A 72,089-nucleotide genomic window follows, 5' to 3' on the forward strand; every position below is an offset into this window, starting at 1 on the left:
ATACCAAAACATGGTCCTCTGTTGACAATGTTTAGTGGAGATGTTTTGTGATCACTATTAACCTCAACTGTCAAATTACAGGTAGTTCGGTGAAAAATTTTAGCTAAAATCCTCAAAATACCAAAAATCGGGAGGTACCTTTATATGGGGCTATACCAAAACATGGACCTATGTTGACCGTTTTTAGTGGCGATATTTAGTGACCACTGGGAACCCCAAACGTGAAATTACAGGTAGTTTGGTCACAAATGTAGCTAAAATCCCCATAATACCGAAAATTTGGAGATACCGTTATATGGGGCTCTACCAAAGTATGAACCTATGTTGACAGTTTTCAGTGGAGATATTTAGTGATTACTAGGAACCTCAACTGTTAAATTATAGGTAATTCAGTCAAAAATGTTAGCTAAAGTCCTCAAATTACCAAAAATCGGGAGGTACCGTTATATGGGGTCTATACCAAATCATGGACCTATGTTGACGGTTTTTAGTGGAGATTTTATTATGTGACCACTGGGAACCCAAAAGTGAAATTACAGGTAGTTTCGTAAAAAATTTTAGCTAAAATTCTCAAAATACCAAAAATCCAGAGGTACCCGTTATAAGGGGGTTGCACCAAAAAGTGGACCGATATAGCACATCTTCGAACTTGACCTGCCTATGGAAAAAGATAGTCGGGTGCAAAAATATAGCGCTCTAGCTGAATTATTGCGAACGCTATGGTGATTACAACAGACGGACATCGCTTGATCGTCTTAGAATTTTATACTGATCAAGAATATATACACTTTAAATGGACGCAAATGATTAGAAAAACAAGTGAGCCAAGGCTATAGTCGGGTAGGGGCCGACTATGTGATACCCTACACCACTTCCCCTGGTCATAAGCTTTTGACTGGTAAAATTCAAAATATTAAAATTGGGATAGCTTAGCGCCTTTGCTCTGAATGTCTTCACTAATACAGGTCGGTTTTATTGAAACGCATTTAAGTGCATCAGAATAACTCAAATAAAAAAAAATGGAAAAGTGGGATGTACGCCAACCATCACATTCCGACCCCTGAATAATATCCGACCATTACCAAAATCAATAGGTTTTTTCCTCTGTGGGACCCCCATTAACACCCAAAATTTCGTGACGATCCAATCAAAATTACGACGTGTAGCGTGATTACAAAAAAAATGGAAAAATAGCGGCTATTGCGATATCTTTGTTATTTGACAACCTACGACATCGTTGCAAAGGCGATATTTTCTACTTTCATTAGCAGGTTTTGCTTTTGGCATACCCCCTATATGGAAAAAACATTATCTTTTTCTCCAAAAAAGTTTTTTGCCCATTCCGACCCCTAAATATTATCCGACCATCACCAAAATCAATAGGCTTCTTCCCCTCTGGGACCCCCATCAACACCCAAAATTTGGTGACGATCCGATCAAAATTACGACCTGCAGCGTGATTTCCTTAAAAGTGGAAAAATGGGATGTATTACCGACTATTGTGATATCTCCGTTATTTGGCCACCAACGCTAACCTTCTTTGCATCATTGTAAAGCCAGGATTTTCTACTTTCATAGCCAGGCATTGTTTTTGGAAAGCCCCCAACAAAAGCTGTGTTATTCGTCATTAGAATTAAAATCGAATAAATGAAAAGTTGGGTTCTATTAGCGACTATTGCGATATCTTCGTTGTTTGATCACCTACGACAACCTACTTTACATCGTTGTAAAGGTAATATTTTCTGCTTTCATTAGCAGGTTTTGCCTTTGATATACCCTTATAGATACGGAGATATTTGCTTTGAAATAGAACGTTGACTTTTTCCCCAAATAAGTTTTTTGCCCATTCCGACCCCTGAATATTATCTGACCATCACCAAAATCAATAGGCTTCTTCCCCTCCGGGACCCTCATCAACACCCAAAATTTGGTGACGATCCGATCAATATTGCGACCTGTAGCGTGATTACAAGGTTTAGATGGACAGACGGACAGACGGACGGACGGACGGACGGACTGACGGACGGACACACATAGCCAGATAGACTCAGCTCGTCGAGACATTCATTTTGGTATATATAAGTATGGGTCTACGACCATTATTTCGATGCGTTACAAACTTTTTGGCCAAAACCAACTTATAATACCCTCTCCACATAGTGGTGTAGGGTATAACAAACTTATTATACCCTCCATACTACGGTTGAGGGTATAATAAGGGCCTGTTAAACTGTGATTTTCATATTAATACTGACTTAGTTTTTGCTTCGAAAAACTACAAAATTTGAAAATCATACACGAGTTAAGTAGTTTTTCATTCGTTTTCAGTTTCGTTCAACATAGTGAAACTAGCTGTAAATTGTAATTAAAATTGGTATTAGTACAACAAAATTGTCAGTGTCCACCATTTACATATTAAATATTGTTTTTTATATCCTTTCCGCATACGAAGTAGCAGGCACTTTGCTAGTTATTCTATAAAGATTCAGAATATTGCATGGTGGTGGCTACGAAAAGCCGGGCCGACCGAACTTAACACTTTTCTACTTGTTTAAAGTTGATATGTTCTACTTTCATACTCAGATTTGTATAGCATCTCAAATACAAATTTTAACAACATTCTTCTAGTCTAATCTAATTCTAATATGTCTCCTTAACAGCCAATTCCAGTTAATGATTTTCAGATTTTGGTTGCAGTCCAAAAATATTGTTACGAATGTAACTGGTACATTTAAGTAAATTTCGGTGATATTCTGTTGATTTAATAATTAGAATTGTAACGAAAATTTTCATTAAACGTTTAGTTTATTTAAAACAAATTTACAACAACAATTACTGTATAGATTTCCAATCAGTACTTTTCTAAGTTTGCTTTGCTATTGTTCTTTTTGTACGCTTTCGGTTCCCTCTCTCTCTCTTTCATTTATTAGGACTATTCAGTAATGCTTCTGCATTGTGACGTCATTCACTGAAACCCCTTCTCCTCTTCCTTATTTACTACCTCTGCCCCCATCAGTTGTTTACATTAATTGGTCTGTTTGTATACGAGTATGTGCGTATGTGTATTTGCGAATCCACTATCATGTCCCGTGATCATTGTGGACCATTCTACGTTAAGGAGACTAGAACAGTCTATGTATCAGCGGGCACGTATAAATACGCAAAAAGAGCGGCTGGGCGAGTGGAGTTGTAATGTGACCGCGACTTAAAATCGTCAGTGTAATCTAAAGCGTAAAGAAGTAACCTGAATTGAGTAAAGCTGTATGCTTACTAGTTAGTGAATAACGTCAATAAAGCATTGCGGGATCATAATCCAAAAAGATGGTACATATCGTATCGGGATTAACTTAAACATGATTCGGTAGCAATATTTTAATATTCATACATTTTATTTGGTACAAATCGTATATTTTGTACAAACAACGTCTAAACGGGATTAAGTTAAACCTAATTCCGTAACAATATTTTAATTTTCATTCATTTTACAATTTAAATTATTTTGTACCATTCAATTTAGCGGTTGTTGTAACATTAATGCTCAGTCGCCAGTTAGTTACAACATTTACATTTTAATACGACAATCAAACATTAAAATAATTTTATGTTTATTTTATTAAGGTACATTATGAGATTTTATTACCCTGATGTGATGTTGTCCAGATATTAAAAGAATATTTCAAGATTTGTGCGCATGTGCTCATTTTGATAACTGTCTATCACAATCAATAATTTAAAATATGATAGGTTATATAATTAAAATATATTAGGTTATATAATTAAGCTAATCATGTCTCTGTATGGCCATGTGAAGTTCGACGCGTGTACATTAATTCTAACTACATATGCCTCGATCGCAACAAATCAGACTAATGAATGAATAAATATCCATAGATCTGAATATGAATGTCAGAAATACATATGAATATTAGAGATCAGAGAGTAAGTTATGAGGTGGAAGGTTTCGATTTATGATTTTTTATGTTACAATTTTCAATAGATTGACGTTTTGTTAGTTAAACTGATTTCAGGTGAATACAAAATTAGGTCAAAGTATAAAACAGATGACATCGATGTGTGTCGTTTCATTCTTAGTAAACCATCGAAAAATAGAACAGTAGCATCGTCCGACCAAAAAGATGCGTACAATTATTATTTTATCATTGGTGGCAGTTGCCTGTGCACAATACAATTATCAACTTGGTGAAGATGATGGTGGATTAAATGGAAGTGGACTTCATAAAGGGTTTACTAATGATGTGGAAAACTCCTTCCTAAATTACGCTGGAAAATCACAATTGGAAAAATCAAACGGAGACAATAGCAATGTAAGCCCAGCTATCGACCCTGAAGCAACATCTCCAGCAAATGAATTTATAACATACACGGTTGATGAAAATGACTTCAAGGATAAGGATTCGGATCAGATTCTACAATCTGCAAGGAAACCTACACGTGTTATTTTCATAAGAGGACCCTCAAAGAATCAACTCGAAGATGCCATATTAGCATTGGGCAAATATACTCCCCAAACTGACATCTACGTTCTCAGCAAACAGCCAGACATCAATGAGTTGGCAAATAAACTTAATTCTATAAATGATCATAGTAACAATCGGCCAGAGGTTCATTTTGTTAAATATCGTACGGCTGAGGATGCTGTGAATGCTCAGAACGCCATTCGGGAGCAATACAATACCTTGGGTGGTACTTCCAGAGACATAAATGGTGGTTTTGCCTCAAGTCTAAATTTTGCCTCGCAACCATCGGTTGTTCCAGCAGCTGTTGGGATACCTGCAAGCACATATTTGCCCAGTTATATTCGTCGCTTTAGACGTTATTAAGATAAACGGGGAGATTGGATATTTCAATCTTGAAGACTGAAAATTGAAACTAGATGTTCTTGTTATTATTATTATCATCGTTATTATTATGAATAAATATTTGTTTTGTTTGAAATTGTTTACGAATGTGTATCATTATTTTTACTCCAATACTTAAAATGTTTTTGGATGCCGAACGAACAAGGCATAAGGGTTTGGTGTGCCTGAAGAAAACAATACTTGGCTGGTAGAAAATTGTGTATATCGTTAAACTCATCACTAAAGAAGACACATTTCCGGTCGGACCGGAAAGTTTCTATACCCTTCACCATAAATTATATTGAAACCATATTTCAGAACTTTCATTTGGATGATGTGTCTGAAGCTTATACCCTCCATCATAAATTATATAGGAACCAGATTTTAGCCATTTCGTTTGGATCATGTTGATAAAATTTTAAAAATACCATTTAAACGGAGACTAAATAATGTGCGTGAGAAAAATGTGTTTAATACTTTCAAACTACGGAAATTGCTGAGGTTTCGTTCTACGGAGCTATACCAAAATATGGACATATAATAAAATTTTTGATGCATAAGTTTTCAAAACATGTAGCTATATGCAAATATGGACATAATTTGGTGTAAAAGTTTTGAGACCATTGGCAACCTCAAATTTCAATTATAGATAGTTTGATCGAAAAATGTACCGAAAATACCTAAGATCGGGACGTACCGTCGGCCAGGGACGCAGGGTGCCAATGAATTTTTTGCGTCAAAAACTTCTAAAATCTGCTATATGTAGAATACCCACTTAAAAGTTTTCCCTGTCATCAATGAAGTATAATTGTACCCTCAGCCTTTAGGGTTATGAGATCATACATATTTTGCTCCGTTACAAATGTGCCTCATCGAAATAATGATTTTAGACTCCACTTATATATTTCAGAAAAGCTGGAATTACTTAGCCACAGTCCGTCCGTCTGTATCTCTGTTTGTCTGGCAGGCCGGAGCCCATGATAACTCTCAAACGGATCAACCGAAAAATAACAAGCAGGAACGGCGTTAAGTTCGGCCAGGAAGACGTAGACCTATGCGAGAAAAATTTATACACCCAACGAACACTAAGTACCGAATTTCAGCCATTTCGGTGTGATGATGAGGCTAAAACCTTCAAAATATCGGAAATCAGGTGGTACCGTTCTATGGGGCTATATCAAGACGTGGACCGATATAGCCCATTTATAGCCCACCAAATTACAAAGCTCTATCTTAAAAATTGCGAGCTGTATCTTGATTTCATCGACTTAGAATTTTACTCTGATCATGAATATATATACTTTATAGGGTCTCCGATAAATTCTTCGATGTGTTACAAACGGAATTATATCCCCCATATTATGGTGGAGGGTATAAAAACAACCAGTATTAATTCCCAGCAAATTAAATGGAAGTGGTTCTATGTGAAATCATGATTTCACTGGTTCTTTTGCATGAGTTCGACTGGAGTCGTGAAAGATCCGATCCTTTTCATTGAATTTTCATGAGTGTAATTGAAGTCGTGAAAGATCCGATCTTTCTCATCGAATTTTCACGAGTGCAAATGAAGTGGGGAAAGATCCGATCTTTGTCATAATATTGTCATGATTTTAAATAAATTTATAAGTACCCGTACAATAAATGATCAAATAATCATGTACCCGAATAATTGTTTACTTGCAAAAGTTAAAATGAAAATAAAAGTCAAAAGAAAGTGGCCGATAGTGGCAAAATTAACATATTTTTATTAAAAAAAACAAGTAAGAAAAGGCTATAGTCGGACGGGGCCGACCATGTGATACCCTACACCACTACCCCTTGGAATTAACTTTCCACATATCAACATTTCTTTATGGAACAAATAAACTTATTGTAAGAAGTAACTTTGTGCATTCAGGTCCCGTATCACACCAAGCTTAAATAATAATATAGTAATTGTTTCACAAACATCTTAGAAGGGACAAGGGAGACTTCTATCATATCAATGAAGGAGTGTACCCCAATTCATATTTGCTCAATGATATGGGACCCACAGCTTATCTCCGAGTCCGAACGGAGTGTCCTAAGACACCACTTTTAGAGAAATTTTACATGGCGGAAATACTCAGAAAATGCAGCAAACCTTTGCCACCGTTGAAAAATTTGAATTTGCCTGGCTGGGGAATAGTTTTGAAAAAAGGTGGCAATGTGTGTATAAAAATTGAATTGGACAATTAAAACGTTAGGGAACCATGTTATTTGCAATAATGCAAAAACTGGGAATGGACAAATGTGGTTCTCTACACAAAACACATTATGTATTAGCACTAGCCGACGCGTTATTGCAATTTACATCCGGGGGGAGATCAGTAGATCTATGTATTTCCATATGTAGTCAACTTTGCCGGTATATATCTTCCAGGAAATAAAATATAGACCAAAAAATATTTTTTGCATTTTTCATACAAAAGTAATGGTCCATTTTACCCGCTAAATATTAACAGATCATCATCTAAAATTGTAAGCATCTACTTCGTCCTAAAGTCTTACCTCGTGCAAAATTTGGTGATTATTGAGCTATAATTGTGACCTCATCGTGTTTATGATTATAAAGAAACTACAGGGTACATTAGGCTGTAACTCTGTTATCTTATCATGTACACCAACACAATTGACATCAATAGAAAGGTCAAGCGTTCCTCTTCCAGGTATAGCTTACTTGCCAGGAATGACTCTTCCAGGAATAAAGATAAAAGCTGTATATTAAAATTTTTCACCATTTGCACACAAAAGTTGTGGTCCATTTAACCATCTAAATATTATCTGATCGCCATCTCAACTTGCAAGCTTCTACTTTGTCATATTCTCTTACCTTGTTTAAAATTTCGAGGCAATCGGACTATTATTGCGACCTACAGAGCAGCTACAAAATCGTATAAAAATTATGCTTTTCCGATTAAAATAGCGATATATTCTGATGTGAAACCGACCTCCATACCAAATTTGGTGACGATCGGTCCATAATTGCGGCCTGGAGTTTGATTACAATTTATAATGGACAGACGGACACACGGACGGACGGACGGACACACATCTCAAAATCGCTTTATCTCGGCGAGGTATGAAGATTGTTATACCACATTGGGGGTCTCCGACGAGTATTTCGCGGTGTTACATGAATTTTTACCAAAACAAACTTATAATACCCTTTCCACATAGTGGTGTAGGGTATAAAAACTATGTAAATTGTTATAAAACAAAAAAATATATTTTGTGTTTGGAAACCTGTTTAATTTTGTGGAATTAAAAATAAATATTAAAGAGACCCGGTCCATAAACCATGAGCTGTACCCGCCGGCCGACACCGATATAGTAAACGTATCGAGCTGCAACTATTGCATTGGCAAACCCCCAATGGTTGGACTAAGTTAACAATTATGTGACAAAACATGGCATCCAAAGGTGGAGAAGCATAGTAGAAGATCGGTACAGTTGGAAATATATTCTAAGAGGTAGTTTACACTATCTATCAATGTCATATGACACGAAATAAAAACATTCCATATCTACCCACGCAGGCAATGTGGAGACGTAATTTTATTACATTTTTGCTGGTGTGGACGCACAAGGTAAATGGCGTAAGGAAAATCCCCAATATTGCACATATTAGCGACTATATAATGATGGAAAATTTGATGTCATATGACATTTACATATAGTGTAAACTACCCCTTAGTTCGGATTATGTTACAATATGTTCTGTTTAGAATAAAAGCCCTCTAAATAAGTATAAATCAGACCACCAAAACATGGTAACTATTACAGAATAAATAGTTTAAAAATAATAGAATTCAAATTTATACTAGATTTCCCAAATGATGAGCCCTGTGCAGAGATTAGCACATAATTGATCGAATATTGAAAAAACGGAAATGTCTTGCAGCCATGGGAAGAGATAACTATGATTTTGGCAGATAAATGTATTAAAAAAACACATAAAGATAATAATCTTGAAAATTCCTTAAAACAAGTAAAAAAGTGTCAGTCGGCTTTGCCGACAGATATATACCCTCAGCCAATGTGAAGTGAAAATTTAACCTACGGACAGATCGAATGTATTTTAGGTCTCTTCAGAATTTTGTGACCCTTTTTGGACATTTGAACTTGCCGACAAAAATCTCGATTAGGAATGAACTGCCCTATGATACAAATATTGAACTTTTGTGGGTGAGGTACCCTTAGGGAGGTCCGGTATGGTCCATTTTAGAAGTTAAACTAAATTTTGACAATATATAAGGAGGTCCAAAGTTTGGAAAAAAATTGGTTGTCGCATTCAAGTGATATCGTTATAGCATTTTGGTCATAGCGACATGAAACTAAGTTTGGATATAATATGACGAAGACCCAATATTGGACCAAATCGTGCTCTCCGACCGCCACATATAGTGACATAGGGGTTTTTTACACCTTGCCGCTGAAAAAACCTTTTACCGTCGTAATGGAGGTAGCGAATGCAAATCGCTTCAACTAAAATTAAAGTGATTCGAGAGCAGGTCTTAAAGTGAACTTATCCGAAATTTTGTGTGAGAGGTACTAGAAGGAGTAGACAACTATAGTCCATATTCTAACCTAATCTATATCTGGTAGATATATTAGGATGTGCAAAGTATGGATTACGTCGGTCACTCCCTTCAAGAGTTATCGTGCGCACACTTTTTCCGAACATTTTTGAACTTTTGTGGGGGCGGTACCTGAAGGTGTGGATCGATCGATATGGCTTGTCTTCGAATTTAAACTATGTTTGGACAAAATATTTCGAAGGCAAAATTTTGGACCGAATCGGCAGATCCCTTCGAGAGTTATCTTGCGCTCCAACCACTACACACGGTGCCATATGGGCTTTTTGCATCTTTCAGGCTATTTTCTCAGGAAGTATGAACTTGCCCCTGATGAAATTTGTACCGTCGTATGGAGGGCAGTGAATACAAGTTGTTGCAACAAAAGTCGAAGCGATTCGAGAGCAGGTCCTAATCTGAACTTATCCCAAATTTTGTGTGGGAGTTACCCGAACGAGTGGACCGATTGAGTCCATATTCGAACCTCATCTAAGTGTGGTAGAAATTTCACGATGTGGAAAGTATGGATCAAATCGGTTACTTCCTTCAAAAGTTATCGTGCGCACAAATTTTCCGAACATTTTCGAACTTTTGTGGGGGAGGTACCGGAAGGAGTGGACCGATATAGCCCATCTTCGAACTTAAACTAAGTTTGGGCAAAATATTACCAAAGCCAAATTTTTTACCGAATCGGTTGATCCATTCGAGAGTTATCGTGCGCACCAGCCAGCCAGACAGACGGACAGACAGACAGACGGACGGACATTGCTAAATCGACTCCAAATTGTCTGAAACACATTTCGTCCAAACATACTTGGGGTCTAAAATCATTATTTCGATTAGGCACATTTTTAGCCTAAAGGCTGAGGGTATAAAAAGAAAAATTATATCATTTGTGTATTGTACTCAACAAATTACATAATTGGTCTCCAAATTTTATTTCTGATTGTTGGAAATCCAGATCCAATGCATTGGTGCACAATGCAATGAGAATGAACTGGTGCAAGATGACTTGACGATGAACTGGTGCAAAATGCCATGACAATGAAGTGTTGCAAAATGCCATGGCAATGAACTGGTGCACAATACCATGACAATGAACTGGTGCAAAATGCCATGACAATGAACTGATGCAAAATTCAATGACAATGAATTCGTGAAAGCATGTGTCACTCCGTTGTAAATTTCATCGGTGATTCACCCGAATTTTCATCGATGCCATGTCACTTGCACCTATGATTCAACTCATGATTTGTCATCGAACATTTTGCTGGGTTCTTAATATAAATATGATTGCTGTTTATTCTGTATTATTTCTTTTCTTACAACGACAAAGAATACCTTTTTAATCGGTGGTATTGGCGACAGAGGCCTTTTAGTAATAACGCGTAGACGTTATTCTTCAACAAGTGACTAATGACAAGTGAACGCAGAGGTTCTAAGTGATCGCACAGGATCCCATGTCATACAAATACAGGTACAATTATTCCAGTGAGAGTAGGAGTGTACCAAAGCGAGCAAACCGATAACAAACGATGCCAGTCGGCGATCCGCACACTACGGTCTCCGCAGAGGGAGTTGTAGAGAATATGCCAATGCGCCAATCAGCATCCGTGATTGATCGAGCAGGGGAATTTGAGGGACAAAGTATCTAACTTATACATTGCCGCCCACCTTGATACACGTAAACGTGGATCAACAAATTAAAGCTAGGAATAATTATGATAAAGGTTTATAATGTTGTACAAATGTGTTAATAATAGGATTCATAAACGTAAATTTCGATTCCCAAGTGAGCTATAGTATAAATGATCGATTTCCATAAACGAGCAATTAAGAAATGATCGACTCCGATATTCGATCTATTCAATAATATGGAGTCGAGTAACTGAACAATTCAATTTTAGTTTTCAAGATATAATATAAAATATTGTGGGCGATTTTCAATATCACTATCGATTGCTAAGTTATGTGCTAGGGCGGTAGGAAAGAACCGGTAATGAGGTAACCGAAAATAGCAACGAATCTAAAACAATTTTGGGCGGTTCAGATTGAAGTATTTTAGTATATAGATCAGCGCCAAGTAGCAAGTCTATTGGGCTGTCATCATAAGAAACCTCTAATTCTAATTTAGGGACCTGAGCTTTCAATTTTGACATGGGTGGAGGCGAGAACAATTTCCCCTTGACATTAGGAAAGACTAATGCTTTAGTTTCCACAATTCTAGACGAATTTTTAAAGGACGACAATTTCAAAGAACAAACTTCTTTAGGTGTACCAGATTTTTTAGCAAGTTGTAATACCAATATTCTTCTTAAACTTCTTGGTTACAATTGACATTTTAGATGATGGATCTCAGATAGCACGCTATGCGATTTGCCATTATGCACAACATTTACTTTGGTGGTTCCAAGAAGCACATTATTATCTATTGAGTGGATAGGAACCGGTTTGAGTTTGCTTTGGTCAGCAGTTTCTCAACTTTTGACCTTTGTAAAAGCCAGAGCGGTATTTTGTGGCGACAACTTACAACCATAAACTCGACTTTTGAGAGGTTTAAAAGCCGGAGCGGAGCTTCGTTGCGACAAAGTAGAATTTAATTCTCGACTTTTGACATCATGAAAGGTCTTCGAAGGTGACGAAGCAACAACTTTTCTAACTGGTGGCCGGTGGAGAAGGCTGTGATGCCTTTGTCTGCATGTGTTGCAACTATGTTTGGTATTACATTTCTTAACAGCATGACCACGATATGAGCAATTAATGCAATAATTGTTCTTTGTAGCAATTGAGAATTTGTCCACAAACGATAGTTTAGAAAACTGGGGGCAGAGGCGCAAAACATGTCTCTGATTAGGACAAATGGGGCAACACACATTTTTAGATTGATGTACCGACAACAATTTATTGAAGGATCTACATGGATCAACATTATTCGGTGACGATTTTGTGATCTGATTACCGTACAAACTTTGGATACACATAAATGTCTGTATCCTCTCTGTGAGGAGAGCATCTAAGTCTTTCCAAGAAGGTAACGACTACTTATTTTTGATGCTTTGCTCCCACAGGGTCAAAGCCTATTTTGGTAAACGCAGCAAACAAATACAAACTGTAATTGGATCCCAATGATCCGAAATGACGTCATAGACGGTCATTGCAGCTAGACTAATCCCACGCTGGATAGTTTTCAAACAAGAGTTTGTTTCATTATCAAAAAAGGGAGATTGAAGAATTGCTGGATGTGACTATTCTCCAGGATACATTTATTGTTATACGTATCCGACAATGTTTCCAAGCTAAGGGAAAACTGTTATTGGTGAGTGGAAATCTCGAAACGATTTCACGAACCTCACCGGAGGTTTTCTGCAACAAATAGCAGAAGCGTTCAACGTCTCACAGACGCGAATTGTCAACAAATAGGGTGGTGAAAATATCCCGAAAGGTTGGCCAAGACATAAAGTTTCCAGCAAAAATATCAATGTCGATAGGTGACAAAGGCAGACTAAGAGCATCGACAGTTGACTTGGAGTGGTTAGCAACAGGGGCAGCAGAACAATTTGTGGTGGTGGTGATTAGAAGAGGGGGTGATGATGCGGTAATGCAATTTATGAGGGGGGAGGGGGGTGTATTGATTCCTTTTCGACCAAAATGCTCAATTAGAACGATGGAGGAAAATAAAAAGATAAAAATAAAAACACACGGTATCAGTTATTTTGGTATAAAATAGGTTTGGTGGTTTATTTAAGTTCTTGTGTTCTTTTCAGCAATCAGATTACCTTTTTTCTTGGTGGTGTTGGCGTCAGAGGCCTTGGTGCTTATCTATTGAGGATGGTGTGTACTCTCGAAGGGGGTAATCGATTCGGTCTAAACTTTGTACATCGCAATAGTTCATTCACTATTGCGGTCCACTCCTTCAAATGTCGTAAAATTACTTCTAAACTTACATCAATTTCCGATAGAAAAGGTATGGACAACATTTTCAGGTACCACCCTCACAAAAGTCAATCGGCAAGGGTACAGTCCTTGTTGATTAATTGGGGTTCTATAAAGATCGAAGGATCTATAAAGATTTGAAGCAATAAATTTGATATAAGAAATATTTAAATTCTAGTACCAATGTGTTTAATGTTATCGAGTGCAACAACTTCTACTCGTACAATTAAGAAATTGATACTGTTTCTTTTGTAACATTATACCAAAAGTAGAGAATACAGCCGGAATAACAATCGAGGGGTTGTTCGACTTGTAATATTTTGACATGATTTAGCTAAGAGTTTGCCGATTGATGTCTGATATTGGTATCTAAGATACGAGGGCGGTTCGGAAACTTCTTAGCCCATCAATGAAAGAGAATAGTTAGTTTTTCAAAAATATTTTTATTTTTCAATATAATCTCCTGAAACTTCAATACACTTAGTCTAACGCTTTTCTAGCAATTCTATCCCTTGATTATAATAGTTTTCCTCAAGGTCTTCAAAATAGTGGTTTACAACTGTAATTGCATGTTCATTTGAGGTAAAACGCTTGCCAACAAGGAATGTTTTTAGATTTGGGAACAAGTAAAAGTCACTGGGAGCTAAATCAGGAGAATGAGGTGGGTGGTCAAGCAACTTGTACTTTAATTCGTTGATTTTAGCCATTGTTAAAACACTCTTGTGCGTTGGTGCGTTGTCATGATGAATTTGTACATTTAATTGATCCAAAAGGTTGCAATAGTACTCTGAATTTATTGTTTTACCCTTTTGCAGATAGTCAATCAATAAAATACCTTTGAAGTCCCAAAAAACCGTTGCCATAACCTTACCAGCCGATTGAATTGTTTTTGCCTTCTTTGGGGCACATCTCAATGGTTTGGCTGTTATATGCCAAAATATCCAAAAAAAGGCCATAAAAAACTTAAAGTCAAAATCGGGAGGCTCGATTTTTACGGTAGATATATGGTCCAGTGGACTTTTTTGCTCAGTTCATTCCCAGGAATCAGAAACGCGAAGGGCTCATTAAGGTTTTCAAATCGCCCCAGCCTAATATAGAATAATTTTCTGAGTCTATTTATGCATGTCGGTTTCCACGTTAATTATACCCCCCACCATAATATGGAGGGTATAATTAAATTTGTCATTACGTTTGTAACACATCGAAATATTCATCGGAGATCCTATAAAATATATATTCTTGATTAGGGTAAAATTCTATGCCGATATAACCATGTCCGTCTGTCCGTCCGTCTGTTGAAATCAAGATACAACAATTTTTAAGGTAGAGCTTTGTATGTTGGTATAGAAGTTTCTATTACTACTAGGATGTTTGGCATTCCAAATGGGCTATATTGGTCCACGTTTTGATATAGCCCCCATTGAACGGTACCACCCGATTTCCGACATTTCGAAGGTTGTGGCCTCAATATTCCACCGAAATTGCTGAAATTTGGTATTTAGTTTTCATTTGGGGGCATAAAACTTTCCTCCAGAAATTAGTCGGTACATTTCGGAAGAAATGACTGAAATTGTGTATTTAGCGCTTTTTAAATAAATCGCGATTTAAGTTGACATTTTTAGGGGTTGTTTAGGTTTTCACGATTTTGCTTAGAAACCGCAAGTCCTATCAAAATGGGACTAAGAAAAATGTTGTAGCTATGAAAATTCTGTACAAGATTGCAATTATGGTATTATCGTCCGTTTTACCGTTTTTGAGATATAGAAGTTCAAATTGGGACAATTCAAATTCAATTCTGTATAGCCCCCTTATAAAACAATGTCATGACTGCAAATTCCCAACTTAAACTTATATATCTAAAAAAATGTAACAACTTAGGATAAGTTACTTAAGCAAGTCTTGTAGAGAATTTTCACAGCTTTAAGATTTTCTCAGGTCCCATATCGATAAGACTTACCGTATTCAAGCAAAATCGCGAAACCCTAACAAAAAACCTAAAAATTTAAACTGAGCTTCTTTATCTCAAAAATGGTACAGGCTGGGAACAAATGGTAAAGGTCAATCCTCTAGAGAATTTTTACAGCTACAACATTTTCTTTAGCTCCATTTAGATTGGACTTGCTTTTTCCAAGTAAAATCGTGAAAACCTAAAAAACACCAAAAATGTGAATTTTGACAGCGATTTATTTAAAAATCACTAAAGCGATTTTTTCTTGTTTTTGGATTTTTCTGATCTATGAACACTGCTGTTTCAGAATTTAGAAAAACTTTCCCTGTGTAAGCGGTTTTCATCAAAAGTTAGTTAAGGCGCACCCTTCATGACATTGTTTTTTAAGGGGTCGATACAGTCAGTGCATTGTCCCAATTTGAACTTCTATATCTCAAAAATGGTAAAATCTACGAAAATACCATACAGGTCGATCTTGTAGAAAATTTTCATGGCTACAACATTTGTTAGTCCCATTTTGATTGGACTTGCGGTTTCCAAGTAAAATCGTGAAAACCTAAAAAACACCTAAAAATGTGAATTTTGACAGCGATTTATTTAAAAATCACTACAGCGATTTTTTCTTGTTTTTGGATTTTTCTCATCTTTGAACACTGCTGTTTCAGAATTTAGAAAAACTTTCCCTGTGTAAGCGGTTTTCATCAAAAGTTAGTTAAGGCGCACTCTTCATGACATTGTTTTTTAAGGGGTCGATACAGTCAGTGCATTGTCCCAATTTGAACTTCTATATCTCAAAAATGGTAAAATCTCCGAAAATACCATACAGGTCGATCTTGTAGAAAATATTCATGGCTACAACATTTTTTTAGTCCCATTTTGATAGGACTTGCGGTTACTAAGCAAAATCGTGAAAACCTAAACAACCCCTAAAAATGTCAACTTAAATCGCGATTTATTTAAAAAGCGCTCCGGCGATTTTTTTTGTTTTTTGATTTTTCTCATCTATGAACATTGTAGTTTCAGAATCCGCAAAAACTTCCAAGGTGTAAGCACCTTCCATTTAAAATAGTTTCAAGAGCACCGTGTACATCCTAATTTTCGGTATTTTGAAGGCTGTGGCCTCAATATGCCACCGAAATGGTTGATATTTGGTATTTAGTCTTCGTTGTGGGTACAAAACTCTCCACTTGAAATTTCTAGGTATAGGTCCACGCCTTCATATTGCCCCCATAGAACGGTATCTCCGATTTTCAGTATTTCGAAGGTTGTGGCTTCAATATTCCACCAAAAGTAGTTTTTTTAATATTTTATTAAAACAACTTTTATTTATTATTGGGAAAAAAATTGGCGATGTTTACCAAGGGGTAAGGCAGGGAAAACAATAGTTTCAGATCTCGCCACAGATCTTCATCAGTCCCTTGGTTCTTATTTTTCAACAAGAAACTTTTTATACCCAAGTATCAAATGCTCGCTCAAATAGATACGTGCGCAATGAAACACTCTGATCAAGAATTTCTTTGGAATTTCTTTACCCCTTGGTAAACATCGCCAAATTTTTAATTAAGCCTGACTATTTTGAAAAACAAAATAGAAGTCGTCATCCCAAAACAAAAAACGCCAACCCTCCTAATTGTGAGACCGGGCACCGTCGAAATGTTGTTTATTGCTGTAGTATGCAATACCAACAAATTAGTTATGTGTTTTTTCATTGAGAATTGACGAACGCATAGCAGTGGGAAAGATTTGGTTTTGTTTGCAAGTGAAGTTGCTCGAGTTTAGGTAGTGCCAAAGAAATTCTCGATCAGAGTGTTTCTTTGTACACGTATCTATATGAGCGAGCAATTGACACTTGGGTATAAAAAGTTTCTTGTTGAAAAACAAGAAACAAGGGAACTGATGAAGATCTGTGGCGAGATCTGAAACTATAGTCTTCCATGCCTTACCCCTTGGTAAACATCGCCAAAAAATTATTCCCACAATAAATTAAAGTTGTTTTAATAAAATATTAAAATAACCGTTATGGGAATAAGCCTGACTATTTTGAAAAACAAAATAGAAGTCGCTATACCAAAACAAAAAACGCCAATCCTCCTAAGTTTGGTATTTAGGCTTTGGGGTTATAAAATATTACAAGTCTTCCTATATTCCACATAGAAGTGTACTTCTTGATTTTCGGCAGTTTTAGGTTTTTGCCACATTATCTTACCGAAGTATGGGAAATTTGGTATTTAGTCTTCTTCATAAACCAAAATAAGCTAATTGTTTCATTTACTTCAATACAACTCGTGGGGGGTGTATAACAAGTTCGGCCCGGCCGAACTTAACGCCGTTCATATTCGTTTTTATTTCGCAACGTCCAGGTCGCATTTCCTATCCGATTCGGCTAAAAATTGGAGAAGTTAGCTATTGGAAGAACGCAATTGCTTTTTGTGAAAATCGGTTCAGATTTGGATATAGCTCCCATATATAGTTTTGACCGATTTCTTGTATTCGATGCAGCAAACACGCTGTGTATATCCAATAGGATGGGTGCCATCTGATCTAATCCGACATCGATTTTTAATGAAATTTTGAATATGTGACTGAATTTGGTATAGAAATAGATTTGCCAAATTATAATGAAATCGGCCTAGATTTTGATAATGCTCCCATATATTTTACATACTCACAGTCGTGTAGGGTACCATATAGTCGGCTTCGCCCGACTTTGATGTTTGCCTTACTGGTTTTTACTTGTTTATTTGATCTTCTCTAGGGGTATACCCCAGTTTTATAGTGAATTCTCGTGTAGGTCTACGTTGTGATATGGTCACCATAGAACAGTAAGGCCTGATTTCCAGTATTTTGAAGAATTTCGCGACATTATTTATTTCGGTTTTAATCACGTTATCCATTCGAAATAACTGAAATTTGTATTTAGTGTTTACCATTGGTATAAAACATTTCTTCAGAGGATTAGAATTAGAACTAGTGTTTTGGTCACATTTTCCGACAATTTGGTATTGCGGGCAGTGTTGCCAGTATTGGGAATTTTTCCCCAAACTAGGGATATTTTTTCGAAAATGGGGAACAAAATTTGGGATTGGGGAGCTGGGGATTTGATGGGGAAAGCCTTACAAATTGGGGGATTTTATGGGGAATTTTTGTCTACAAATCAACATGCAATTTTTATGAAAAAGAAGCACAATCGTCAATCAAATCCTCTTGTTTTCAAATCTTGTAGTTCTCATCGAGAATAATGTACTTTGAATATTTGGAACATGCTGAAATTAATAAAATATATAGCAAATAATATACCACAAGACGTGTAAGTCAAGTTCCTATGATGGTAGCCGACTGTATTGTTGTGTATGTCGTATGACCTACAGAATTACTTCATATTTTCAAATGGTGAGGCGGAAAATTCGATTATTTTTGCTGCCATCTCGGTTTGAAACTTTGACATGATGACACCAAATTTTTTAAAAGTTTGTTAAACTCCTCAGTAAGGGGACACATTTCTAAATATGTCGACTATATAAAACTTCATCGAAAGGAGTGTCGAACTATGCGCGCAAAATTGTTTGAATTCAGTGTTAAGCTGGTCACCAGACTTTAATTATTATTTATGCTTAAGTACATATGTATATGGTTAGTATAGAGCGATGTTGCAAGTTAGAAGTTTTTATCAAATCGGGTACTATCGAAAGAATTCTAAAGAATTTTTCTCATATACAAAAAACTTAAAGTTCTTTTGGAATGTTCAGATTCCAAACACTTCTTACAAGTTTTAAATCGATAGAGGCAAGGAAATTTACATACCGGACGCACTGAAGGCCTCGACACATAAGAAGCATGACATTCTTGCTTAAGTCATATCTGGTAAATGACTAAAGACCAAGTTCGACCTAATTCAAATGTGATTCTGAAATATTTTTATTAGGTCGAACTTGGTATTTAGTCTTTTATCAGATATAACTTAAGCATGAATGACATGCTTCTTATACATATGTCGAGGCCTTAACATTGAGTCAAAAGCAATAAATTAAAAAAAAAACATTTCCTGATAGTATTAACACCAACAAGGGGATGGTGAAATCATCGTTTTCGTGAATAACCCGGCAATAAAGTGAAATATTAATACAATTATTAAGAATATTAATACAAATTTTCAGAATTTTTGGGGATGAACGACTCTGAATTTGGGGATGAGGCACAGAAAAATACTGGCAACACTGTTTGCGGGTATTTGTTGAAACAAAACTTCAAATAGGAAATTTCTAAATATAGGCCTTTGTTTTGATAGGGATACTGTATAACAAAACCGACCGACGTGGGTTATTTTGAAGGATTTTGGTAAAATTTCATACTGGATAAAAAAACTTCACACAAAAAACGATCAATATAGGCTCATGTTTTGGCATATGCCCCATATGACAATACATCCCGATTTAACATATTTTGGCTAAGAAACATACACGTCTCGTGAATATTAAGCATTCTTTAAAATTAGGTGTTCTATTTTAGTTCAATAACGTTCGTGGTGCAGGGTATAAAACATTCGACCCGGCCAAACCTAACACCGTTTACACTTTTTAAAAATATTACTTGATTCACTAGTGATCTAAAATATTATATAATTTTTCTTTGAATTAAAAATTAATATTAATAATACATAATATAGATATAAATTCCCTTCACAAATTATGTAGCTTCGATAAACACAACAGTGAATTATCTACTCCAAACCGGCTTAATACACGCTCGTTCCCATGATAAGTGAGACAGCTATTTTGCTCGCTCATAGAATAAAAAAAAATTATATTCTTGCAAAACAAGATGAAAATTAAACGCGGAAGCCTAATTTAAAAATCCACATGCATTGATAGCACTTCGAAGCAAATTTATTGCATCTGATATGGTTTCGTTTTAGATAACCATTTTTTCTTGTCAGTATTTTCATTTAGAAAGGCTCTATCATGGAATAAAACAACATTTAGAATTCTATTAACTTTTCAGCAAATTAAGTTGAACTGAATCTGGAGAAAACTAAATGACCTGTGCAACAACTTCTTAATGATTTATGAGGGTAAAACGGTCAATTATGTTTTTCGTTCAAAGTAATTTGGAAAAATTTTATTGTATAAAAATAGCTGTTGATTCGATGAAACTTCATTCCACTCCAGTTTATCTATCTCTTAAGTAGTATCAGCGAAAAAACAAATCCTCCCAAAGATGCGTGCCTTCATTGTGTTGTGTTTGGTGGCTACAGCATGTGCCCAATATAATTATCAAGTAGGAGGAGATTCTGGTGTCAGCAGTGGATCATTCAATAGTGGTGCTGCTTCTAATACAGCATCATTTGGAGTTTCAAGTGTTGGAGGTGCAAGCATTTCTAGTGGAATTAGCGGCGGTAACAGCTTTTCAGTATCCTCCAATGCTGGTCCTGCTGTAGGTTCCAGCTCAACATTCGGTGTATCCAGTGGAAGTTCTTCATATGCTCCCACTTCATCCGGTCCTGCTTTTACTGGTGCCTCGGAGGGTTCCTTTGGTTCTGCATCCAGCATTGCTCCTGCCCAAGCTGAATTGGAAAAGGAATTCTATACTTTCACTGCCAACGAAGAAGATTTCGCTGAACCTGCCGCTTCCAATCAATTCAACAATGTTGCCAAACAAGGTCTTCGTGTTATTTTCATTAAGGGCCCCGAAAATAACGGCCTCGAAGATGCCGTCTTGGGATTGGCCAAATCCGCTTCCGAACAACAAACTGCCATCTATGTCCTCAACAAACAGGCCGATCTCTCTGCTTTGGCTGAAAAATTGAATGCTGAAAATACTGATGTTAATCACAAACCTGAAGTTCATTTTGTCAAATATCGTACCCCAGAAGATGCTGCCAATGCTCAAAGAACCATTCAAGCTCAATACGATGCTTTGGGTGGTAAATCTGAACACATCAATGGTGGCGTTGCTACATCCTTGAACTTTGCCTCTGCTGCTCCTGCAGTTGGTACCGCTGGTCAACAGAGTGGTTCATTCCAAGTTGCTACTGGTGGACAACAAAGTGGATCATTCCTAGCCGCTACTGGTGGACAACAAAGTGGATCATTCCTAGCCGCTACTGGTGGACAACAAGGTGGATCATTCCAAGCTGCCACCAGCGCCACCTATTTGCCTGCTTCCGTTCTCCGCCGATTCCGTCATTAAGTGATTTTGTGATTTTTAAGACTCTTGTGACATGATTGATCATTATGTTTGTTAACTTTTTATTTTTGGTTATAATGTGAACTAAAATAAAAAAAATATTTGGTTTGGATTTTGGAACATCTACTCTCAGTACGATTATATACAAATTATATGCATGTTTTGTTTTAAATTATGATAATAATCAGTCATAAGCTTTTTAAGCAAGCTCCGGAAATTTGGGGATATTTTGGCAATTTTATATTATTTTGCTTAATTGGTTGATATCTTATTCAATGAAAACTTTAAGTTAGGATATTATAGTCAGCTTTTTGAAAGTCGTTGGATACGATTCCATATTTTCAGTGGTGCTTTTGGATCAATTCATTGAAGTGTAACAATTTTACATACTTAACAAAAAATAATGGGCACAATATATGTTATAGTTTGCAAGAAATAGTTTTATTCTTACCCCAGGAATTTGAAAAATACATATTTTCCAAAATGTGGGAAAATAGTCGTATTTAGGAACCAGCCGCGCCCACAACGTATAATATTTTGACCTATTTTTTTGGTTTCCTTAGTTTCAATATGTTTACTATCGAATCCCATATATAAATTGACTATTAGTGAGGACAAAAAAGTTGGGGGTTTGGCAAACAAAATGAATTTCTTGATGCTAAGCCCATTATTCTAGTTCCCCTGACATTATATAGTCAGCGCGTCGCTTCTGCCATTTATATTATGGCAAATGCGTGTATAGCTAATATCAGACCACATCCCGATTCTCATTATATTTGAGAATTGCAACGAATTTGTGGAGTGATAAAAGCGGTCATTGATTAATTACAATAAAGACAACTTTCTTTTCTTCCAGTGTCTAACCCACCGCCCATGCAGGGAGAAAGGATAACAAAACCATTATACCACGAGCCGCCAAACTCTACATGCTAACATGCAATGGAGTCCCAATTTTCCAACAGCAACTGCGGGTCTAGCAGGAAAAAGATACTAGATCCGCCCTTTGTCCGACAAAATCAACATCGTCGTCAACTATCGTCGCAGAGAGAACACACAGTAAAGAGTCTTACAGGCAGTGATAAGTTTGGTCGAAAATCGTCAGTTTTCGGGAGCCAAAATCGTCAAATCGGCAAAATAGTATTTCAAATCGTCAAAAAGTCGGCAAATTTTTGTGGGCTTATTGAGTACAACACCGCCCCAACACTCACTTGCCGCTTCTGGGATGTTTGTGGAACAATCATACCATATTATTAAGTACATAAAAATCGTTTCTTTAAAGAAGAGACTTTTAAATGTTGAATTTTTTGGCCAAAAAACTACCCAATTTTTTAACAAAGTTTGAACTTTAAAAGTCTACCATTTTAATACCCTCCACCATAGTATGGAGGGTATATTAAGTTTGTTTTTCCGTTTGTAACGCATTGAAATACTCATTTGCTACCATATAAAGTATATATATTCTTGATCAGGGTAAAATTCTGAGTCGATCTGTGCTCGTCCGTCCGTCCGTCTCTGGTAATCACTCTAGCATCCACAAAAATGGAGATAGGACGCTGAAATTTTGGGAAAGTGCGTCTTTTGTTTGCAGCCAGGTCAAGTTCGATGATGGGCTATATCGGTCCACGTTTTGGTATAGCCCCCATATAACGGTACCCCCCGATTTACGGTATTTTGACGTTTTTAGCTACATTTTCAGACCGATTTAGCTATAATTTGCCATTTAGGGGTATTAACTGTCAAAAAATTTGTATAACAAAAGTTGTGGTACCCCGATTTACGGTATTTTGCCGTTTTTAGCTACATTTTCACACCGATTTAGCTATAATTTGACATTTAGGGTTCTTAAGTGTAAATAAACTTATATAACAAAAGTTGTGGACATAGGTTCACGTTTTGGTATAGCCCCCATATAACGGCACCCCCCGATTTACGGTATTTTGAAGTTTTTAGCTACATTTTCAGACCGATTTAGCTCTAATTTGACATTTTGGGCTCTTAAGCGTCACTAAACTTATATAACAAAAGTTGTGGACATAGGTCCACGTTTTGATACAGCCCCCATATAACGGTACCCTCGATTTACGGTATTTTGACGTTTTTAGTTACATTTTCAGACCGATTTACCTATAAATTGACATTTAGGGTTCTTAAGTGCCAATAGACTTATATAACAAAACTAGTGGACATAGATCAATGTTTTGGAATAGCCCCCATATAACGTTACCGCCCGATTTCAGATATTTTGACGATTTGAGTCGCATTTCTAGACCGAATTAGGTATAATTTGATATTTAGAGTTTTTAGTGACCAAAAAACTTATATTCGAAATAATTATGAACGTAGGTCTATGTTTTGGTATAGCCCCATATAACGGTACCTCGGTATAACGGATTTCGGTATCCCCATATAACGGATTTTCGGTATTTTGAGAATTTTACCTACAAGTTTTAACCGAATTATCTGTAATTTGAACATTTGACATTTGAAATTCTTAGTGGTCACCACACCTCTCCACCAAAAATTGTCAAGAAAGGTCGATGTATTGATAAAGCTCCCATATAAAAGTACCACCCGATTTTCAGTAATTTTATGATTTTAACTACAATATTAAACCGAACTAGCAGTAATTTGATATTTGAAGTTCTTAGTGGTCACAACACCTCTCCATAAAAAATTGTCAACATAGGTCCATGTTCGGATATAGCTCCCATATAACGGTACCTCCCAATTTTCAGTAATTGGCAATTTTAGCTAAAATTTTTAGCCGAACTAACTGTAATTTGACATTTGAAGGTTGTAGTGGTCACCACACATCTGCATCAACAATTTTCAACATAGTCCCATTTTACTTAAAATGTTTAACCGAACGTAGGTCCATGTTTTGGTATAGCCCCAAAACAAACCTCCCTCCGTACATTAGCTTTATTTTTTGGACGAACTTTCTGTAATTTGAAATTTAAAAGCCAACAAAAATTGTTCATTTCAGTTCATATTTTGGTATAGCCGACATACCTCCGAACTAGCTGTTAATGACATTTGAAGTTCCCACGTTATGTACCGATTTTCGGTATTTTGAGGATTCTAGCTACAATTTTTAACCGAATTAGGAGTTATTTGACATTAAAGGCTCCCATCAAAAACTGTCAACATATGTCCATGTTTTATTATAACCCCTATATAAGGGTACCTTCCAATTTCTAGCCCACCAAAAATTGTCAACATACATAGTTAGATGTAGGCACCAGAAAAAAGGGCCTACCGAATGAAACATTTTATGTACATTATCTGACATTTTAACGTACCCACTTTAAGTTGGGGACAGGAATGAAAACTAATTATTCCATTTTAGTTCAGAATATTTTATGGTGGAGGGTATGAAAAGTTCGTCCCGGCCGAACTTAACGCTTTTTTGCTTGTTTTAATTAATATTTTTCCAATTCCCTCGTCTAAAGACAAGATTATTAGATAGATTAGAGCGGACAACGCAAGGCGTTTTTTTAAACAGTATCTCGTAGATTGCCATTTGCCACAAAACTATGCGATATTCTTCAATAAAAAATTACCGAAGATAGATCAAAATGCGCTTTTCCTCATTAAAAAATATCTGTTAAAAAAGTCTTGTACTTTTCTTAAAAAAATATTGTAAAACAAGTGAGCAAAGGCTATAATCGGACGGAACCGATCATGTGATACCCTACACCACAACCTCTAGGAATAAGCTATGTGCAACAGACTTACACGCTGAATGTCCAGGTTGGATTCCCACGCCTGGCCACATCAAATTTTCAACGGTGGCAAAATACCCCTTAGTAATGTTGACGATATTTCCTGAGTATTTCAGCCATGAAAAACGTCTTTACAGCATCTTAAGACACGCCGTTAGGACTCGGCTATAAAAACTAGGTCACATATCAATAACCTCATATGAATCCATTGATATAAGAGAAGTCTCCGTTGTCCCAAATGGGATGTTTTTGGAACAGTTATATAAATTATAAATTTCTAAAAAATATTCGAAAAATTGGAAAATTCACATTGATTAGCCCTACCTGCTACCTCTTCAAATTGTCTTTGAATGTCAGGTTTCTTTGCGGAAAACACCTAAAATAAATATATATACAATGCAATTTGCTATGTCTCTGATATTTGATAATTTGGAAAATTGTGAGTTTATTGAAGATCTTTCGTCCAAAAATTGTGAACTTGTACCTCACATGTGTTTAATAATGCACGCAGTTTTGCACTTTTCAGGGTAGTCCATATATACATTAGGCGATTTTCCTTGCGGCAATTGTCACTTCGTAGGTGAGAGAGGGTGTTGAGAGACAAGGGGTTACCAAATATCTCACCCCTCTCTCCATCAAACTGACAATTGTCGCAAGGAAAATTGCCTAATGTAAATATGGATGTATTTCGAAAGTAGTTTATTGTGGGTATATATTGTGATATCAAAAATATATTTTACTAGCTGAACCGGGTGCGCTTTGCTGCCCCGACTGCTATAAAATATAATGGAATACATAATTATATTAACGTTTTTAATATTTTAACAAATAAATATAGGAAATATCAAGGCGTTATATATTTATTTAGGGTTGTTATGAAGCTACTACTATGGTAGTTTTGTATGTTTCAGGAGGTAACACTCCTCCGAGAGCCTTTCAGCCTATAAGTATTCCTAATGATTTAGATATATCATAATAAAACATAAATTTATAAAGTCTAGCTGATGGCCTCTGCAGCCAATGCTAGTATCTTTTTCATATTGATATTATATTTACTATAATATTAATATTATTAAATAAATAAATATAAAGTCTCTAAAAGATATGATACTTAATAGCTGTAGCCTTGGTCAATACGTAACAAAAACATGAAATCGATCGAAAATGTATATGAGAGCTATAATCCTATATGAACCGATCTCGATATAATTTGTCAAATTTATTTTTAGACCAAATCCCGTCTCACATTCCAAATTTCATTGAAATTGAACATACAGAAAATCAGCCGAAAATATATATGGGATCTATATTCAAATCTGAACCGATTTCGATATAATTTGTCGCATTTATTTCCAGAACGAATTCCGTCACGCTTTCCAGATTTCAGTGAAATTGGACATATAAAGTGTTCCAAATCTGAACCGATCTCGATATAATTTGGCACATTTATTTTTGGAACAAATCCCGTCAGACATCCCAAATTTCAGCGACGTTGGACACATATAGCGTGTTTGATGCATCAAATACAGAAAATCGGCCGAAAATATATATAGGAGCAATATAAAAATCTGAACCGATTTCGATATAATTTGGCACATATATTTTTGGAACAAATCCCGTCAGACATCCCAAATTTCAGCGACGTTGGACACATATAGCGTGTTTGATGCATCAAATACAGAAAATCGGCCGAAAATATATATAGGAGCAATATAAAAATCTGAACCGATTTCGATATAATTTGGTACATTTATATCTAGACCAATCTCGTTACGCATTCCAAATTTCAGAGAAATTGGACATATGTATATTGCGAGTTTGGTGCATCAAAAACAGGAAATCAGCCGAAAATATATACAAAAATATACAAAATCTGAACCGATTTCGATATAATTTGCCACATTTATTTCTAGACCAAGTTCAGTCACACGTTCCAAATTTTATTGAAATTGGATATAAATAGCGTATATGGTGCCTCAAATACATGAAATCGGCAGAAAATATATATAGGAGCTATATCCAAATCTGAACCGATTTCGATATAAATTAGCACATATATTTCTAGGCCAATATCCAACACACATTCTAAATTTCAGCGAAATAGGACATATATAGCGTGTTTGGTGCATAAAATAAGGAAATCGGCCCAAAATATATGTAGATGGGAGCTATATCCAAATCTGAACCAAACTCGATATAATTTGGCACATTTATTTCTAAAACAAATTCCGCCACACATTCCAAATTTCATTGAAATTGGACATGAATAGCATGTTTGGTACATAAAATAAGGAAATCGGCCGAAAATATATGTATGTGGGAGCTATATCCAAATCTGAACCGATTTGAATAAAATTTAGTAATTTTATTTCTACACCAAATTCCGTCACACGTACAAAATTTGGAGATTGTATCTGTAATAGTTCTAAAGATATTTGCATACAAAATCTAAATTTTTTGGAGGTACCTCCGGTTTTGATGCTATATCTCCAGATCAACGCTAAATTTCAAAAAATGATATAGCCTATTTTCATTCCAGGCCATGTAGCAATGTACCCTTAACATTTCAGTAAGATCTGTTCAGCGGTTTTCGAGTCTATAAGGCACAAACAAACAAACAAACAGACAGACAAACAAATTTCAATTTTATATATATAGATACCGGTAGAAGTAACTAATAATGAATAGAAATTCAAATAATTAGCATGCAAACAAATTTATAAATCCCAAAATTATTCATATTCAATTACACACCAAAAAAGATAGTATAAGTCAGCTATTCCCTCAGCCTCTGACCAAAAAAAGAAACAAACACAATAATTATGCCGTATAAAAATATATTGATTTTGTATAAAGGGTTTGCTTCAAAATACGTGGAATCTGTAGGTATCGTAATGAGGGGCAATACCAAATCAATTTTAGTAAACTAACTTCTGATTTTTGAAAAAGTTTGAGAATTATTTTTCGGATTTGTAATTTTAATTGGAGCCGGCATGGGTTTTTGGAACTTTTGGACCATTATCTCAGGAAGTATGGACTTATCCGGAAAAATTGTACCTTCCTCAAAAATATTCCAATAGACCCGATACGAGTCCTCAAACAGCACTTTTCCCAAATTTTGTGAGGGAGGTATTCGAAGGACGGGACCGATATAGTCCACATTCCAATGATACATGACTGGATGAAATAATACGATGTGTAAAATTTGGACCAATCAGAAAATCCCCTTGAGAGTTACTTTGCGGATTTGCCATTTTATTTACGTTTCTTGTTTGTTTTTCAGGGTTTCTTGGAGCTTTTCGGCCAAAATCTCTGGAAGTATGAACTTGCCATTGCAATTGTACCATCGCAAATGGGACCGCAAGGAAAATCTGCTGAAAAAAATTCAAAACGATTCGAGAGGACTCTTAAATTTCACTTTTCCGAATTTTTTTCTGCGACGGATATTGTCTTACCCCAACTATCGATCGATTGCTTACGTCGCCAGTTATCCCTCACACAATTTTTCGAAAAAAAAATTAACTTTTGTGGGGGAGGTGTGTACCTATATTGCCTATATTCCAACTTAAACTACGTTTGGGCAAAATATTACGAAGTATAAAATTTGGTTCGAATCGGTAGATCCGTTCGGTAGTTTTCGTCCGCACTAGCCAGTTAGACAGTAAGAGAGACAGATGAACGGATAGGGCTAAATCGACTCCAAATTGTCTAAACGAATTTCGTTCAAACATACTTGGGGTCTAAAACCAATATTTCGATGAGACACATCTTTGGTCCTATTTTGTTTGTATCACCTTTACCCTAAATCCTGAAGTAAAAATTGGTGGCGAGGCGACCCCATGTTGTAATATTTGTATAAAAAAATCCAATTTGACAACTGAACTGAACATTTCTCATTCATGATAGAGACAATTTGTAGCATGGGAGGATATTGTGGTTCTCTAAACAAAACCCATTATATATTAGGCAGTAGGCCCGTTATCTAGTAGACACATTTTGCACTTTGCATCAGGAGAAAGGTCAGTAGTTATTTTTACACATGTAGGCTACTTTGCCGGTATGTGCCCTCCTGGATTTAAAATATGGACAAAAAATTAAATTTGGATATTTTTCATACAAAAGTAATGGTCTATGTCACCCGCTAAATAATATCAGATCATCATCATTATGATTACACTGCAAACAAAAAACTGGATATATTAGGCTGTAACTCCGTTATCTGATCACATACATAAACATAATTGACATCAATGGAAAGGTCAAGAGATCGTCTTTCAATTATAACTCACGAGGGAAGAATATGTCTTTCAGGAACAAAAATATAAACTGTATATTAAAATATTTTCACAATTTTCATACCAAAGTTGTGGTCCATTGAACCCTCTAAATATTATCTGATCGCCATCTCAAACTGCAAGCTTCTTTTTTGCCATATACTCTTACCTTATTTAAAATTTCGAGGCGATCGGACTATTATTGCGACCTAAAGAGTAGCTACAAAATCGGATAAAAATTATGTTTTTGGTCCATTTCACCCGCTAAATATATCACGATCATCACCCATTAAAATAGCGATCTATTCTGATGTGAAACCTACCTCCATACCAAATTTTGTGACGATCGGTCCATATTTGCGGCCTGGAGTTTGATTACAGTTTATAATGGACAGACGGACACACGGACGGACGGACGGACACACATCTCAAAATCGCTTTATCTCGCCGAGATATGAAGATTGGTATACCACATTGGGGGTCTCCGACGAATATTTCGCGGTGTTATATGCATTTTTAACAAAACAAACTTATAATACCCTTTCCACATTGTGGTGTAGGGTATACAAATTACGTTTGTTGAGCTGCACGCCTAGCACGGTGCTCTTAAAGCAAATTTAAATGGAAGGTGCGTACACCTCGGAAGTTTTTGCGGATTCTGAAACAACAATGTTCATAGATGAGAAAAATCAAAAAACTAAAAAAATCGCCGGAGCGCCTTTTAAAAAAAATCGCGATTCAAGAAGGAATTTTTAAGGGTTGTTTAGGTTTTAACGATTTTGCTTGAAAAACGCAAATCCTATCTAAATCGGACTAAGACAGATATTGTAGCTATGCAAATTCTCTACAAGATTGGCCTTTATGGATTTTTCGTAGATGTTACTTTTATTGAGATATATAAGTTCAAATTGGGACAATGTATTGACTTTATCGCCTCCTTATAAAACAATGTAATGACGGCAAATTCTCATATTAAAATTATATATGACAAAAATGGTACAGCCTAGGAAAAAATTACAAAAGCCAATCTTGTAGAGAATTTTCTCTGCTACAATATTTTCTTTATTCCCAGTTTGCAAGCTAAATCCTGAAAGCCTAAGAAAAAAATCGGAAAGTTTGATCAGAACTTCTACATCTCAAAAATGGTAAAACATAGGAAAATCAGCCAATCTTGTCTTTCAGGAACAAAAATATAAACTGTACATTAAAATATTTTCACAATTTTCACACCAAAGTTGTGGTCCATTGAACCCTCTAAATATTATCTGATCGCCATCTCAAACTGCAAGCTTCTTTTTTGCCATATACTCTTACCTTATTTAAAATTTCGAGACGATCGGACTATTATTGCGACCTAAAGAGCAGCTACAAAATCGGATAAAAATTATGTTTTTGGTCCATTTCACCCGCTAAATATTTCACGATCATCACCCATTAAAATAGCGATCTATTCTGATGTGAAACCTACCTCCATACCAAATTTTGTGACGATCGGTCCATATTTGCGGCATGGAGTTTGATTACAATTTATAATGGACAGACGGACACACATCTCAAAATCGCTTTATCTCGCCGAGATATGAAGATTGGTATACCACATTGGGGGTCTCCGACGAATATTTCGCGGTGTTATATGAATTTTTAACAAAACAAACTAATAATACCCTTTCCACATAGTGGTGTAGGGTATAATTATGGCAAATTTTAGCCGCTAAATACTATCCTATTATTATCCACGATGATTGACATTTTCCTTGAGCAAAACCCTCACTTCGTGCAAATATTTATCAGTATTGAACTGTAACTGCGAGATTTGGCTTGACTGCAAAATTTAAACTGTGGGATCCCTCTGTAAAGTATGCTGTAACTCTGTTATCTGACCACGTGCATAAACATAATTTGTGACAACGGAAAGGTCAACAGTTTCCCTTTCAAATATAACTTTCGTGGGAGGAACATGTCTTCCAGCAATAAAAATATTGTCATTACACTTAAAATTTTACCACTTTTCACACAAAAGTTTTGGTCAAATGGATCCGCTAAATATTATCTAGTCTTTATGTTAAATTGCAGCCTTCTTCTTTGTCGTAAACCTAAACTTTACCCATAGAGCCGCTTCAAAATCGGACAAAAATTATTTATAAATGCACAGTAGTAGTTTATTTATAAATGCACAAAAAGCTAAAAAATAATTTTTCGCTTAGCATCAAGCAGTATATTCTTCTTCATGATCGAATCTCTGAAATAAATCGCTTGCATTTAAATAAAAAAATGGTGACAAAATTAAGCGGCAAGCGTTTTATTTGAGCAATTGTAGCTAAGCGAAAATTTTTTTTTCTAGATTTTTGTGCATTTATAAATAAAACACTGTTGCTTATTTTTTTTAATTATTTTTATTCAAAAGATCTATAGAACAATTAACATTTATGGAAAAATATAATAAAAATGTAAGTACTCGTACAATGTGTGTAGATCCAAATTGTATAAGGTTTCACGCGATTTATTTATTTTTTGTGACAATCTCGTGATTGAGGTATAGCAGCCGGCTTCGAAAAAAATGGAACGGATATATAAAGCTTAGAGTTTTGATTTGATTTAAAAGTCGATGCACAAACATTTCCAAATATGTGCAGCTTCTGTGCATTCTATTTAAAATACATTAAAATGTTTATGTTCACCTGAGAATCTTCTCAATGGATTTGTTATAAAAAATAAAGTGGCTAAAATTTAGTGTTGCAAAACAAACATAAATTTCAATCAAATTAATTTATTTCCGTTCATTTTGTGTGTGGACAATATTAAAAAACTATTTGAAAAAAAGATTCCCACGAGCGTGCCTAGGAAGATTTGACTAGCAAATAAAACAATAAATTTGATTAGTTGAGGAACCTAAGCACAATGTCACAACAATCTCTTTTTTGCTAGGAAATATTAGCTAGAATCTGAATGCGATCAATGAATATTTTATTAGGCCATTATTCAAACTGGTAATAAGTCATGTAGATGATTTTTTATTCGAATGTATAAAAGTAAATTCGATGTCAGCTTTGAATCATTCAAGTCTCACAATAACTTCTAAGACGATATTAGAACAAACGTAAAGGAAATGCGTACCATCATCATACTCGGTTGCCTTATGGCCGTGGCCTGTGCTGATCATTTGGGTCCCGATTACCATCCGGTGGATCGCAGTTATATACCACCTGGTGGAGCTGATGTGGGAGCAGCTTCAAATGTAGAATCCTCTTTTGTGAGTGGAAGCCATGGTCCTTCTTCGATTGATATTAGATCAGGATTTGGTTCTTTTGGTGGCTTGGATAATTCTGAAAATTATGCTGCTATTGAAACTGGAAACGCTGGCGGTGCTTCATTTGTGGATACTAGCTCAGGTCAAACGTCCTTTGCCTCTGCTTCTGCTCCTTCTGACTACACAACATCACAAGCCAATTATGAAGCTGCATCCAATTCAGTCCAATCCTTGCCCAGTGATGGTGGTATTGAAAAGGAATTCTATACATTTTCTGCCGCCGAAGAAGATTTCGCTCAACCTGCTGCCACAACTCAATTGGAAAACTCCATTAAACAAGGTATCCGTGTAATTTTCATCAAAGGTCCCGAAAACAATGGTCTGGAAAATGCTGTCATTAGTTTGGCTAAACAATCTGCTGAACAAAAAACCAACATCTATGTTCTGACCAAACAAGCTGATCTCTCTGAATTGAGCAATAAATTGAATGCCGTCAATGACAATGTACATCATAAGCCTGAAGTCCACTTCGTGAAATATCGTACCGCTGAAGATGCTATTCATGCTCAACATGCCATTCAAGCTGAATATGAAGCATTGGGTGGTCCCACACAACATTTTGATGGTGTGGCTTCTTCATTGAATTTTGCTTCCAAAGCTCCCATTGCTCAACCCGCTGCTACTGCTGCTACAAATGATCATGAAGCTATGATAATCACAATGGGTAATGTTGGTTCTACGTATTTGCCAGCTTCTGTTTTACGATTGTTCCGTTTGTAAATGATTACGTTATTGTTGTTGTTATGTTTGTTTAATTCCTAATCGAAAAAAATAAAAATGAAAAATATTCGAAAAACTCCTAAGGGGTATTACATCTTTAACGAAAACCATGGGTAAGTTGATATACATATTTTCTCCAATGAACGTTTAACATATAAACTTGGTCATAGCATAAGCCAGAACAAAGGAGACAAGTAAAAATTCATTTTCTGCTAATATACTTGGTTGGAAAACTCGAAAACGATATTACCATCCTACAGGAAGCTGATACCGATAAAATCTATTTCTTTTCACATCCCAAACGAACAAAAGGAGAAGCTGGTCAATGATACAATAGTGTACATAGATAGAGCTTATATATGACCGCTGTCTTGTCAACGATATTAAAACTGTTTATGCGTGTTAATTGTCCTGTTTTCAAAGAGAATAGATTTTCTTAGGAACTGATGAGTCTGAAAGACGTGGGAGTGGTTGCTGCACCAGATCAGCTCCCAGCGTGTCTCCAACATCATAGTCAGAATCATGGTCATCGCCGGAATATGAGGCACCCCGCAATCTCCCCAGTAACAACAAACGTAGCACTTAACACCAAATGTAAAGAAGAACCACAGGCCACTGCTCTGTTCCGTTTGCCAAATCCGCATACACCACATGCCAACATAGTTGAGCAACTTTCGAGGTTGCTCTGGTCTTACCCGCCTCCAGGACTACTGCAATAGTAGTTATGTAAGCGCCAGAGCATCTCCCAGCGTGTCTCCAAATTCGTAGTCAGATTCTTCGTCGGAGTATGATACACCTCACAGTCTCCGCAAGTCTCCTTCAATTCAATTGCAACGGTCTCCGTGACATATTCAGCGAAACGTTCGATTGTATGAGTCCAAAGAACATAATGCTCGCCATAAGTCAGCAAGAAACGGAGGAGCAGGAGTTGCTTTCCTAAAAATATGGGTATCAGTAAAGTTTGGGACTGCCGAGGTTGAGTTGCTTAATGTGTACATTAGTGTTATGACTTTTTTTACGACTTCATATCCCTGTATCATAGTGTGATGAGTTTCTACATAAGATTACATAAAATCTTAATTATAAGGTGATAAAACGGTGCGTCTTAAAAAACTTTAAATGAAACGTGCATACACCTGGGAAGTTTTACGTATTATGTACAAACTCTTCAAAAATTCACGCTTATGGTCCTTTTTAAAAACTCCACGATTTTGTTAATCTTTGCCTGCTGTAAAAATTCTTTAAAAAATCCGCGAATATGTTAATCTTTGGCTGCTGTAAAAATTCTTTAAAAAATCTACGGTTTTTATTCTCTTTGGCTACTGAAAAAATTCTTTAAAAATCCAAGCTTATGGTCCTCTTTGGCTGCTGTAAAAATTCTTTAAAAAATCCACGCTTATGGTCCTTTTTGGCTGCTGTTACAATTCTTTACACAATGGCTGCGGTAAACAGTCTTTAAAAACCCACGCTTATGTTAATTTTTGGCTACTGTAAAAATTCTTTAAAAAACCACGCTTATGGTCAACTTTGGTTGCTGTAAACATTCTCTAAAAAATCCACGCTTGTGTTAATCTTTGGCCTCTTTGGCTGCTGTAAAAATTCTCTAAAAAATCAACGCTTGTGTTAATCTTTGGCCTCATTGGCTGCTGTAAAATTTCTTAAAAAAATCCACGCTTATGTTAACTTTTGGCCGCTGTAAAAATTCACAAAAAAATCCAGGCTTATGTTAATCTTTGGCTGCTGTAAAATTCTTTAAAAATACCACACTTACATTAATATTTGGCTGCTGTAAAAATTTCTTAAAAAATCCATGCTTATGTTAATCTTTGGCTGCTGTAAAAATATCGTAAAAAATCCCCGCTTATGTCAATCTTTGCCTGCTGTAGAAATTACTTAAAAAATCCACGCTTATGGTCCTTTTTGGCTGCTGGAAAAATTCTTTAAAAAATGCATGCTATGTTAATCTTTGTAAAAATTTCTTAAAAAATCCACGCTAATGGTCCTTTTTGGCTGTTGGAAAAATTCTTTAAAAAATTCATGCTATGTTAATCTTTGTAAAAATTTCTTTAAAAATCCACGCTTATGGTCCTTTTTGGCTGCTGGAAAAATTCTTTAAAAAATTCATGCTATGTTAATCTTTGTAAAAATTTCTTAAAAAATCCACGCTTATGGTCCTTTTTGGCTGCTAGAAAAATTCTTTAAAAAATTCATGCTATGTTAATCTTTGTAAAAATTTCTTAAAAAATCCACGCTAATGGTCCTTTTTGGCTGTTTGAAAAATTCTTTAAAAAATTCATGCTATGTTAATCTTTGTAAAAATTTCTTAAAAAATCCACGCTAATGGTCCTTTTTGGCTGCTGGAAAAAATCTTTAAAAAATGCGTGCTATGTTAATCTTTGTAAAAATTTCTTAAAAAATCCACGCTTATGTTAATATTTGGCTGCTGTAAAAATTTCTTAAAAAATACACGCTTATGTTAATATTTGGCTGCTGTAAAAATTTCTTAAAAAATACACGCCTATGTTAATTTTTAGCTGGAGCAAAAATTCTTTAAAAAATCCACGCTTATGTTAATTTTTGGCTGCTGTAAAAATTCTTTAAAAAATACAAGCTTATGGTCCACTTTGGCTGCTGTAAAAATTCTCTAAAAAATCCACGCTTGTGTTAATCTTTGGCCTCTTTGGCTGCTGTAAAAATTCTCTAAAAAATCCACGCTTGTGTTAATCTTTGGCCTCTTTGGCTGCTGTAAAAATTCTTAAAAAAATCCACGCTTATGTTAATTTTTGGCCGCTGTAAAAATTCTTAAAAAATCCAGGCTTATGTTAATCTTTGGCTGCTGTAAAATTCTTTAAAAAATCCAGACTTATGTTAATATTTGGCTTCTGTTAAAATTTCTTAAAAAATCCATGCTTATGTTAATCTTTGGCTGCTATAAAAATTTCGTAAAAAATCCCCGCTGTAAAAATTCTTTAAAAAATCCACGCTTATGTTAATCTTTTGTTGCTGTAAAAATTTCTTAAAAAATACACGGTTATGTTAATCTTTGGTTGCTGTAAAAATTTCTTAAAAAATACACGCTTATGTTAATCTTTTGTTGCTGTAAAAATTTTTTAAAAAATACACGGTTATATTAATCTTTGGTTGCTGTAAAAATTTCTTAAAAAATACACGCTTATGTTAATTTTTAACTGGAGCAAAAATTCTTTAAAAAATCCACGCTTATGTTAATTTTTAGCTGGAGCAAAAATTCTTTAAAAAATCCACGCTTATGTTAATTTTTAGCTGGAGCAAAAATTCTTTAAAAAATCCACGCTTATGTTAATTTTTAGCTGGAGCAAAAATTCTTTAAAAAATCCACGCTTATGCTAATTTTTAGCTGGAGCAAAAATTCTTTAAAAAATCCACGCTTAAGTTAATCTTTGGCTGCTGTAAAAATTCTTTAAAAAGTCCACGCTTATGTTAATCTTTGGCTGCTGTAAAAATTCTTTAAAAAATCCACGCTTATGTTAATCTTTGGCTGCTGTAAAAATTCTTTAAAAACTCCACGATTATGGTCCTCTTTGGCTGCTGTAAAAATTCTTTAAAAAATCCACGCTTATGGTCATAGATGCGAAAAATCAAAAAACAAAAAAATCTTCGGAGGGATTTTCAAATAAATCGTCAAAGTTAATAACTTTAGGGTTTTCTAGGTTTTTACAGGTTTTCTTGGAACCCGCAAGTCCTTTCGTACTCGGAGCAGTCAAAATTATCTACAATATTGACCTTTATGACTTTTTCCTATGTTTTACCATTTTTGAGATATAGAAGCTGAAATTGGGACAGTGCATTTACTGTATAGCCTCCTTATAAAACAACGCTATCCACGGAGCGTCTTAACTAACCTTAAATGAAAACCGTTTACACCAGGGAAAGTTTTTCGGATTTTGAAACAGCAATGTTCATAGATGAGGTAACGTTATATGAATCTATACCAAATCATGGACCTATGTTAAGGATTTTTGGCGGAAAAGTTTCATGGCTACTGGGAATCTCAAATGGCAAATTAAAGCCAGTTCGGTTAACAATTTTAGCTAAAAATCAAAATACTCAAAATTGAGAGGTACGGTAATATGGGGACTTTATCAAAACATTGACCTATTTTGACGATTTGTCATGGAGAACTTTCATGACCATTGAGAACCTCAAATGCCAAATATGAGCTAGTTCGGTTAAAAAATTAAGCTAAAATCCACAAAATACAGAAAATCGGGAGGTACGGTTGTAATGGGGCTATACTGGAACATGGAGTTATGTTCATTATTTGTGGAGTATACGTTTCTTGGTCACTAGGAACTCTAAATACACGGTGCGCTCTAACTAACTTTAAATTAAAGGTGCTTACACCTGGGATGTTTTTGCGGATTCTAAAACTACAACATTCATAGATGAGAAAAATCCAAAAATAAAAAAATCTCTGGAGGGATTTCTAAATAAACAGTTCTAAACAAAGTTCACATTTTTAGGTTTATCTTAGGTTTCCAGGAGTTTGCTTGGAAGCGGCAAGTCCTATCGAATTGGAACTTGCCGTTTCCAAGCAAAATCCTGAAAACTGACGTTGGAAACCGCAAGTCCTTTCGTAATCAGACTAAAGAAAGTGTTGTAGCTGTAAAAATTCTCTACAAGATTGACCTTAATGACATTTTCGCAGGTTTTAACATTTTTTGAGATATAAAATTTCAAATTGGGACACTGCACTGACTGTATCGACTCCTTATACAGTTATACAGTTAAAACCTGCGAAAATGTCATTAAGGTCTATCTTGTAGAGAATTTTTACTGCTACAACACTTTCTTTAGTCTGATTACGAAAGGACTTGCGGTTTCCAAGAAGACCTGTAAAAACTTCCATGGTGTAAGCACCTTTCATTTAAAGTTAGTTAAGGCGCACCGTGTTGTGTAAGGGGTTCTGTGATACGCAGGCTTCGTTTAGTAATATAAGCAATATTAGAACAAAATTTTCAACATTATATCATTACAGGGCTGCTAACTTTTTTGAGCTTTGGTGGAATTTTACCAGAATGAGTCTAGTGCCAGCACACGGAATTGGACTCTTTCTGGTACACTTGTCGTTATAGGTCCACGTCTTCATATAACCCCATAGAACGGTACATCTCGTTTTATTTATTTTAAAGGTTTCAGAACAATATACCACCGAAATAGCTGAAATTTATTAATTTTCTCGTTTAGAGTTAAGCCTGATGATCGGAAATTTTTTGCGGGTGAAAAAGGAAAGCCAAGGACTCGAACCCCCACAATCACCAAATTACGTGACCTGGTTTGGCTGTTTGTTGAGCAGCTCTTCAGACGTATCGACTGTGGAATGGCTTCTCTGTCCTAGAACTTTCGTTTTTGAAATGCAAATGTGTTTTATACATTAACCGATATTTGGTATTTAGTCTTCGTTTGGGGTTGTAAAATTTTCCACCTGAATTTTGTCAGCATAGTTATTCTTATAGCCCCCATAGAATGATACTCACAGATTTTCGATATTTGTTTAAGTTAAGGCCCCATGCACAGTATGGAAAAGAGTGCCAAAAACAGTTCTAATCGAGCTACCGCCTCCAAAATTGTAAACGTAGGTTTATAACAAGCCAAAAAGATAGAAAACCATTTTTAGTGGATGTAGGTCCATATTTGGGTATAGCTCCCATAGAAAGGTCCCGCCCGATTTTTGGTATTTTGACGATTTTGGCCAAATTTACCAACAAATACGGATGTTATTTTGCATTTTGAGTTCTGAATGAATAATCTACCTTCTTGAAAAAAATAGTCAATATAGGTCCACGTTTAGGTGTAGCCCCCATATAAATGTACCTTCAGATTTTCGCTATTTTGGCAATTTTAGCGAAATTTTCCAACTGATTTGGCTGTAATTTGGCATTTTGAGTTCTGAGTGAACCAAATACTTCCATGCAAAAAATTTTCAATATCGGTCTACGTTTAGGTTTAGCACCCATATATATATATATATATATATATATATATATATATATATATATATAACGTACCTCCCGATTTTCGAAATTTTGACGATTTTACCCACATTTTTCAACAGATTTGGCTGTAATTTTGAATTTTGGGTTCTGAGTCATCAGTAAACCTCCTTGCAAAAAATGTTGAGTATAGGTCCATGTTTAGGTATAGCTCCCATATAAACGGAATATTGACGATTTTATAGGCGTGGTATAAGAGGGATAGCTTAGCGGGTGGCAGATGGGGGCAGCTGGACTTGTTTTTAATCGTAAACTGGAGTCTATCCCCTACATTAAAAAGATCGAGACTCACAAATGCTCACAACATTAGTAAAACTCAACATAAATTAATAGTAATTATATTAAAAATAGCAGAAAATGTAATTTATAAAGAAATTATTTTTAATGAAGTTAGAAAAAGAATTATGAATTTGTTTTGTCATTGAAACATTGTCAATGCCATCACCTATAAGTTTCATTTTGAAAATTGCACATTTACCTCTCCAACTTTTTTATAATTTTACTCATCAGCTACGAATGCTTTGCGGATGTATTTTTCGTTTTTAAGGCCCTCACATACAAATCACAACATCTTCGACTTAACTTGGCATATAACCGCTGTAAATTTACAAACATAATGATGGATGTTAAAAATTTGATATGTTCAGAGGATATTTATTTCAATCGCAATCAAATTTGTCACCATCAATTTTTCGATTTTTGTCCACGGGCGTAACCACCGTGCCATGGAAGGTTACCACCCGATTTAAGAGTTGTTGAAGATTTTAGTCACATTTTCCTACCGAGTTGGTTGTTAATTGGAATTTTGTGTTCCCAGAAGATTGAAAGCTTACTCGCAAAAAAACTATCCATTTACATATGTATATGTAGGTTTTAGTCTAACGACATGAACCGGTATTACCCAATGAGCTCTTTTTTAGAGTCTTGCTACATTTTCTATCTGAAGTGGATATAATTTGGTATTTTGGAAATTACCACGAAATTATCAGTGTAAAGTGATTACACTGTGCAACAAAAAGGAGGTGAAAGTCTGGGGCACGGAAAATTTCTTTTGGGGTAGAAAGGCCTTGGTGAGTGTATTAAGAACCCCGAAGGACAAATCCGCCGTGAGTCGAACTTCCGCGTTATGGCGTGATGAAGTTTTTACCAGCGACCCTGTAAGCCATCAGGAATTAGCGTTGTATCTTTGTTCACTGTTGTTTTAGCTTACTTTTGAGATGACATGTCTTCAGTCAAATCGAATGAGGATTATTTTCGTGGAGAACTTCGACCTTCTAACTCGCTTTCTTCAATGTCCTTTTCGTCCTTTATTTTAAGAGCCGCTATAAAAGTACCACAAGATGACGTTTTTCAGCTTCGAAATGTTTCGCAAAAATGTCGCTCAGAAAACTAATCGATTTTGTCATATTATTGTTCATATTTATTTCAATACAGTGGTGGTGGAGGGTATAAAAAGCTCGGCCCAGCCGAAATTTACGCCGTTCTTACTTGTTTTAGCATTAAAATCTCCTGGATCAATCTTAATGTCATGCCAAGGCAGCGGTCATATGCCCACTCTAGGCGCTCTCAGAAATTGTCCTTGGTCTGTTCACCTTTCTCCACAGTCTGGGCGTGGGCGCAGATGAGCGTATTATATTAATAAGCATTGTTTTTATACGGATTGTAGCTTGTTTGATTTGAAGGAACAGTGATTTCGGAAGGAACGATAACAATTATGGAACTTGTTTTAAAACATCACCTCAATATTAACTTCAGCCATTAAAAAAATGCAAACTTAACATTTTACTACATTTTATTCGACTATTAGAACAACTTATAAATAAATAATAAAAAACATTCGAAAAAACTATATTAAATTCCCCTTCTTAATCATTAGTTACGGTGGACTGAAGCTGGCAAATATGTTGATTGTGTAGCAGCACCAACATGATGTTCATGATGATGATGCTGATGATTATCTGCACCAGCTGGTGTAGACACTGAGGCGAAATTTAAAGCCTTAACAACGCCACCATCAAATTGCAAAGTTTTTCCACCAATAGTTTCGTATTCAGCTTGAATGGCACGTTGAGCAATTACTGCATCTTCGGGAGTACGATATTTAACAAAGTGGACATCAGGTTTGTGATTTACATTTTCATTCGAAGTGTTCAATTTATTGGCCAACTCGGACAGATCAGTCTCTTTGGTTAGGACATAAATGGCAGTCTTATGTTCGGCCATCTGTTTGGCTACTTTAAGAATAGCATCTTCCAAGCCGCCATTTTCGGGAGCCTTAATGAAAACAACACGCAAGTTTTGTTGTAGATTATCGAGCAATTGATTGGATGACGAAGGTTGATAGAAGTCTTCTTCGTCAGCGGTGAATGTATAGAATTCCTTAACCAAATTACCGCGGCCGGTTGCTATGTTAGAGGCGGCACCAACAGAACCATATGATGAATCATAGCTAGAAGAACCGTAGTTTGAGCCTGAAGTGGAGGCACCGTATGCTGAACCTGAAGTGGAAGCACCAAAACCAGCACCCGAGTTGGAATCAACGAAACCGAAGCTAGGACTTGAACTGGAACCAACAAAATTAGAGCTGGAACCGGAATAACCTGATGAGGATCCTGAACTGGCAGCACCAAAAGATGAGGCCGACTTAAATCCACCGAAAGTTGGCGAGGAACCGGAAACAGTAAAACCGGAACCGCCAAATGAGGGAGATGAGCTGGAAGCACTGAATTTTGAACTGGTTTCAGTGAAACTTGGCGACGAACTTAAAGTACCAAAAGCAGCACCAGTAGTGGTTCCACTCAACTGAGAGACAGAGTTACTAACACTACCGAAAGTTGGAGACGAGCCAGAAACAGTGAAACCGGAACTGCCGAATGAGGGAGATGAGCTGGAAGCACTGAATTTTGAACTGGTTGTAGTGAAACTTGGGGAGGAACTTAAAGTACCAAAAGTAGCACCAGTGGATGAACCACTTAACTGAGAGGCAGAGTTACTAGAGCCTGAGCTTGAACCACTCAAACCTGGAACAACGAAACTTGAGCCAATATTAGAGATTGGTAAACCAGAAGCACTGAATGTGGTCTTAGAATTGCTAACTGTACTAGAAGCTGGAACGCTGAAGCTTGATCCAATGGAAGCACTATATGTAGAATCTGAACTGGGGCTTGAGCTGGTTACAAATGAAATAGAACCGGGGCGGGAACTACCAGAAGTAGGACTTGCGCTTGACACAACGTTGTTATAGGCAGTGGTGGTTGCAGGAACAATAAAACTGGAACCAACGGAAGAGAGTGGTGAGCTGGAAGTGGAAACAGTAAAGCTAGTACTACCAGTAACTGGGGTTGAGCTAGAGGTGCTGAATTTGGAATCTGAGTCAGAGACAGAACTTGTCAAAGCAGGAGTTGTGCCAGAAATGGTAAAGCTACCGCTGGTTATAGCAGGAGATGTGCTTGTGGTGATGGTTGTACTTTCCGTTCCTGAAGTCAAAGCAGGAGCAGAACTGGAAACAGTATAGCTGGTAGCTGGAGATGAGCTTGTGGTGATGAATGTAGTTTCCGTTCCTGAAGTCAAAGCAGGAGCGGTACTGGAAACAGTAAAACTGGTACCAGGTGTGGAGCTAGAGACTGTAAATGTGGACTCAGTCTTAGAAGTGCTAACTGGGCTGTCTGAAGTAGCAGCGGGAACAATGAAACTAGATTCTACGGTATCGGGAGATGAGCTGGAAGCTCTGTATGTTGAATCTGAAATAGGGCTTGTGCTGGTTACAATTGAAATATCACCAAGGGTTGAACTATCAGAAGTAGCGCTGGACACAGCATTGTTATAGACAGTGCTGGTTGCAGGAACAATAAAGCTGGAACCAACGGAAGAGATTGGTGAGCTGGAGGAACTGGAAGTAGTGAATGTTGAACTGATAGTAGCTGGGGATACAATGGACTCGTCAGAGCTTGTTGTGGTAACGGTAGGAACTGTGTTGGAAATAACCATAGTAGAACCAGTACTGGAGCCGCCCAATGATATGTCTGAGTTAGAACTGATAACAGCTGGTGTTGAACTGGCAACAGTAAAGCTGGTAACAGGAGAGGTGCTAGTCACAGTTATTGCGGAATCAGAGCTTGAAGTGAAATCACTGGAGGCAGGGGATGAACTGGCAATAGTGAAGCTAGAACCACTGGAAACGGGAGTTGGGCTAGAAACTGTGAAGCTGGAATCACTTGTTACAGGGGAAGAGATGGAGGCACTCATTGTAGAATCTGAAGTTGATGTAGTGAAAACGGGTGCTGAACTAGAAATAACAAATGTGGAATCGAAACTGGAGCTTCCAGAAACAGGAGCTGATGCGCTTTCAATTAAGTTAGATCCACTGGATACAGAGTCCGAGATAACACTATTGTTTTCAGAAGTGGTAGCGCTGCTTACGATATCACTGCCAGTAGTAATACTTCCTCCAATCATACCGAATGTAGAAATCAAGCTGGAAACATCAGCATCGCCGTCAGTACTGCTAGCACTGCTTACAATATCACTAACTGTTTTGTCACCGATACCAGCTCCAGTAACAACAGAAATCAAGCTGGAAATGCCAACATCTGCGTTGGTAGCACTACCTACAATGGAACTGTCTGATCCCATACTGGTATCTTGAGATTCGGAGGCCATGATTGTAATTCCACTTTCACCATCAGTGCTAGTGGCACTGCTTACAACATCGTTGTTTGTGGTCATGCTATCTGAACCAGAGATCAAGCTTAATGAAACTCCACCATCTCTTTCCGTACTACTGGCAGTGTTTACAATAATGCTTGCACTTTCGGTACCACTGGTGACATTGTCACTATCCTTACTAGCATCACTTTCACTTTCGCTTGCCATGCCATCAGAGGTAGAAGTCATGACAAAAACTATACTTTCACTTCCTGAGTTGTCAGCACTGCTCTCAATATCGCTGCTTGTAATAGTACCTTCAACGTTGCCATTTTCAGCTTCTTCAACTGTGTCACTATCTACCACTGAATTTGTAGTTTCGAATGATGAAACTATATTAGTAGCTTCAATGACAGGTTCGCTGACATCTGTAACAGCTTCATGGGTAAAGGATCCACTGATACTTCCCGTACTGCCACCACTGACAATTTCTAGTCTTCCTGCTGCAGCATTGGGAACTTCGTAGACATAACCCTTTTGAGCGCATGCGCTTGCCACCACCAGGCACAAAATGGCTAAAATTCGCATTTCTATATTTTTATTTGTTCTTTTCTCCAATACCGTTCACTATAACTAATGAAAAGAATGATTCCAAATATAAAATGATTTCACTTTTATATATACACTTACGGGAAGTGTTTCAAGTTGGAATATTGTATGATGTCGGCCAGTTGCGGTTCAACATTGCCACAAAACAACTAAAAATTTGCATTATATTTTGCATTTTACTTCATTTGGTATTTTGCCGCATACAGGTTTCGTCACATGAATTGTTTGTTGTCTCTTAATTGTTCTAATCCAGAACATTATATAGATTTAAGAAAGCTAGTTAATCAACTATTAGAACTAAAATATTGATTGTACCTCGCATTATGCTTTCACGCGCTTAACTAAGCTTAAGTGTTTGTCTAACAAAATACAAAATATATTGATTATACAAATTATTGTCATGGTTATTAAGAGTATATAAAAAGTTGTAGTCTCCGGTTTTGGTCCAGCTTTTAGCTTAGTTTGCAGTTTTTTAGTTTCCAATAAAAATTTGGAGAAACTTGATGAAACTGTTGAAAAATTAAACGGCGAATTAAGAACTAATTAAGAACAAAACAACCTACTATTCCAGCCGTTTTGATTTAATACAGCTGTTAAAATTAGATATACACCTTAGTAATTACAAAAAATAAATTTTAATATATAAAGAGCTTAGTGATGAGGGAGTGAGTGATTGACAGATCAACGCCCAGACGAAACGGCTGAAGCTAGAATCTCGAAATTTTGTGTGAGGGTTTTTGGGTTTTTTTTTTTTTTTTTTGAAATTCATAATGGAACGTTATGAAAAGTACTAGATGGTTCTAAATTGTAATTTGTGTTTTAATTTGTTCCGGAAGTTTCTTTTACCCCTAGGATTTTTGCTGTTGAAAACGTGATATATCGGTCCACGTTTTGATATAGCCCCCATAGAGCAGTACCTCCCGATTCTCGGTGTTTTGAATGTTTTAGCCTCATTATAACACCGAAATGGCTGAAATTTGGTATTTAGTCTTCGTTGGGGGTACCCAACTTACCACCTGAAATTTGTTGGTATAGGTCCGCGTCTTCATATATCCCCCAAGGAACGGTATCCTCCGATTTTTGGTGTTTTGAAAGTTTAAGCCACATTATTCAACCGGAATAACTGAAATTTGCAAAAAGTCAGACAATATAAGTTCGCCTTTTGGTATTGCCCCCATAAAAGCGTAACGTTTTTTTGAAGATTTTAGTCACATTTTTCTACCGAATAGGTCGTTATTTTTGTGTTCCAAGAAGATAGAAAACTTACTCGCAAACAAACTGTACGTACACACATATCTGGGTTAATATACCCTCAGCATTTGTGCTATCGAGGGTATATACGCTTTCATACGGGCAAAATGTGCCTCATCGAAATAATGGTTTTAGACCCCAAGTATGTTTGGACAAAATGTGTTTCAGACAATTTGGAGTCGATTTAGCAATGTCCGTCCGTCTGTCTGTCTGACTGGCTGGTTCCAATATGGACTCAAACGGTCCACGCCTTCATCCCACACAAAATTTCGGAAAAGTTCAGTTTAGGACCTGCTCTAGAATCGCTTTGATTTTTGTTGTAGCAACTTGTATTCACTGCCCCCCCCCATACGACCGTACAAGTTTTATCAGGGGCAAGTCCATACTTCCTGGGAAAAATAGCCTGAAATGTACAAAAAAACCCTATGACACCGTGAACAGTGGTTGGTGAGCACGGTAACTCTCGAACGGTACAGCCGATTTGGTCCAAAATTTGGCCTTCGTGATATTTTGTCCAAACTATGTTTAAGTTCAAAGATGGGTTCTATCGGTCCACTCGTTACGTCCCCCACAAAAGTACGAAAATGTTCGGAAAAATTGTGCGCACAATAACTCTTGATGGGACTGACAGATTTGGTCCATAATTTATAATATATCTACCAGATATAGATCAAGTTCAAATATGAACAATATTTGTCCACTTTTTCAAGTATGGTAACATGGGGCGGCTTCGCCACTGGGGCGCCTTCGCCAGCGCCGATTTTCTTGATAATTATAACTGCTACAGAAATGCCGTTAAAGGGAAAATTGTGAGTTTAACGAAGATCTTTCATCTCCCAAAAATTGGTGTTTCTATCAAATATATGATTGCTGATGAACGCGGTTTCATGTTTTTGGGGTATTGCGAAAAATATTCATGGTAGGTATATTTTGTTATATCTTGTATACCTTTTGTAATATCAAAATTATATTTTATACCGTTAATAGACAACTACTGAAGAATATAAATCCAAATAATTTGCAAGATAAAAGTAATTATAAATGTCAATATATTCATATTATGAACTATGTAGGGGGTGGGGCGGCTACGCCATGATAGGGGTGTTGTGGGTTAATGTGAGAAATATGTCAGGTTTAACTTAAATTGTTTATGCTATTGATATACCACGCTATAATGTGAAGTTGAAATCAAATATTGTGCTAAACCTATCTAATTTGGCAAAAATTTCATTTTATGCCTAAATTCAAGGTACCTACTTCAATTAACGGCTAGAATATGTTTCTTTTTGTAAATTTTAGAATAATTTTTGATTATTAAATAGAAAACATGTTCATTTTATGCATAATGTTGATATTTGGAGAGGAAGTATGGTAAATGCCAGTTTAGAGTCCGTTGATATATGTCCTATGTCGATGGCGAAGCTACCCCATGGGTGGGGAGGCTTCGCCACTTTTTAGACATTTTGTAAATTCTCATAAATAATATTTTAAAAACAAAAATATAATCATTTATATATCAAGATTTATAGTCAAGACATGCTAATATTCTTACTAAAAATAATATTTGGAAAAACTTTAATGATGTCGATATGAGAACATATTGAACAAAAACGTGGCGAAGGCGCCCCATGTTACCATACCTCCTACACAAAATTTTGAATAAATTCACTTTAAGACCTGCTCTCGAATCCTTTGATTTTTATTTAAGCAATTACGACAGTAAAAGTTTTTTTCAGGGCCATGTCCACACTTCTTGAGAAAACAGGCCGAAAGTTGTAAAAAGTCCTATGGCACCATATCGCTCATTTACTCAAAGAGTGACACATCTCGAAAAAACAGTTTCGAGAAAAACGCGTTTTAAGTTTGCAATTGACATTTGACTTCTCCACTTAAAAAGATTATTACACAACAACTAAAATAAATACTTGGACCATATTTTGCAAACAGCTTGCCAGATACCAGTGCTAAATTTCTATGCAAGATCAAGCATGATTTGAAGTGTCCTAGTGCTTCATAAACTAAAAAAACTTTTGTGTTGAATTATGCGAAGCTCGTAGTAAATGAGCTGTAACTCGTCGAGTTTTAGAGATATCAGTATGAAAATTTGACACAAGATAAAGCAAAAGTCGTAGAAAAATTAGAAATTTTTTGAAATATGCCAATCTTTGAGTAAATGAGCCATATGTAGTGGCTGGAGAGCTCGAACCGAATACTGCGTTCGTCCACACATTGGATATCGTAATATTTCTTCGAATATTAGATGTAATTTGAAGGTGGTGCTTATAGGTCTACTCCTTCCGGTACTTCCCCACAAAAGTTCGAAAATATTCGCTAAAATGGTACGCGCGATATCTCATAGACGTAGCGTCCGATTTGGTCCAAACTTTGGATCTCTAAATATTGTCGAAACTCAGTTTATGTTCAAATTTTGGCCCTATTTGTTCAATCTTTGGGGTACCACCCACACAAATGTTCAAAATTTTTGTGTGGTTAAGGGTCTGTTCGAGGATCCTTTGGACATTTTTACCGAAGGTTTTCCCAGTGGCCCTGTTTACAGCGATAATATGTTTTTCGTAGGCTAGTATGGTAAAAAAAGACCTATCTATCGATATTTTTTTGAGCTTTAATCCTATCCATATTTTTGTCTGTTCATACGTGCAAATTTTTGAAACCCCCTCCTAAATATATAAGCTTTATTGGGAAAAAGAGTATTTCAATCCACACTGGCTGAGGGTATATATCTGTCGGCAAAGCCGACTGAAACTTGTTATACCCTACACCACTATGTGGAAAGGCAAAAAATTTGGCAAAAAATCATGTAAAACCGCGAAATATTCGTCGGAGACCCCCAATGTGGTATACCAATCTTCATATCTCGACGAGATAAAGCGATTTTGAGATGTGTGTCCGTCCATCCGTCCGTGTGTCCGTCTGTCCATTATAAATTGTAATCAAATCTAGGCCCCCAATTATGGACCGATCGTCTCGAAATTTTGTATGGAGGTCGGTTATATAACAGAATAGATCGCTATTTTAATTGGTGATGATCGTGAACTATTAGCGGGTAAAATGGACCAAAAACATAATTTTTATCCGATTTTGTAGCTGGTATGTAGGTCGCAATAATAATCCGATCGCCTCGAAATTTTAAATAAGGTAAGAGTATATGAAAAAGAAGAAGCTTGCAGTTTGAGATGATGATCAGATAATATTTAGAGGGTTAAATGGACCACAACTTTTGTGTGAAAGTTTTGAAATTTATTAAAATACCGCTTATATCTTTATTCTTGGAAGACATATTCCGGGTAAGTAAGTTATACTTGGAAAATAAACTTTTGACCTTTCTATTTATGCCAATTGCCAATTATTTGTTTGTAGTGTAATAATAAACACGCTAGAGGTCGCAATTATAACTCAATAGTCACGAAATTTTGCACGAGGTAATACATTATCTCGAAGAAGGTGCCTACAATTTTGGATGATGATCTGATATTATTTAGCGGGTGAAATGAACAATTACTTTTGTATGAAAAGTATAAACATTTTATATTAGGTCCATATTTAAATTTCTAGAGGGCTTATACCGCCAAAGTAGCCTACATATCGTCGGTGTCATGCTTAAGTGTTCCATACGCAATTTTTGACATTTTTAGTTACAGGTACCTTTCAAAGGTTTCAACCCTGCTCTTTCTGAATTTCTAGACGGTTTTCCTCTATCTCTTATAGTTTTCGAGATATAGAAATGTCAATATGGAACATATCCACTTTGGACGCAAAAAAATCTGTTTTTTTGTTCCATATCCATAAAGTCTGGCGTATGGGACAAAAGAACTTTGAACTTTTTTGTTCCATATCCATACTAGAGGTGGGCGCGTGTCGTGCCGTGAGTAGTGCGTGTTCGTGCCTTCTCGAAAAACGCCGTGTTTGTGCGTGTCGTGCCGGAATACATTTTTGGCCGTGCGTGATCGTGTTTTTTTGTTCGACACGGTTTTGCACGACACGACTAAACACGAACTGCACTATGTGACACGATCGTGCTAAATTTTTGGTCTACCTTCAGAAGTCGTGCAAGATACCATACTAAATACGAAAATCGAACAAGAATATAAAACCGACCAAAATATGCCTAAAATTATTTCCTTCGTTTTTGTAGTCTGGTACTTACTGACTGTACTATCTGTTATGGATAATGTTATTGAAAAACGTCCTCTTTCCGGGTTGGGAAAACTGATTGACTGCCCAAAAACGTTGTAAGATATTTTTAACACTCGGAGTTAAGCAACAAATTGTCGATAATGTTAAAACAAGATATAAGAACACGTTGGAATTCAACATATATTATCCGAAAAATTAAGTTCGGAAAAGTACCCTACTATACATACTTTTGCCCTTTGGTCTAAAAAACTTCTGAAAGTCTGTTCAATTTATACCATTGACTCTCAATTCATGAAAGATTTAAAAGCTAAAACTAAACAATCATTGCTTAAACGCTTTGTACCAACAATGACACATCTTATAGGGACGTTTTTATTTCCGCCGTTTAAGGAGATGAATTTTTTGTTAGCTAATGTAAAAGCTAATGGGTGACGTAAGGGATGGAAGATACCAAGGAACGTTAAAGGTAGTGAGCTAACATGTGCCGCGCGTTCAGCCATTAGAACGTTAAAAACTTGGGTTTGGGAGTCGGGTTAGTAACCCTCCCCTAGAAAAAACAAATTCAACCCAGTGAATGAAAGACTCGCTGCAATTCGATTAAAAGAAAAATTCTTCAACATCAGCTTTATTTGCGCTCATGCTCCCAATGAAGACACGGACGAACAGACCAAAGATATATTTTACTAGCGCTTAGAAGAAACTTATGACCGTTGCCCTACCCATGACATTAAAATTATACTAGGCGATTTTACTGCCAAAATTGGAAAGGAGAATATCTTTGGCCCAACAGTCGGGAAATTCAGTCTCCACAGTGAAACATCTGACAATGGTATGAGGCTGATAGACTTTGCAGCTGCAAGAAACATGGTAGTTAGCAGTACCAGATTTAAGCATCTCGATATTCATAAGGGCACCTGGCTGTCACCAGATCAAAGAACAAGAAATCAAATTGATCACGTTGTGATAGATGGAAGACATGCAACAAGTGTGTTGGATGTACGATCGTTCCGAGGTGCAAACATAGACTCGGACCACTACCCTGTTGCAACAAAGGTACGTACCAGATTAAACGTAGCAAACAAAGTGCGAACAGACTCAACACGGAAGTTGGACATCGGTGTGCTGCAATCACAACAGATAGCCACAGCATATTCCACTCAACTGGCCCAATTGCTTAATCAAAGCACTCCTCGTCCCGATAACATATCAGGACAATGGCAAACCACTGCCCACTCCATGCAATCAGCCGCAAAATCAGAAGATGGTATTGAATGTCTACCACCCGGCCAAGATGAGGTAAAGACAGCAATAAACCGGCTGATCAATAATAAGGCAGCAGGAGCTAATGGCCTACCAGCCGAGCTGTTTAAAACCGGAGGCGACACGCTGATAATGTGTATGCATCAGCTAGTTAGCTCCGTCTGGCAGGAACAACAGACAATTTTGAAATATTTGTTAGAAATGTACAGAGTTGTGCCAAATGAACTACGAGTATGTATTTGGAACTGTCTGGTTCACTACGCAGTTAATTTTATGGATCACGTAATATCACACGTTACGTAATATCACACGTTACGTTACTCATACGCTTTGGAACTAGTACCGTGAACTAGGAACTAGATTACCCAACTCTAGAAATGTATAGTATGTATAGTTGCTCCACAGACATTTCCCGGCTAGGCAACATCAATGTTTCAACCCCTCAGTAGAGTTGGGGACATTTTCTGGGATGTTGATAGAACAATTATTATATTATTATTTAGGATTGATGTGATAAGGTTGCACAATCCACAAAGTTATTTCTTACAATAAGTTTATTTGTTCCATAAAGGAATTTTGATTTGCCGAAAGCTAATTCCCAGTGGTAGTGGTGTAGGGTATCACATGGTCGGCCCGTCCGACTATAGCCTTTGCATACTTGTTTTTTTTTTGTAATTTCGTGCGTGAGTGCTTTCTCGAAAAACGCCGTGTTTGTGCGTGAATGTGCATACAAATTTTGGTCCGTGTTCGTGCATGTTTGTGCCTAATTTTTTAAGCACGCGCCCATCTCTAATCCATACCGTTTGGCGTATGGAACAAAAAAAGACAAAAACGAATTGTTCCTCACAAACAATGATGGCGTTTGGAACAAAAAAATTGCCAAATTTTGTCAAGTTACGAACAATATGACGTATGGAACAATTTGTTTTAAAGGGCTTGGTTTAAAAACTGATGAAAAATAGTTTTTAAATCAAGATATTTTAAAATGTTGTATTGTTATATGTAACTAAATTTTGTTTTTGCTTAAATTTAACGCCTCCCGCTTAATAAAATACATGTAGGATAATTAAAATGTCAGAAAATGAATAAAAATAGAATTCTATTGCCACTACCAATTGTTCAAAGACCGATTATTGATTTTTTCAAAATGAAGGTAATAAAACATATAGTTTTCGAAAGTGGATGAGTCCACTCCTTAAATAAATGTAAAGGAAACATATAACAATGGTCCCTAAAGCATTTATTTTGTACTGGAACTGTTTTAATGAAGCCCCGAATTTTCAGCTCTACAGCAGCACTTCACATAACGGAGGTGGAACACAATTGATCAAAAGTTTGTTTATTAAAATGTGACATAAAGTGTTCCACGTGACACAAATTACCAAAAACATGAAAAAAAGATCCTATGGTACAAATCAACAACCTTTTGCATTTATAAAAATTGGCCATAACTTCTAGACTTTAACAGATATCTGACTAAAATAAACTCCTAATATAATCTTTGAGTTTAGTTAAGTAGAACTGAACTCTTAAAGTATTGGATTTTTGCACCACATCTAGCCTGTATGGACTAAAACATTAACTTGGGTTTTTCTCGAATCAGGCAAATGACGTATGTAACACTTAAGCATGATAACGACGATATGAAAAAAGAACGGCTGACCTTTCCACTGATACAAATTGCAATAATGAGTTTGTGTAGATAACGGGGCTGCTGCCTAATATAAAGTGGGTTTTTTGTAGAAAACCACTTTTTCCTCCCATGCTATAATTGTCTCTACCATGACAGAGAAATTCCCAGTTTGTGCATTATTGCGAATTACTTAGATTTTTTATACATATCGCACCTGTTCAACAGAACGGTAGTAACTAAAAATTTTAATTTTTTATTAAGAAAATTAACTATCCTTTCGTGAAAATACCGGTGTTTCACTTTTCATACTACTACTTATGTACCAACACTTTTTGTCTGTACTGAAAAATAGAAAAGTTTGAGTTCCTACCTTTTTGTACTCCGCACAGTGGTTCAGAATCGTTTCTTCCTGGTCAAAATTCTGTAACTTTTGAACGGATAGAGATATATTCATAATTCTTTTTTTGTTAGACAGATAACACAATCAGCTTTCAGACGAATCATAAGCGGTCACGTTCGGTCTGGTAGTTGAGAAATTCAAGGTCAAAGTTAAAATTTTGAGTTTTTTAACTATTTTTCATCAAAATATGAGTGTTTTTGTGGTTTTTATATCTTCCTATGTATTAAAGACGGTCAAACACCAACAAATAAACAAAATAATTACCAAAAAAAACTAAAAAAAAAATTCGAAAAATGTCGAAAAAAAAATTTTTTAAAAAATTTTTAAAAAAAATTTTACAAAAAAAATTAGAATTTTTTTCAAAAATTAAAAAATTCTCCTTGGGTTTTAATAAAACTTATATAACTCGTATAAAAACTCATATACTCAAAAAAGTTGTAGTTTGTGCCAAAAAACTGTAATTCATATGGAAACAGTATAGAAAAACACAAATTTTTACCCATGTAATTTCAATAAATGAAAAAAGTGTTAAACGGACGGGACGGGACGGGTATAAAAGTATATATGGGCTGGAAGAGGAGACTTTCGGGCATCTTTCTGTGCAAACAGAACGTTGTTCCATGTTGTTCCACAAAAGTTCTAGTCCACTAAATTTGGAATTTCATAAAATTTAGTACCTGAGGAAAAATAAAACAGATCATGTTGTGTTAACGCTACGGTAATTTACTAAAACGATAAAGGCCACAATCCTACCTACCTTACAAAAAAATAATGAACACAATAACTGTTATAGTTACAGAGAAATAGCTTCGTCTTTCTCCAGAAATTTACAAAAATGACGTATTTCCCAAAAATGGGGAAAATGATCGTTTTTAGGGGCACGACACGCCCACAACTTCCAATATATGGGCCTAATTTTTTGGTTTCCTTAAATTCAATATGTTTACTATCGAATCCCATATAGAAATTAAATATCTTTGACAAAACAAAATTTTGATTTTTGGCCAGGAAAATCGATCCCTGAACCATTGTGCTCCGTGTCGCTACCGTTAAAGTTTTTTTTGAAATATTAATTTTGGTGAAGGTGAAGGCGTATAGTTTTGGGATTTATACATACAACAATTTACCGCCAAGTCCAAACGGCGTGTCCTAAGACACCACTTGTAGAGAAGTTTTTCATGGCAGAAGTACTCAGGAAATGTCGTCAACATTATTAAGTGGTATTTCGCCACCTTTGATCGATTTCCCGGCCAGGTAACTTCAATCGGTGGGAAAATACCCCTCAGTAATGTTGGCGACATTTTCTGAGTATTTCAGTCATGTAAAACTTCTCGGAATCGGCGATAAACTGTAGATCCTCATATCAGGAAATATGAATCGGGGTGTACTCATTGATATGGGAGAAGTCTCCTTTGTCCCTTATGGGATGTTTATGGAACAATTATTATATTATTATTTAGGCTTGATGTGATAAGGTGGCAGAATCCACAAAGTTATTTCTTACAATAAGTTTATTTGTTCCATAAATAAATTTTGATTTGCTGAAAGCTAATTTCCAGGGGTAGTGGTGTAGGGTATCACATACTGATACTTTCTTACTTGTTTTGTTATCAAAAAACTCGCGTGCAAACGTTCTGTGCCGCCGTACTGATTACTTAGTAAGGAGTAAAGTAAGTAGTAGTTTTGTAAAATTAAAAAAATAACCCACTATTTTTCTGCTTACTGGTAATGTAGAAAATAGTTTGTTTACATTACTTTGTAAAGGACTATATTATTACTTACGGATCCAAATGTTTGCTGGAAAATATTATAAAAAACCCCAATGAAAATTGTGTGGGTTCGTATCGTCGGCTTTCCTTTTTCAAAAAGCATCTTGGTCAGTAAGCTCGTCTCTAACGAGAAATTAATTAATAACAAGTAAAAAAGCGTTAAGTTCGGCCGGGCCGAACTTTTCATACCCTCCACCATAAAATATTCTGAACTAAAATGGAATAATTAGTTTTCATTCCTGTCCCCAACTTTAAGTGGGTACGTTAAAATGGCAGATAATGTACATACATAAAATGTTTCATTCGGTAGGCCCTTTTTATGGTGCCTATATCTAACTTGTATGTTGACAATTTTTGGTGGGCTAGAAATTGGGAGGTACCGTTATACAGGGGTTATAATAAAACATGGACCTATGTTGACAGTTTTTTATGGGAGCCTTTAATGTTAAATAACTCCTAATTCGGTTAAAAATTGGAGCTAGAATCCTCAAAATACCGAAAATGGGTACATAACGTGGGAACTTCAAATGTCATTAACAGCTAGTTCGGAGGTATGTGGGCTATACGAAAATATGAACTTAAATGAACAATTTTTGTTGGCTTTTAAATTTCAAATTACAGAAAGTTCGTCAAAAAAATAAAGCTAAGGTACGGAAATCGGGAAAACATGGACCTACGTTCGGTTAAACATTTTAAGTAAAATCCTCAAAGTACCGAATATCGGGAGCTATGGGGCTATGTTGAAAATTGTTGATGCAGATGTGTGGTGACCACTACAACCTTCAAAAGTCAAATTACAGTTAGTTCGGTTAAAAATTTTAGCTAAAATTGCCAATTACTGAAAATTGGGAGGTACCGTTATATGGGAGCTATATTGAACATGGACCTATGTTGACAATTTTTTATGGAGAGGTGTTGTGACCACTAAGAACTTCAAATGTCAAATTACTGCTAGTTCGGTTAATACTGTAGTTAAAATCATCAAATTACTGAAAATCGGGAGGTACCGTTATATGGGAGCTTTATCAATACATCGACCTTTCTTGACAATTTTTGGTGGAGAGGTGTGGTGACCACTAAGAGTTTCAAATGTCAAATGTTCAAATTACAGATAATTCGGTTAAAACTTGTAGGTAAAATTCTCAAAATACCGAAAATCCGTTATATGGGAATACCGAAATTCATTATACCGAGGTACCGTTATATGGGGCTATACCAAAACATAGACCTACGTTCATAATTATTTCGAATATAAGTTTTTTTGTCACTAAGAACCCTAAATATCAAATTACAGCTAATTCGGTCTAGAAATGCGACTTAAATCGCCAAAATACCTGAAATCGGGCTGTAACGTTATATGGGGGCTATTCCAAAACATTGATGTATGTCCACTAGCTTTGTTATATAAGTTTATTGACACTTAAGAACCCTAAATGTCAAATTATAGCTAAATCGATCTGAAAATGTAGATAAAAACGTCAAAATACCGTAAATCGGGGAGTACCGTTATATGGGGGCTATACCAAAACGTGGACCTATGTCCACAACTTTTGTTATATAAGTTTATTTACACTTAATAACCCTAAATGTCACATTATAGATAAATCGGTCTGAAAATGTAGCTAAAAACGTCAAAATACCGTAAATCGGGGGTACCGTTATATGGGGGCTATACCAAAACGTGGACCTTTGTCCACAACTTTTGTTATATAAGTTTATTGACACTTAATAACCCTAAATGTCACATTATAGATAAATATGTCTGAAAATGTAGCTAAAAACGTCAAAATACCGCAAATCGGGGGGTACCGTTATATGGGGGCTATACCAAAACGTGGACCTATGTCCTCAACTTTTGTTATATAAGTTTATTGACACTTAATAACCCTAAATGTCACATTATAGATAAATAGGTCTGAAAATGTAGCTAAAAACGTCAAAATACCGTAAATCGGGGGGTACCGTTATATGGGGGCTATACCAAAACGTGGACCTATGTCCTCAACTTTTGTTATATAAGTTTATTGACACTTAAGAACCCTAAATGTCAAATTATAGCTAAATCGGTCTGAAAATGTAGCTAAAAACGTCAAAATACCGTAAATTGGGGGGTACCGTTATATGGGGGCTATACCAAAACGTGGACCGATATAGCCCATCATCGAACTTGACCTGCCTGCAAACAAAAGACGCATTTTCCCAAAATTTCAGCGTCCTAGCTTCATTTTTGTGGATGCTAGAGTGATTACCACAGACGGACGGACGGACGGACGGACGTGCACAGATCGACTTAGAATTTTATCCTGATCAAGAATATATATACTTTGTAGGGTCGCAAATGAGTATTTCAATGCGTTACAAACGGAAAAACAAACTTAATATACCCTCCATACTATGGTGGAGGGTATAAAAAGAAAATTCGTTCTATTTTCCATTTTAATGTTTCCATATCAGTCCACTAAATGGATGATTATACTTTCAGCGAGTAAAGTATAATTCTGCAAAAATGTTAAGGGTCGTTAGATATACCCTCAGACTGTGTGAAGGGAAACCTTAATCTACGGCCAGATCGAATGTATTTGGGGTCTTTTCAGTATTTTGTGGCCTTTTTTGGACATTTGAACTTGCTGAAGAAAATGTGGTTTAGGATTAGGATTTAGGAATGGACAGACATAGTCCATTATGGAAGTGGATGTTATTTTGGGTGTAATATCTTTTCGATAAATATCGCACACACTAGTCATTTCAGTGGGTCATCGTATAACTTTTGGACCAGTATGCCAGTAAGCATGGACTTGTCCACGAAAAACATAATATCGCTGTGAACAGGACCACAACGAACAGCATCGGTATACATTTCCAAAGGATCTTCGAACAGACCTTAAACTGCCCTTAGACACAAATGTTGAACTTTTGTGGGGGTGGTATCCTAAAGAGAGGACCGATATGGGCCATTTTAGAAGTTAAACTAAATGTGGACAAAAATATTAGGAGATCTAAAGTTTGGACCAAATTGGTTGCCCCGTTCCACAGTGGATCCACCCATTGGCCAAAAATAAAAAAAATGAATGTCAAAATTTTGGTACAACATCTGGCAACTCTGAAAGCTATGACATGGACCTTTTTAAAAATATATTAGTTTTTGTTTCATTCGAACGCGATCTTCTTAAGAATAGCTTTAAAAGTCGGAGCATTTGACTAATATTTTTTGTTGTGAGTACAACCTATATTTTAAGTGCAAGTAAATATATACAAAATATCGCGAAATTAATACGTATAGCAAAATATTATAGTGGATTTTAAAAGAGGGGTTAAAAGCTTAGTTTTCAATAAAAAATAGTCTTTTAGCGTGTTGTAGAATCCTATTTAGCTGCATATTTTCTTAGTGTATTTTGTAATGCCAATTCGATCATATACTTAAATTTTATAATATAATAATAATTGTTCCACAAACATCCCAGATGGGACAAGGGAGACTTCTCTCATATCAATGAGTGCACGCCGATTCATATTGGCTCAATGATATGGGACCTACTTTTTATTGCCGAGTCCGAACGGCGTGTCTTACGACACCACTTTTAGAGAAGTTTTTCATGGCTTAAATACTCAGGAAATGTCGCCAGCATTACTGAGGGGGAATTTTGCCACCGTTGAAAATTTTGATGTTGCTTGGCCTGGGATTCGAACCGCAGACCTTCTGAGTGCAAGGCGGACGTGCTAACCATTGCACTACGGTGGCCCCCCAACTTAAATTTTAGCAAAGGTTTTATTCATGATGCCCACCAGTGCCCACCTCGGGAATAATTTTCCAAAGTAGATCATGGGTTTAAGATTATTCAGTATTAAAATCAGCTGCCATCTAGTGCCAGACTATAAATGGTGGGTCGCTGACTAAAGCTGCACTAGAATAGGGTTTCTATGGATATATTAGCGTATAACTCTGTTATCTGAACACGTACGTTAACATAATTGGCATCAGTGGCAAGATGAAGAAATCTTCTTTTAAATGTATCTTACGTTGGCGGTACGTTCCTTCCAGGAAGAACGCTATAAGATCTATATAAAAAATTTTACCAATTTTCAAACAAAAATGTTGATTTTTTTTAATCCGCCAAATTGGTTGGATTTTATGTTGTTTTGGAGATTGTTTTGTTTCCGCAAGCTTATTTTTGCATCATAAGATAATTGGGACCTTTGTACATATCATTTTGTATTAACAGCATAAAGCAATTCTTACCCTATACCCTCTCCATAGGGGAAAGGGGGGAGAATGTTACGCTCGTGGTTTCTTAAAACACTCTTCGCAGCAGCACAAAGCTGTAACCAGCGCATTTGATTGATTTTTACACTCTAAATATTTTTGGCCGCTTTCTCCATACAAGTGGATCCACTGTGCCTTCATGAGATATCGTGCATACAATTTTAGTGACATGTTTTAAATATTTGGGGGGAAAGTAACGGAAGTTGTGGACCGGTATTGCCCATCTTCGAGCTGTTACTAAGTTTGGACAAAATATAACAAAGGCCAAATGTTGGAACAAATCGGTTGATCAGTTTGAGAGTTATAGTGCTCTCCAGCCACTACATATGATGCCATAGGGGGTTTTTACACCTTTCAAGAAGTATGGACTTGCCCCTGAAAAACTTTTTACCGTCGTATATGAGGCAGTGCAAGCAAGTTGCTTCAACAAAAATGAAAGTGATTCGAAAGCAGGTTTTAAAGAGAACTTATGCGAAATTTTGTGTGATAGGTACCCGAATTGGACAAGTATAGTCCATATTCGAACCTGGAGCTGGATTCTTGTTCTTGAAGTGGGTCTTATTTTGGTATCATTCCTCTCCATAGTTATAGCCCCTACCAGTCATTTTATTTGGTCACCATATAATTTAGACCTTTAAACCATTATTTTAGGAAACATGGACTTGCCCAAAGGATCCTCGAACATACCCTTAACGACCCTTAAAGATGATGAACATTTGTGTGGGTGGTATCCCAAGCTTACTTACTTACTTAGCTGGCCTTTTACAGAACATTTGTTCCATAAGCCGAACTAAGAAAAAATCTCCAATCCTCTCTGTTTGCTGCTGTATTTTCCCAATCTGGGATATGTAGCATTGTGCTATCTCGTTTCACTTGTTCGCTCCAACGAAGCTTTGGCCTTCCAGATTTGCGAGAAACTCCATGCGGCCCGTATTTATACGCCTTTTTAGCGGGTTCATCATCACTCATTCTTATAACATGGCCTAGCCATCGCAATCGTTGTATTCGTTCGTTCGATTCGTTCAACTATATTGATGTCATTGTATAGTTGATACAGCTCGATGTTCATACGACGCCGATATTCGCCGTCAACACAGATTGGCCCGTAGATCTTTCGAAGAATTTTTCTCTCAAACACACAAAGCACTGCCTTATCTGCTTGAGCAAGTACCCATGCTTCGGAACCATACATTAGCACGGGTAGTATCAGTGTTTTGTACAGTGTTATTTTTGTTTGACGAGATGTGGCTTTATTCCTAAACTGCTTACTCAGCCCAAAGTAGCATCTGTTAGCCAACACTATTCTTCTTCGTATTTCACAACTGATGTTATTTGTTGTGTTTATGGCGGTGCCGAGGCAGACGAAGTCCTTTACTACCTCAAAATTATAGGTACCAACATTCACAGATGGTGCGGTGTTTATGGACATATTACGCGTCGATACCATCAACTTGGTTTTTACGCCGTTTACTACCAGACCAACTTTAGCAGATTCTCTTTCGACTTTTGCAAAGGTGTCAGTTACTTCCTTTACCGATCGACCCATGATGTCAATGTCGTCGGCATAAGCCAGTAACATGTGGCTGTTCGTGTATATCGTTCCATTTGAGCATCCTATGTCCAGTCCACAAGAAGGGTGATAAGACTGTGTGCTCCAATTATAGGGGCATAAGTCTGCTCCCTATTGCATATAAGATAGTATCTGGCATATTGTGTGAGAGACTAAAGCCTATGGTCAATGAAATTATTTGACCCTATCAGTGCGACTTTAGACCTGGCAAATCCACCATTGACCAGATATTTACCTTGAGACAAATCCTGGAAAAGACCCAAGAAATGCAGATCGACACCTTCCATCTTTTCGTCGATTATAAAGCAGCATTCGACAGCCCTATATGTTCAAAGGTGTTCCAAGCCATGTCTGATTTTGGTATTCCTGCAAAGCTCATTCGACTTTGTAGAATGACATTAACTGAGACGAGATCCTCAGTTAAAATTGGAAAGAACCTCTCCGAAGAGTTTACTACCAAAAGAGGTTTCAGACAAGGAGACGGCCTGTCGTGTGATCTATTCAACATCCTGCTGGAAAAGGTCATACGAGACGCGAAGGTCAAAAGAAATGGTATCCCAAGCAGTGGACCGATAAGGGCAACTTTGAAACATAAACTAAGTTTGGACACAATATTTCTAGATCCAAAGATTGGACCGTTTTTTGTGGGAAAGGTACCGGAAGAAGTGGATCTATAACCACCACCTTCGAATTTTGTCTAATATTCGAAGAAATATTGCGATATGCAAAGTGTATACCAACGAAGTATTCGGTTCAAGAGTTGTCTTGCACACCAGCCACTACCCTTGCTGGCCGTATGAGTTTTTGTAGATGACCGATGTCTTATTTACCAATTTTCCCATAATATTTGAGTCCCTAGATTCAATGTAACGAATTGATGTTTTCGACCACAGTCGAGGAGCTCAGCGGCAAAAACGGCCCAATCCACATGTTCAAAAAAATCAAACTGGACCTAAAGATCGAACCGGTAACTCGTTAAATACATACTTAAAAAACTCCCCATTGCATTATATAACACTAGGTTATACCACCTGCTAAACAATGCAATCTGAAGGTTTTTAGTATTTATTTCAAAAGGGTTTGGTTAAACATTTATAGCCCGTTTAATTTTATTGAAAATGGGGGTTAGACCGTTTAGGCGTTGGCCTCCTCATTTTTGACTTTTTTTATTGTCATCACTAGGTGTATAAATCACTCAACGTGGGCCGCAGATTTAAAACGTACTCGACACTTAAAGTAGATTTTGGACAAACCTTGAAATAACGGCATATTTTATATTAAAATTATTTGAGGTCGATATTGTGCGAACAAGGGGAGCTTATTGTTGAATTTCGCAATGCCATTTATAAATTACCAAAAAAATCAGTTGCATATTTCTTTTGATGCTCACAGTAAGTAACGTTTTGTCTGTTATCTTGCGCCCCAACCAGCCACAACAATACACTGACGGACAATGTCAAATCTACTACAAATTGTCTTAAACGAACTTGGATATAAAATCATTATTTAATTGTTCAACATTTTTCTCGGTACTTTAGAAAATGTTATATTTTTTCCTCATAATACTTCTATTTTTAACTCATCATAATGTCTCAGATTTCACAAACCTGCTGCTAGTTATAATTTTATTTCAAAATAAAGCTATTAAATATTTTGTCATTCTTTTCGAATGCATTATGATCCACTTTGTTTCATGTATAGTTTTTTTTTAATATTGTTTGCTCTTAAAACGATAATATGTTTATATTATTATATTGATTTTTGGGGTTTTTTGTGAAGTAAGTATCTCAAAACCTACAATACGTGTTTAAATCTTAAAAATATGTGAAAGTTGTGTAGCAAGAAAGAAAAAATCTGAGAATGGAATAAAACAAAAGGGTAAACCCAAATCGTTTAGGCTTTTTGGTCGACAGTTTCCATATGAAACGGACCTTCGGTTGAAAGGTGATCGAATGCCGACTATGCACTCCTACTCCCTATGGCCCAAAATTATTTATGAGAATCCCCTTTCATAAAGAACTTTAAAAGCTTTATTGCAGAATAATCAGAATATCCATTATGCCCAATCAACTATAAACAATATTTTCATATCTTTGACGTTACACATACTTACATAGTTTTATGACCAAACCATAATAACTTAAATTAGGAATTTTTAATATTAATATTTAAGCGTTTCATCAAAACTAAGTCCGTGTTTAGACACACGGGAATGTAAATTCAGTTTTTAGGCAATAGGGGGTAGGAAAGAGTATTGAGGAGCTCTTTCCTCTCCGCTCTCTCCCAAAAACTCAATTTACTTTCCCGAGAAATTTGTGTGTCTAAACACAGACTAATGCAGTTTTCGCAACCGGTTTATTGCATATTTTATTTTATTACAGTCGAAATCGCTTATAACGTCGTCGTTTATAGCGTCATATCGGTTATTACGTCGGATTTTGCTATCGGTTATAACGTCGAATCATACAAGGAAGAACAATTTTTCTCAATAATTTGTTGTATGTATTTTTTGAACTCAAACAACAAACCACCAAACATGTGCACAACATTTCGAAGATGGTGTTAGACAACTGAATTACGACTGTCATATAGGCGTTCTCAAGTCAATTAACCTTGGCTTTGTGCCTCCTAATGTCAAATCTGTTTTACAAACCATAGACCAAGGAGTAATAAAATCATTAAAATCGCATTACCGGGATCGACAAATATCCACTATTCTGGCAAGAATAGAAAAGGAGGAAATTACGAAATTAAATGTGTTGGATGCAGTGTTATTGTTAGATGAAGCCATGAAAAATGTAGCGTCTTCTATCATTGCTAATTGCTTTCATAACATTGTCAGTTTTGATGAACTAGTTACCATCGATGCCATGTATAATGACGACGACAAAATATTTGATGTTTTAGATGAAGGCAATTCTACCGAAGAAGAAGCCAAAACTAAAATACGAGGGCGGTTCGGAAACTTCTTAGCCTATAAATGAAAGATAATAGTTAGTTTTTTCAAAAATATTTTTATTTTTTAATATAATCTCCTGAAACTTCAATACACTTAGTCCAACGCTTTTCTAGCAATTCTATCCCTTGATTAAAATAGTTTTCCTCAAGGTCTTCAAAATAGTGTTTTACAACTGCAATTGCATCTTCATTTGAGGTAAAACGCTTGCCAGCAAGGAATTCTTTTAGATTTGGGAACAAGTAAATGTCACTGGGAGCTAAATCAGGAGAATAAGGTGGGTGGTCAAGCAACTCGTACTTTAATTCGTTGATTTTAGCCATTGTTAAAACACTCTTGGGCGCTGGTGCGTTGTCTTGATGAAAAATTATTTTTTTGTGCTGTAAGCAGTGTTGCCGAATTTGCTGATTTATCGCCATTTTGACGATTTTTTGGGCCAAAATTGAAAAATGACGATTTGACGATTTTTCACCTAAGCCAGAAATGCATGAAATAAAAGACGATAACTACATTTTGACCAAAGTTTCACGAAAGATTTTAAGGAAAGCAATGTTCCAAACTCGATTTTTGAGCTTTTTAATGTTTTATAGCAATTTCCAGGCGTATTGGCTATATTTAGGCACATATCTGGCATATCTAGGCACAGGTATTTCATAGTTTTTGCCCCACATTCAAATTACATGAGCTGAAAATTTTCCTTTACGTTTGGTAATAGATGAAAATCTTCCATAAAAATTTTCGAGATAAAATATTACTTATATATATTTTGTTATAAAAAATATGAGTCTAGCTTTATTAACTTCCTATAAATGCCCTCTTTAATCTGTCAGCCAGTTTTGAATGGAATTTTTATCGATTTTCGACTGCCCAACAACCAAAATGTACGTGTACGGACAAATATGGACAGTCACACTGTCAAGCAAGCGGTATTTGAGCTAAGCTACCATTTAAAATGGCAATGTGTACTAGGGTGGGGCGATTTGAACACCACCACGGGCGCCTAAATTTTCAGATTATTGGGATTGTACTGAGCAAAAAAGTCCACTAGACCATATGTCTACGGCGAAAATCGAGCCCCCGGATTTTGACTTGAAGTTTCTTTTCAAGGTTTTTTGGATATTTTGGCATGTATGTAACAGCCAAACCACTGAGATTTATGATCCAACACAAAGACAAAAATTGTAGCCAAGACAATAATTAAGAACTCTCTAGTACATCGCAAAAGCATTGGAACGCTCTTTCAGGCAGTTATGGCCCCGAGAAAGTGCACATTTTTCGGAAAATATCGATAAATTACACTGTGCTACAAAATTTGACTCAAAGTCAGTGGGTGGAAATTTCCTTTTGGAGATGAAAGCCCTTGGTGAGTGTACTAAGAACGAAAACAGAAAATGTTCAGGATAGGTCAAGTTTCTGAGATATGGTTTGGCCAAAATATCCTTGAAAAAAATTTCAAGTGAAAATCCGGGGGCTCGATTTTCACCGAAGACATATGGTCTAGTGGAATTTTTTGCTCAGTACAATCCCAAGAATCAGAAACTCCAGGCGCCCACTATCACTTTTTTCCTTCCATACAAATCGCCCCGGCCTAATGTGTACCCAGCTTTACCATACTGCATTGCTTCAAACTCGATAACCATAGGAAAACTATCATCTTTTGAAAGCTGTTTTTATAGCAGTATTTAAGTGATATTGGGTTAGATGTATTGCTGTGGATTGTATATCTTATGTTGTCAGTCTCATTCACAAAAATAGCAGCGAAAACCGCATTAAACGGTAACCAAACCGAGTTTTGGACCATGTTGACGATTTTTTGACGATTTTTCAAATATTGTTGACGATTTTTTTTGACGATTTCTGATCAAAAACTGTCGGCAACGCTGGCTGTAAGCCAGAACGTTTTTCTCGAATTTGTACATTTAATTGATCCAAAAAGTTGCAATAGTACTCTGAATTTATTGTTTTACCCTTTTGCAGATAGTCAATCAATAAAATACCTTTGAAGTCCCAAAAAACCGTTGTCATAACCTTACCAGCCGACTGAATTGTTTTTGCCTTCTTTGGGGCACTTCCTCCAGCTTCAGTCCGTTGTTTCGATTGTTCTTTTGTCTCTGGAGTATAGTGGTGGCTCCATGTCTCATCAACAGTTATGAAACGACGCTTAAAATCCATTTTATTTCGCTTAAAACGATCCAAACAAGCTTGAGAAATGTTCATTATTATGCGTTTTTGATCGACTGTTAACAAATGCGGCACCCATCTTGCAGAAAGCTTTTTCATCTGTAGTTCTTCATGCAAAATTAAATGGACTCGATCATTTGAGATTAGCAATTTCACGCACTTTTATACGTCGATCATTTAATACCATATCATGCACTTTGGCTACAATTTCTGTTGTTGTTGCTGTTTTTGGACGTCCACTACGTGGTTCATCTTCAATGCTTGTACGACCACGTTTAAATTTAGCAACCCAATTTTTTACTGTTGCATATGAAGGAGCACTTTCACCTCACACATTCACCATATCATTATGACAGCACGCATTTCTAATTTTTCCATTGTAAAAAAATTGCGGATTCGTGGTAAAGCAGATCTTCGGACGTATCGACTACGTAGTGGCAAATAAATATTTTTTGATCATATAGCTTATTTTTCAACTTCCAATGGCCGTAGAATAACTAGTTATTCTAGTGGCCATAGAATAACTAGTAATTCAGTGCGATATGCCCTAGTTAAAATAATGAGTTAGTAGGGGGATTTGTAAGTAGTTACGACTGCCAAAAATCCCTTACTTAACCCATTATTTTGGGAGATTTTTTCTGGGTATGAACATTACCGCAAAAACTTTCCAGGTATAAACACCTTTCATTTATTAGCACCTTTCCATTACAAAATAAAGGAAATAACTCATAACGTGTCCCAATCACATAAAATACATGACATAGAAAAATAGTGCCCAGAGGAAGTGTTGTAGGGTATTACATCCGTCCGATTATAAGCTTCTCTAACATGTTTTATACCCTACACCAAAATATGGAGGGCATATTTAAATTTGTCATTCCGTTTCTAACACATCGAAATATTCATTCTAAGTCGATATAACCATGTCCGTCCGTCCATCCGAAATCAAGATACAGCTCGCAATTTTTAAGATAGAGCGTTGTAATTTGGTATAGAAGTTACTATTATTCCTAGGATGTTTGGTATTGCAAATGGGCCATATCGGTTCACGTTTTGATATAGTCCCCATAGAACGGTACCACCCGATTTTCGGTATTTTGAAGGTTTTGACTTCATTATCACACCGAAAAGGCTGGAATTTGGTACTTAGTCTTCGTTGGGGGTATACAACTTTCCCCCAGCGCATTGTCGGCTTAGGTCCACGCCTTCACGTTTTGATATAGTCCCCATAGAACGGTACCTTCCGATTTTCGGTATTTTGAAGGTTGTGGCCTCAATATTCCTCCGAAATGGCTAAAATTGGGTACTTAGTCTTCGCTGGGAGAACAAAAAATTCCTCCAGAATTTTGTCGGTATAGCTCCACGCCTTTATATAGCCCCCATCGAACGGTACCTCCCAATTTTCGGTCTCAATATTCTGCCGAAATACTAAAATTCGGTATTTTGTCTTCGCTAGGGGTATAAAACTTTTCTTTAGAATTTTGTCAGTATAGCTCCACGCCTTCATATAGCCCCCATCGAACGGTACATCCCAATTTTCGGTCTCAATATTCATCCGAAATAGCTAAAATTTGGTATTTAGTAATCGCTGGGAGAATAAAACTATCCTCCAGAATTTTGTCGGTATAGCTCCACGCCTTCATATAGCCCCCATAGGACGGTACCTCCCGATTTTCGGTATTTTTAAGGTTGTGGCGTCAATATTCCTTCGAAATATCTAAAATTTAGTACTTAATCTTCGTTGGGGGTATAACATTTCCTCCCAGAATTTTGACGTTATGAGTCCACGCCTTCATATAGCCCCCATAGAACGGTACCTCCCGATGTTTTGAAGGTTGTGGCCACAATAAACCACCGAAATGGCTAAAATTTGGCATTTAGTCTTCGTTGGGGGTATAAAACTTTCCATATGAAATTTTTCGGTATAGGTCCACGCCTTCATATAGCCCTCATAGAAAGGTATCTCCCGATTTCCGGTATTTTGAAGTTTGTGGCATCAATATTCCACCGAACTTGTTGAAATTTAATATTTAGTTTTCATTTGGGGTACAACACTTTTCATATGAAATTTGTCGGGGTACCGATCCACGCCTTAATATATCCCCGCCCCCCTGAGGGTTGTGACGTCAATATCCCAACGAAATGACTAAAATTTGTTATTTTGTCTTCCACGTCTTGCTATATCCCCCATTGCACAGTTGTTCGCTCGTAGACACAAATCGAAAAAACAAATTTGAATGCGATTGAAATAAATATTCTCTAATCATATCAAATTTGTAACATCCAGCATTATTTCTGTAAATTTACAGCGGTTATATGCCAAGTTAGGTCGAAGATATTGTGATTTTTATGTGAGGCCTTAAAAACGTAAAATACATCCGCAAATCATTCGTAGGTTTTTGAGTAAAATTATAAAACATTGAAGAGGTAAATGTGCAATTTTCAAAATGATGGCATTTAAAATGTTTTAACGAAAAAAACAAAATTCATAATTCGTTTTTCTATTAAAAATAATTTCTTTATAAATAACTTTTTCTGCTATTTTTAATATAATTACTATTAATTTATGTTGAGTTTTACGAATGTTGTGAGTCTCGAAATTTTTTTTAAAACGCAGGGGATAGTCTCTAGTTTATGATTAAAAAAAGTCCAGCTGCCTCCCGCTTAGTTATTACTCTTATACGACGCCTGTAAAGTCGTCAAAATTCCGAAAATCGGAAGGTACGTTTATATGGGAGCTAACCCTAAACATGGACCTATACTGAACATTTTTTGCAAGGAGGTATTTTGCTCACTCAGAACTGAAAATTCAAAATTACAGCTAAATCGGTTGGAAAATGTGGGTAATATCGGAAGGTACATTTATATGGGGGCTATACCTAACCGTAGACCGATATTGACCGTTTTTTGCATGGAGGTATTTGGTTCACTCAGAACTCAAACTGCCAAATTACAACCAAATCAATTGGAAAATTTCGCTAAAATTGTCAAAATACCGAAAATCTGAGGGTACATTTATATGTGGGCTATACCTAAACGTAGACCTATATTGAATATTTTTTTGCAAGGTGGTAGTTTTCAAAATGGAAAATAATATTCAAATCGGTTAGTAAATTGGCTAAAATCTACAAATTACCAAAAAATAGGGAGGTACCTTTCAATGGGAGCTTTACCCAAATATGGACCTACATTCACTAAAAATGGTTTTCTATATTTTTGGCTTGTTATAAACCTACGTTTAAAATTTGGAGGCGGTAGCTCAATTAGAACTATTTTTGGCACTATTTTTCATACAAGTGGGACCACTGTTCATTGAAGCGTACATCTTCATTTTCGGTATTTTGAAAGTTTTAGCCACATTATCTTACCGAAATATCGGGAGTTTGGTATTTAGTCTTCTAAGAGTCTAACAACTTCCCACCAGAAACTTGTTGGTATAGATCGAAGTTTTGATATAGCGCCCATAGGTCCGTACCTTCCGAATTTCGTTATATTGAAACTGCTGAAATTTGGCATTTAGTCTTCTTCATAAACGAAAAGAAAGTAATCGTTCCATTTTACTTCAATACAAGTCATGGTGGAGGGTATAACAAGTTCTGCCTGGCCGAACCTAACGCTGTTTTTACTTGTTTCATAATTAATTTGTCAATTTTTTTATAAATATTTTCTATATGATCGTCCATGGGTGGCAGGGCATAAAACCCAACTGACACAAGGCACAAAATGAATTCTAGGTCTTATGACAGCCCAAAACGTCATACAACCACTCTTTAAGTCCATCTCTCATATATTCCTCAGAAAATGTTAATTTAATTAATTTCAAGACTAAAAGGTGAAGAAGACGACCGGCCTTCTGCCCTGATTAAGACTTCAGCCTTTGGATAGATGACACCGACAACGCGTACCACATTTGCTTCTAAATATTTTGGGTCTTATAAATATTTTTTTTTGGGAATAATATCCGCTAACAAGTAACGGACATAACTCCAAAATATGTCCGATTTAATTATAAATTAGAAAATCATTATATCCGTGGCACAGGCACTTTTTGGTCCTAGCAACAACTACGAATGTAAATACTAATTTAGTATAATTATCATGAATAAACATGCTTGAATTTATTAAAGAAAAACCAAACCCATTGTTTTGTTTTAAATAAAAGTCTTTATTCGTTAGGCGTACATAACTACAACCCCTACATACTAACTTATTTGTGACGAAGACGACGCAAGATAGAAGGTGGCAAGTAGTTTTCGCTAGGACTAGCAGCAGCAGGAGCCAAATATTGGCCAGATGGAGCAGAACCAGCAGCAGTGTACGATCCACGAGAAGCTTGCGAGGCAAAGTTCAAAGCGGAAGCAACACCCCCATTGAAATGTTGTGTGGTACCACCCAAACTGTCGTATTGGCCTTGAATGGCACGTTGGGCATTGGCAGCATCTTCGGCGGTACGATATTTAACAAAGTGAACTTCTGGTTTGTGATTGATATTGTTGTTGATGTTGTTGAATTTGTCAGCCAAACCAGCGAGATCAGGTTGTTTGTTGAGCACATAAATGGCGGTTCTTTGTTCAGCAGCTTTTTTGGCCAAGCCAAGGACAGCATCTTCCAAACCATTATTTTGTGGAGCTTTGTGGAGCAAAGGAAGGAGTTACACTGCTGGCTGCTCCATAACTTCCACCACTGGTACCAGCTCCATAATTATATTGGGCACAGGCTGTGGCCACGAAACACAACAAGACGAAAGCACGCATTTTACCACTTTGCTTTATTTTCAAACACTAAAGAATGATTTCGAAGTTCATAGCCTTGGTCTTTTATACAGAATTTTAAATTGTGTAGAAAACAAAAACTACAATCCTCACCCACTAACTGTTGCACAAAACTATACAAATTCCTATAAACCAGAATAGGCATTATTGCCTATGATTTAAGGTAATTTTCAATTATGATCTGCTAGTCGTCACACATAGTTTTATATTTAAATTTAATTATAACTTATTTTGGGAATTTTCGATAATAAATTTTTAATGTTTCTGTAAAAAATATATTTGAAACCAAAACTAATTCCGTTATTGTTTGAAAACAAGTATTTTTTGCATATTTTATTATGACATTGCTACTTTCTTCTTTTTTTTCTCTTTATTATGTTGTCAATTTGTTATGAAGTGTTTATAGAGCAAAACATGATTATAAGAATCATACTAAATTGTGGGAATCCGGTCATTTTGTTCATAAGTTGCATGTGATCAATTTGAAAACTTGCGATACGTGGGTACCTATTTCGAATCATTGGTCGTAACGACAAATTTAGTCTGCTTCAGCAACCGGAAAAATTATTCATATAATATGTGGTCTGTAAAGTGGGCAAATGTAGGCTGAGATACTGTATTTGCAGACTGAAAACGTTATGTTTAGTCTCAGTTCTGGCCTCCGAAGGCTTTATTTAAGCCTCAATGTGCAATTAAATACACTAAAGCAATTATACACCAACTAAGTGTTAAAAGAGTTTCGACTGCGAAGATACCGATACCTCAGCAATAAGTTCCAGACGACGGAATAGTTTAGACGACTAATAAACAGAAATCCCAAAAAATATTTCCGACTTAAAAGGTATTAGCATGAGTCCAGCTCGTTTGATTGCGCCAGATGTTCATGTTCACATTAAAAACAAGTAAGAACGGCGTTAAGTTTGGTCACCGTGAACTGTATTGAAGTAAATAGGAACAATTAGTTTCCATTCGTTTATGAAAGTACTAAGCTATTCTTCTTATTCCTTGCAGGAGGAGAATATGTTAACTGACGATAATCAGTTTGGTGCCGT

General features: G+C 36.3%; 4 protein-coding genes across 4 annotated transcripts; 3 read left to right on the forward strand and 1 right to left on the reverse strand.

Annotated features, from left to right (window-relative positions):
• Positions 1-4,136: 4,136 nt before the first annotated feature.
• Positions 4,137-4,841, forward strand: LOC141389983 (uncharacterized). The gene has a single exon (XM_073962351.1). The coding sequence runs from the start codon at positions 4,137-4,139 to the stop codon at positions 4,839-4,841; it is 705 nt and encodes a 234-aa protein (XP_073818452.1).
• Positions 4,842-20,549: 15,708 nt separating this feature from the next.
• LOC141389990 (uncharacterized) lies at positions 20,550-21,521 on the forward strand. The gene has a single exon (XM_073962364.1). It carries the CDS (start codon positions 20,550-20,552, stop codon positions 21,519-21,521), a length of 972 nt encoding a protein of 323 aa, XP_073818465.1.
• Positions 21,522-32,623: 11,102 nt separating this feature from the next.
• On the forward strand, positions 32,624-33,544 carry LOC141389992 (uncharacterized). Its single transcript, XM_073962380.1, has one exon. It carries the CDS (start codon positions 32,624-32,626, stop codon positions 33,542-33,544), a length of 921 nt encoding a protein of 306 aa, XP_073818481.1.
• Positions 33,545-70,472: 36,928 nt separating this feature from the next.
• On the reverse strand, positions 70,473-71,019 carry LOC141389999 (uncharacterized). The gene is made up of 2 exons (XM_073962391.1): positions 70,941-71,019; positions 70,473-70,894 (listed from the first exon to the last, which is right to left on the reverse strand). Exons 1-2 carry the CDS (start codon positions 71,017-71,019, stop codon positions 70,473-70,475), a joined length of 501 nt encoding a protein of 166 aa, XP_073818492.1.
• Between the last annotated feature and the right edge of the window lie 1,070 nt (positions 71,020-72,089).

The sequence above is a fragment of the Musca autumnalis genome, unplaced genomic scaffold, assembly GCF_047663935.1.
Source record: "Musca autumnalis isolate F117 unplaced genomic scaffold, ASM4766393v1 scaffold_1, whole genome shotgun sequence".
In the NCBI taxonomy this organism is placed as follows: Eukaryota; Metazoa; Arthropoda; class Insecta; order Diptera; family Muscidae; genus Musca; species Musca autumnalis.

Bases quoted from the DNA above. Each gene is read 5' to 3' on its own strand.
- LOC141389992 (XM_073962380.1), top strand. From the start codon at position 32,624: ATGCGTACCATCATCATACTCGGTTGCCTTATGGCCGTGGCCTGTGCT.
- LOC141389990 (XM_073962364.1), top strand. From the start codon at position 20,550: ATGCGTGCCTTCATTGTGTTGTGTTTGGTGGCTACAGCATGTGCCCAA.
- LOC141389999 (XM_073962391.1), bottom strand. From the start codon at position 71,019: ATGCGTGCTTTCGTCTTGTTGTGTTTCGTGGCCACAGCCTGTGCCCAA. The intron at 70,895-70,940 runs GTTATGGAGCAG...TGCTCCACAAAG, and splicing joins AGCTGGTACCAGTGGTGGAA to CTCCACAAAATAATGGTTTG.
- LOC141389983 (XM_073962351.1), top strand. From the start codon at position 4,137: ATGCGTACAATTATTATTTTATCATTGGTGGCAGTTGCCTGTGCACAA.